General features: G+C 39.8%; 1 protein-coding gene and 1 pseudogene across 1 annotated transcript; both read right to left on the minus strand.

The window, feature by feature from the left end:
• Nucleotides 1-26,119: 26,119 nt before the first annotated feature.
• On the minus strand, nt 26,120-40,680 carry LOC103010600 (40S ribosomal protein S6-like; annotated as a pseudogene).
• A 14,885-nt stretch (nt 40,681-55,565) lies between these two features.
• LOC130708470 (melanoma-associated antigen B1-like) lies at nt 55,566-56,603 on the minus strand. Its single transcript, XM_057548999.1, has one exon. It carries the CDS (start codon nt 56,601-56,603, stop codon nt 55,566-55,568), a length of 1,038 nt encoding a protein of 345 aa, XP_057404982.1.
• Between the last annotated feature and the right edge of the window lie 15,486 nt (nt 56,604-72,089).

Here is a 72,089-nt window from a genome sequence, read left to right on the forward strand (position 1 = left end):
ATGCATCTCTGATTTTAAAGTTCTATCAAATTGAGAAGTCACTTCCTGTTTATCCACATACCGTGTTCATTCTCACTTCATGATGGTTCCTTCTGTCTGGAGTCCTCTTCCTACTGCATGCCTATGACTTGTCAACCACCTCCTCTTCATCCTTCATATTTCAAATGAAATGCCATTATCTCATGGAGGCTAGGTATAGTTTAAAGTCAAAATTAAAATAATGATTGGAATTCTTATTTCTTAAAACCAGTGATAGCAGTAAGATGCTGGGAGAAAGTGATAAAAGTTTAATCATCTATAAATTCCATGACCTTCAGGGTAACTTGGAGGTACCCCTTTATTACACTTGCAAATTACCCTACACTTCTTCATAGCACACAGCACAATTATAATTAACTGTTCAATACCTGTCTCAGTGACTAGACTACAGATAAAAGTAAAGAGGCTGTCAGCTGAGAATAAAAATAAGCTCCATGAGGGAAAACGTTGTTCTGGACTTTATTCCCAATACCCAACCTAGTTCCTGGCATATAGTAGGCACTGAATAAAGATTTATTGAGTGAATTAATAAATAAATGCAAGAATGAAGAGGTTACACTTCATGTTCATAAGTAATGCTTTACCAGAAAGGATATTTTGGGAAATAGACCACAAGCCCATACATATGGAATGACTGAAATCAATGAATAGAATATCTCCTTCACTTTTCAATATAAAGCACTTCAATATCAAAAGTCTGTGCATGTTCTTTCTTTAACCAACGGCTGAAATGTGCTGTTGTAAATGAACTAGGTCATCATCTATATAGCAAGATGTAATAAACAAAACTCTGAAGTTAATAAATCAATCGTGTGTGTGTTTAGGATATACTATTAACATCAAAAGATAAAAAGGATAGAGACCTTCAAGATGGCAGAGGAGTAAGACGTGGAGATCACCTTCCTCCCCACAAATACATCAGAAATACATCTACATGAGGAACAACTCCTACAGAACACCTACTGAACGCTGGGAGAAGACCTCAGACTTCCCAAAACGCAAGAAACTCCCCAAGTACCTGGGTAGCGCAAAAGAAAAAAGAAAAAACAAAGTCAAAAGAATAGGGATGGGACCTGCACCAGTGGGAGGGAGCTGTGAAGGAGGAAAGGTTTCCACACACTAGGAAGCCCCTTCACTGGTGGAGATGGGGGTGGCAGAGGGGGGAGCTTTGGAGCCATGGAGGAGAGCACAGCAACAGGGGTGCAGAGGGCAAAGCGGAGAGATTCCCGCACAGAGGATTGGTGCCGACCAGCACTCACCAGCCCGAGAGGCTTGTCTGCTTACCCGCTGGGGCGGGCGGGGTCTGGGAGCTGAGACTCGGGCTTCGGAGGTCGGATCCCAGGGAGAGGACTGGGGTTGGCTGCGTGAACACAGCCTGAAGGGGCTAGTGCACCACAGCTGGCCGGAAGGGAGTCCGGGAAAAAGTCTGGACCTGCCTAAGAGGCAAGAGACCATCGTTTCAGGTGCACGAGGAGAGGGGATTCAGAGCACCACCCAAATGAGCTCCAGAGACGGGCATGAGACGCTAAGGCTGCTGCTGCAGCCACCAAGAAGCCTGTGTGCGAGCACAGGTCACTATCCACACCTCCCCTCCCGGGAGCCTGTGCAGCCCGCCAGAGCAGAGCAGAATAAAGAAAAAAGAATGAAAAGAGTTGAGGACAGTCTCAGAGACTTCTGGGACAACATTAAACACACCAACATTCGAATAATAGGGGTCCCAGAAGAAGAAAAGAAAAAGAAAGGGACTGAGAAAATATGTGAAGAGATTATACTTGAAAACTTCCCTAATATGTGAGGGAAACATTCAGTCAAGTCCAGGAAGTGAAGAGAGTCCCATACAGGATCAATCGAAGGAAAAACACGCCAAGACACATATTAATCAAACTATCAAAAATTAAATACAAATAAAAAATATTAAAAGCAGCAACGGAAAAGCAACAAATAACATACAAGGGAATCCCCATAGGTTAACAGCTGATCTTTCAACAGAAACTCTGCAAGCCAGAAGGGAGTGGCAGGAGATATTTAAAGTGATGAAAGGGAAAAACCTACAGCCAAGATTACTCTACCCAGCAAGGATCTCATTTGGATTCATCAGAGAAATTAAAACCTTTACAGACAAGCAAAAGCTAAGAGGATTCAGCACCACCAAACCAGCTTTACAACAAAAGCTAAAGGAACTTTTCTAGGCAGGAAACACAAGGGAAGGAAAAGACCTACAAAAACAAACCCAAAACAATTAAGAAAATGGTAATAGGAACATACATATCGATAACTACCTTAAATGTAAATGGATTAAATGCTCCAACTAAAAGACATAGACTGGCTCAATGGATACAAAAACAAGACCCATATATATGCTGTCTACAAGAGACCCACTTCAAACCTAGGGACACATACAGACTGAAAGTGAGGGGATGGAAAAAGATAGTCCATGTAAATGGAAATCTAAAGAAAGCTGGAATAACAGTTCTCATATCAGACAAAATAGACTGTAAAATAAAGACTGTCACAAGAGACAAAGAAGGACATGACATAATGATCAAGGCATCAATCCAAGAAGAAGATATAACAATTGTAAATATTTATGCACCCAACATAGGAGCACCTCAATACATAAGGCAAATGCTAACTGCCATAAAAGGGGAAATCGACAGTAACACAATCATAGTAGGGGACTTTAACACCCCATTTTCACCAATGGACAGATCATCCAAAATGAAATTAAATAAGGAAACACAAGCTTTAAATGATACATTAAACAAGATGGACTTAACTGATATTTATAGGACACTCCACCCAAAAACAACAGAATACACTTTCTTCTCAAATGCTCATGGAACATTCTCCAGGATAGATCATATCTTGGGTCACAAATCAGGCCTTGGTAAATTTAAGAAAATTGAAATCTTATCAAGTATCTTTTCAAACCACAACGCTATGAGACTAGATATCATTTACAGAAAAAAATCTGTAAACAATACAAACACATGGAAGCTAAACAATACACTACTAAATAACCAAGATATCACTAGAAATCAAAGAGGAAATCAAAGAATACCTAGAAACAAATGACAATGAAAACACAACGACCCAACACCTATGGGATACAGCTAAAGCAATTCTAAAAAGGAAGTTTATAGCAATACAATCCTACCACAAGGACCAAGACACATCTCAAATAAACAACCTAACCTTATACCTAAAGCAATTAGAGAAAGAAGAAGAAAAAAATTGCAAAGTTAGCAGAAGAAATCATAAAGATCAGATCAGAAATAAATGAAAAAGATATGAAGGAAACAATAGCAAAGATCAATAAACCTAAAAGCTGGTTCTTTGAGAAGATAACCAAAACTGGTAAACCATTAGCCAGACTCATCAAGAAAAAAAGGGAGAAGACTCAAATCAACAGAATTAGAAATGAAAAAGGAGAAGTAACAACTGACACTGCAGAAATACAAAGGATCATGAGAGATTACTACAAGCAACTATATGCCAATAAAATGGACAACCTGGAAGAAATAGACAAATTCTTAGAAAAGCACCACCTTCTGAGACTGAACCAGGAAGAAATAGAAAATATGAACAGACCTATCACAAGCACTGAAATTGAAACTGTAATTAAAAAATCGTCCAACAAATAAAAGCCCAGGACCAGATGTCATCACAGGTGAATTCCATCAAACATTTAGAGAAGAGCTAACATCTATCCTTCTCAGACTCTTCCAAAATATAGCAGAGGGAGGAACACTCCCAAACTCATTCTATGAGGCCACCATCACCCTGATACCAAAACAAGACAACGATGTCAAAAAGAAAGAAAACTACAGGCCAATATCACTGATGAACATAGACTCAAAAATCCTCAACAAAATACTAGCAAACAGAATCTAACAGCACATTAAAAGGATCATACACCATGATCAGTGGGGTTTATCCCAGGAATGCAAGGAATCTTTAATATACGCAAATCAATCAGTGTGATAGACCATATTAAATTGAAGGATTAAAACCATATGATCATCTCAATAGATGCAGAAAAAGCTTTTGACAAAATTCAACTCCCATTTATGATAAAAACCCTCCAGAACGCAGGCATAGAGGGAAGTTACCTCAACATAATAAAGGCCATATATGACAAACCCACAGACAATATCATTCTCAATGGTGAAAAACTGAAACCATTTCCACTACAATCACGAGAAAGACAAGGTTGCCCACTTGCACCACTGTTATTCAACATAGTTTTGGAAGTTTTAGCGACAGCAATCAGAAAAGAAAAAGAAATAAAAAGAGTCCAAATAAGAAAAGAAGAAGTAAAACTGTCACTGTTTGCAGATGACATGATACTATATAGGGAATCCTAAAGATTCTACCAGAAAACTACTAGATCTAATCAATAAATTTGGTAAAGTAGCAGGATACAAAATTAATGCACAGAAATCTCTTGCATTCCTATACACTAAAGACAAAAAACCTGAAAGAGAAATTAAGGAAACACTCCCATTTACCATTGCTACAAAAAGAATAAAATACCTAGGAATAAACCTACTTAAGGAGACAAAAGACCTGTATGCAGAAAACTATAAGACACTGATGAAGGAAATTAAAGACGACACAATAAGATCAAGCAGTATACCATGTTCTTGGATTGGAAGAATCAACATTGTGAAAATGACTATACTACCCAAAGCATTCTACAGATTCAATGCAATCCCTATCAAACTACCAATGGCATTTTTCGCACAACTAGAACAAAAAATTTCACAATTTGTATGGAAACACAAAAGACCCCGAATAGCAAAAGCAATCTTGAGAAAGAAAAACAGTGCTGGAGAAATCAGGCTCCCAGACTTCAGACTATACTATACTACAAAGCTACAGTAATCAAGACAGTATGGTACTGGCACAAAACAGAAATATAGATCAATGGAACAGGATAGAAAGCCCAGAGATAAACCCACGCATATATGGTCACCTTATCTTTGATAAAGGAGGCAAGAATATACAATGGAGAAAAGACAGCCTCTTCAATAAGTGGTGCTGGGAAAATTGGACAGCTACATGTAAAAGAATGAAATTAGAACACTCCCTTACATCATACACAAAAATAAACTCCAAATGGAGTAAAGACCTAAATGTAAGGCCAGACACTATAAAACTCTTAGACAAAAACATAGGCAGAACATTCTATGACATAAATCACAGCAAGATCCTTTTTGACCCACCTCCTAGAGAAATGGAAATAAAAACTAAAATGAACGGGACCAAGTGAAACTTAAAAGCTTAAAAGCTTTGCACAGCAAAGGAAACCATAAACAAGACGAAAAGACAACTCTCAGAATGGGAGAATATATTTGCAAATTAAGCAAGTTACAAAGGATTAATCTCCAAAATATACAAGCAGCTCATGCAGCTCAATATCAAGAAAACAAACAACCCAATCCAAAAATGGGCAGAAGACCTAAATAGACATTTCTCCAAGAAGATATACAGATTGCCAACAAACACATGAATGGATGCTCAACATTACTAATCATTAGAGGAATGCAAATCAAAACTACAATGAGGTATCACCTCACACCAGTCAGAATGGCCATCATCAAAAAATCTACAAACAATAAATGCTGGAGAGGGTATGGAGAGAAGGGAACCCTCTTGCACTGTTGTTGGGAAGGTGAATTGATACAGCCACTATGGAGAACAGTATGGATGTTCCTTAAAAAACTAGAAATAGAACTACCATATGACCCAGCAATCCCACTACTGGGCATATACCCTGAGAAAACCGTAATTCAAAAAGAGTCATGTACCACAATGTTCATTGCAGCTCTATTTACTATAGCTAGGACATGGAAGCAACCTATGTATCCATCGACAGATGAATGGATAAAGAAGATGTGGCACATATATACAATGCAATATTACTCAGCCATAAAAAAAAAAATGAAATTGAATTATTTGTAGTGAGGTGGATGGTCCTAGAGTCTGTCATACAGAGTGAAGTAAGTCAGAAAGAGAAAAACAAATACTGTATGCTAACACATATATATGGAATCTAAAGGAAAAAAAATGGTTCTGAAGAACCTAGGGGCAGGATAGGAATAAAGATGCAGACGTAGAGAATGGACTTGAGGACACAGGGAGGGGGAAGGGTAAGCTGGGATGAAGTGAGAGAGTGGCATGGACATATATACACTACCAAATGTAAAATAGATAACTAGTGGGAAGCAGACACATAGCACAGGGAGATCAGCTCAGTGCTTTGTGACCACCTAGAAGTGTGGGATAGGGAGGGTGGGAGGCAAGAGGGTGGGGATATGGGGATATATGTATATGTATAGCTGATTCCCTTTGTTATAAAGCAGAAACTAACACACCATTGTAAACCAGTTATACTCCAATAAAGATGTTTTAAAAAAGTAAAAAAGAAGGAGAAGTGATTAAAAGCAGTTGTCTCTGGGGAGTGGATCTTAGCATACTTCAGAGTATGTGACTTCCTTTGTTTGGAAGTCCTTCTCTATTATTTTTAACCATATTTTGTATTTATTTGATGAAAAAAACAAAAGTCCTTATCCATTTTCTAATAACTCAGCCTCAATAATCAGTCACTCATTTCCCACTTAGTATCCTTTGCTTTATGGTACTAAATTTCATATTTTCCATACTAAATTACAAGGTTATTGATACCACATTCATGTCATACACATCTTTATACTCCTCATGATATATACTGCGACATGTTCTACATAGTATATATTAATATCTGTTGACTGACTAATGAAGATTGAAGGTTATCATTTTTAATTCAAGAGAGTCATGTTTCTAATTTAATTTTCATTTATTTTCACACTCCCTGAAGAAGCTCATTTTTGTAAACGACCTCACAACTTTGAATATAGTCATACCTATTCTCCCATTAAATGAATATTGTAAGAACATATCATGAAGATAAAGGGGTTAATATATGACTTTCCATGTAGGAACACCTAAACATGTTGGTGTTCCAGGCCAGCAACATGATGACATTTCCAGGTGAACATCTAATGACCCTACATGATAACGCAATGTCAATAATAATAATAATAACAATGCTGTAGAACTTTTGAGGATATCTCAGTGATTATCCATGAAATGGTTTACTATAGAAAAGCACAAAGTCAAAATTAAAATAATGACTAGGGCTCTTATCATTTTTAAATCTAGTGAAAGCAGCAAAAGACTGGGAGAAGGTGATAAAGGTTTAATCATCTATAAGTACAAAGAAATGTCTCTATGGTCATGCTATTTGTTGCCTTTTAGAATCGTAGTATCATGCAATCATAAAATCCCAGGGTTGAAGAGACCAGAAATGGTCATTTTTCCAATTTCTCATCCAGTGTGTCTTAACTTTTTGCTACAACATTCCAATAAATAGTCACCCTGCATGGCTAAACATTCTCTCCCAAAGAGACTAATGTTGATTCTAAATTGTTTTAACTTTTGGAAATTTTTCCCTTATACTGAGGCAAAAAAAAAAAAATCTCTATGTATAACTTTAATGGGTTGGTATTGACCCATTAAGGCCATGCAGAATGAATCCAACACTCATTTCCTGTTAGACACTTTCAGACATTTGAAGAACAGTTTTTGTGCTTCTGAGTCTTCTCTTCCTTGTCAACTAAATAGAATATGAATCCCCACCCACTGCTGAAGCCTGCCCTTAGAAATCACATCCACCTGTCTGTATTCCCTAAATTACTGTTGCATTTCTGTCTTCAGGAATCTCTGTTACTTTGGGTTAAATATTAGAGAGAAACATGGAAAGACCTGGAAAACATTAAGATCCTGGTAATAGCAGGAAGTATATTAGAAAGAAATCTAAACATTTGTTCTTGGAAGGAATTCCCAATGTGAGGCAATGATTTCCAAGGTCAAGAGTTTGGAACAAACCCAAGAAAACATTTACCCTTCTTGCACCTACTAGTTTGTCTGGAGGTTGGAGTTATTTTTAAGTCCAACATCATAGCAGCTCTGAATCGCCCTCCAGAACTAAGGATACAGGACCCACAGCAGCAGGAGGCAGAATGAACAGGCTCTGTTTACACCTTTTCTTTTTTTTTTAGTCTTTGCCATCTTAATAGTTTAATTGTTGTTTCCTCTATTACAAGACTTAGTTTTAAGGTATTCTTCATGGATAAAATTAATGACCTTCAATGTCTGTTCCCCAGACTTTGAAAGCCAATGACCTTGTCGGAAACATCACCTTTGCCCCCTGTCTAACTGACACCTTTGCAAATGCACTGGGCCAGGGGTCTTATTAATAAATTTTCTTTCCATTACTTCAATAATAGCTGAATTTCATTAAACCACTCTTTTCACTTCAAGACAAAGGGATTTCTCATTGAAATAAGAACAATATTTTGAGTGCTCATAGAAAACTGAATTTAAGAGTTCCGTGCAATTACATTTTTTTTTTACTAAACTCATATCATTATTCTTACCCTGAAGGTAATCAGTATGAAAACTGTCAAAATCTTTGCTTTTCTAGCTTCTAGCCTTCCAAAATTTTGGTCTTCCATTCAGGAGGTTTTAAAGCAAGGGATTCAAATTTAGGGAATTTAGAGAATGCAAAGGATTATATGGAAAATTCAGTTGTTCCTTGGACTTCCATTTCTTATTTTGTTGGAAGCATCTCAGCTATGGTCTCAGAACTGAAAGCATACAGGTCATTAAAATGGGTAAGAAAGAAGATGTGAGCACTCATGGAAACCTTGGGCTAAACCAAAAGTGGGAGTCAAATTGAAAAGTGACATTGATGTCCGTCTTGCTATGACTAAGTTAAGCTCTAAAATTTTATTATTCCCAAGTCATCATCTATGTTCAAATCCATTGTATTACAGCCACATTCTAGGTAATTGTCAAATTTCAATTTGGCTTAATTTTTAAGCTGCAGGGGAGTTGTATCAGATTTCAACCTAAGAGCAGGTACTTGGGAAAGGCAGAGCTATCTTTGCTTGTGATAAGGAGAAAAATGTGGAGGGTTTAGAAACACTCCTATACTACTGCCCTGCTTAGTATTGTGACAGCAAGCAGTGCTAACCATCAAGAAAGTCATCACAGATCTTAGGTCTGCGTCTCAGAATGTGCCCCCAAAAGTCTGCACCCATTCACTGGGGAAGCTTGTTATAAAATGCAAATACCTAGGTCCATTCAGATTTTAAAAAAACCCAAAATCTTCAAATGGCTGACATCATGCAAAATTTCACCATGAAATCCCAGTCTTACAAGTCCCTTTACAGACTTAATCATCTACTAAATCTTTCCTTCTTTATGTTTTATTTTCAATATTTCAGGAAATGATTTATCCCCACTCCCCTCACATACACATGTTTCAAAGTCCCCACATAGGTTGCTATGCAGATAATAATGCAGATGTCAGTAGCTTCCTTTAAGACATCTCAGAATGCAATCTATCAAAAGGCACATGCCCTGGGTTTTAGAGAGGGTGTTTCATTTCATGCTGCTGAAATCATATACTGTAAATTCCTGACCTAGATAAGCATCACAAAGTCTATAATGTATTCCTTCCTACTCTGATCTTCTGCATGTTCAAGTGTCTTCTACCTACTTTGCAATCTGCAATCCACTCCCTTTCCATTGCTTCTTATTGTCGTTTGCTTCTTTCTGTTTCTTGAAAATAAAAAGAACAATTGTTGATTAAAGTAATAAAGCTCCCATAAAATAGAAACTTCTGAATGATCTTCACCATCAGCATTGTAATTCTGACTTGTGATTCAACACTACTGCTTAAGAGTCACGTCTGTCGGTTTCTAAGTTAGCACAATTCAGCATTTGAATTCCCAAGAAGTCATAAAATACCCAGAAGAACTTAACATCTGTAGATCTGTACGGTGTCTGAAATTGTGCTTCTGCAGACTGATCAAAAAGAACCAAACCTCACCACTTCCTCAAGCCCCAGTCATCCTACCCTGCAACTTAGTCTACCCTGCATATAAACAGTGAAGTCAGAATTTGCACAAAAATATCTGCCCACAAGCCTGACACCCCTTTAGAGGCATTCCTTGGAATTAAGACACTCTCACAATTTACTCAGGTTCCTTTTACACTGCAAATAAAGAGAGGAGATGGCAGGAAGGTCACACGTTAGGTTAGCAGGTTAACAGATTAGCTTGTTGTCACCTTGAGCTAGAAGAAGTGAGGCAGAGGATTGGTCAATTTTAATAGGGTACCAAAGCCAGACATGGTTTATAAACTCTTCAAAGAAGTGAACACTTATCTTTGAAATTCTCAACACATCTAGCTTATCATTGGTTTTTGTATTTGTTGAAAAATACTTGGTGCAGAGAGCACCAAGAAGCAAACTGAAGTTATTTAAGGTGTTTGCCAAAGGCTGGCTCTTCTTACCTTGGCTTCTTCTGCTCAGTTACCTTTGACCTCAGCTTACTGCCTATTGATGTGTTGATTATTGTCTTGACATATCCTCCTTGTAATCTATGTGGGTGAGTTTGGACTTCCTAAAGTTTTGTTTCTGACCATCTTATCCAGGAGATAAGGAAAGAAGAGCAGATATTAGCCTCTGTGTGTTTGTGACAGTGGTGGTAGGGAGGAGAGAGTTCTGAAAATATTATTTATGATCATCTCACCTTGAAAAAAGAAATAAAAATAATTCCCAATAAGCTTAGGTTTACATATTGAGTGTTTTTGATTTAGTGTGTATGGTACTTAAAAGAGGCAAAAATAATTTTGTCCTGATCAGTACACCACAATTTGGCTTTTTAAAAACAAATCTAATATTATTTAATCTTTACTACTTAATCTTTTAATAGTCAATCTAATATGATTTAATCAAGTTAAAGCAGCTGGTCCATTAATGAGGTGCCAACACTTTACAGAGGCTTTAGGAGTGAATACACCAATAAAAAGGAAGCATCATTTTCAGTGTACCAATAGGCAGCTGATTGTGTTTTGACTGGAGGAGTGAGATGTGGGTGCAGAAGGAGAGAGAAGAGTAGGACATTATTTAACATTAAGTAAGGACTACACCTTATATCAGGGGATGGAAGGAACTGCTACAGCCAGCAAGTCCCTGTCAGAGGATGTGCTGAGACCCCACTAACCCATTTGTCTTTTTATTTTTGTTTGGTTGTTTGTTTTGTTTTGTGTTTTTGCAAGCATTGTAATAGTTTATTTTTCTTTAATGCTAAGTTACTTTTATTTTTTTCCAGGATTATTGAGATATAATTGACAAAAATTGTATATATTTAAGGTGTGCAACGTGATGGTTTGATAGACATATACATTGTGAAATGATTATAATCAAGTTAATACATGCATCACCTCACAGTTACCTTTTTTTTGGTGTGATGAGAGCAGTTATGATTTACTGTCTCAGCAAATTTCAGTTATACAATACAGCTTATCAACTAGAGTCACCATGTGATACATTAGATCCTCAGACCTTATTCATTTTATAACTGAAAGTTTGTAACCTTTTAACAACCTCTCCCCATTTCCCCCACCTCCCCAGCCCCTGGCAACCACCATTCTACTGTCTGTTTCTATGAATTGATTTTTTTTTTTAGATTCCATATATAAGCAATGCAGTATTTGTTTTTATCTGTCTGGCTTAATTTACTTAGCATTATTTACTTATAAGTTTTACCTTATGAACTACAGGTTTATCCATGGTGTCACAAATGGCAGCATTTCCTTCTTTTTTAAAGTTGAATAATTATCTATCTATCTGTCTATCTACCTATCACATTTTCTTTATCCATTCATCCATTTATCGAAACTTAGGTTGTTTGCATACCTTGGCTACTGTGAATAATGCTGTAATGAACATGGGAGTGCAGATACCTCTTTGAGATAATGATTTTGGGGTTTTTTTACATGTATATCCAGAAGTGGCATTGCTAAATCATACACTAGTTCTATTTTTAATTTCTTGAGGAAACGCCATACTGTTTTCCTAGTGGCTATGCCAGTTTACATTCCCACCAACAGTGTACAGAAGTTCCTTTTTCTCAATATCCTCACCAGCATTTATTATCTCTTGTGTTTTTGATCATAGATATCCAAACAGATATGAGGTAATATGTCACTGTGGTTTTGATTTGCATTTCTCTGATGATTAGTGATATTGGGCACCTTTTCATGTACCTGTTCACTATTGTATGTCTTCTTTAGAAAAATGTTTGTTCAGGTCCTTTGCCCATTATTTTGTTTTTATGTTATTGAGTTATATGAGTTCCTTGCATATTCTGGATATTAACCCCTTATTGAATATGTAGTTTGCAAATATTTTCCCCCATTCCATAGGTTGCCTTTTCATTTCATTGATGGTTTCTTTTCTTGTGCAGAAGCTTTTTAGTTTGATGCAGTCCCACTTGTCTATTTTTGCTTTTGTTGCCTATGCTTTGGGTGTCACATCCAAAAAATCATTGCCAAGACCAACATCAAAGAGCTTTTCCCTATGTTTTATTCTAGGAATTTTATTGTTTCAGATCTAACATTTAAGTCTTTAATCCATTTTGAGTTTATTTTTCTTTGTGGTATATTATAGGGGTCCAATTTCATTCTTTTGCATGTGGATATGCAGTTTTACCTGCACCATTTATTGAAGAGACTATCCTTTCCCCATTGTGTGTTCTTGGCTCTCTTGTTACAGATTAGTTGACCATATATTCTTGGGTTTATTTCTGGGCTCTCTCTTCTGTTTAATTGATGGATGTGTCTTTTTTTATGCTAGTACCACACTGTTTTGATTATTATAGCTTTGTAATATAGTTTGAAACCAGGATATGTGCTGTCTCTAGCTTTGTTCTTCTTTCTCAAGATTGCGTTGGCTTTTCAGGGTTTTTTGTGGCTCCGTACAAATTTTAGGATTGTTTTTCCTATTTCTGTGAAAAATGCCATTATAATTTTGATAGGGGTTGCATTGAATCTGTAGATCATTTTGTAGCCCACTTTTCTTTGGGATTGGATAAAGCTAGTCAAGAAACAGAGGAGTGGGATTGCATAAAGCTAGTCAAGAAATGGCTAGAGAGACATCTCGCAAAGTAGTTCCACTGCTATCCACATTTGTTCTAGGGAAGAAAATGCCAGGATCCTGAGATTATCTCATCTGCTTAAAATTCTTCCTGGGTTAGAATGTGAGAGAAGAGAAATTTGGCCAGTTGTGCCATGTCCTTCTTTGTCCACAACAACAATAACAATAATAAACAAATGTTTTATTGAATAGATACTTTGTAATAGGGATTGTGATAACATTTCTGTGAAATATCTCTTTTACTCTCCCACATGTTGTAAAGGAGTTACTATTTTTACCCCATACAGTCAAAGAAACTGAGTCTTAAAGGGAGGTTAAGTATCTTACACATGGTAACATAGCTGCTAAATTCTGAGGCTAAGATATGAATTCATGTACTGCTGAATCCAGAGGTTGCATGCTTAATCCCTGCACAGCACCACTTTTCAATAGACCCTCCTCCATTGTTTAAATTCCAGGTCTCATGTGCTTTATTTGGTTCATCTGCAGAAATGGAACAGAGAAAGCTAGAATGGGCTGTTCATTTCTGAAGTTGCCTTAGCAGCCATGTGGAATCAGTATGTCCTGCAGGAGGGTATCTCTCAATCTATAGATCTTAGAGGGGAGGGGCTAGTCCACTAGCAGACTTGGACACAACAGACTTTGAGAATGGGAGTAGAGTATAACCCATCTCAGGTCTCATCAATGCACCTCAGTTTCTACACATGAGAGAGAAATCATTAACAGCCAGTCCATTTAACTAGATAAGGGATAGGTAGAGATTGGAGACCGAAAAAGCATGCTTGTTATATTATCCTTCTCAGCTTCGCCTGGGTCTAGATCAGCTATCCCTGGATAGTTTTTGATTAGTTCTAGAAAACAGTCAACAACACAACATTGTAAATCAACTATACTCCAATAAAAAAATGAATATAAAAAAGAGTACCTATAAATTGTGGGTTTTTTTTTTTTTTAAGTGTCACTGAACTGTTGGCAACTTGGATGAACTTGGAAAGTTTTTTGTTTTGTTTTGTTTTGTTTATTGGGGTATGTTGTGTTACTTTCTACTGTACAGCGAAATGAAGTCGAGTTCCCTGTGCTATACAGCACATTGTTATTAGTTATCTATTTTATACATATTAGTGTATATATGTCAATCCCAATCTCCCAATTCATCCCATCCCCCAACTTTCCCCCCTTGGTGTCCATACATTTGTTCTCCACATCTGTGTCTCTGTTTCTGCCTTGCAAACTGGTTAATCTGTACCATTTCTCTAGATTCCAAATATATGCGTTAATATACGATATTTGTTTTTCTCTTTCTGACTTAGTTCACTCTGAATAACAGACTCCAGGTCCATCCACATCTCTAAAAATGACCCAGTTTTGTTCCTTTTTATGTCACATCTTCTTTATCCATTCACCTGTTGATGGACATTTAGGTTGCTTCCATGACCTGGCTATTGTAAATAGTGCTACAGTGAATATTGGGTTGCATGTGTCTTTTTGAATCATGGTTTTCTCTGGGTACATGCCCAGGAATGGGATGGCTGGGTCATATAGTAATTCTACTTTTAGTTTTTTAAGGAACCTCCATACTGTTCTCCATAGTGGTTGTATCAATTTACATTCCCACCAACAGTGCAAGAGGGTTCCCATTTCTCCACACCCTCTCCAACATTTATTATTTGTAGATTTTCGGATGATGTGCATTCAAAAAAAAAAAACCAAGTAAATGGGAGATTGAGTTATTTAATGAGATTTTAAAATTACGGGGTTTTATATTAACATTCAACCTATATGGTATTGAATTCCTTGCCAAAAAATAGCAGGTAATCATTTTACTTTTGTTTATGGAGTTCTTGCTCCAAGATCACTGCCCTGCATATATCACCAGAGAAACCTTTCTAAAGAATGTTAGCTCTCATTTGCTTAAAAGCCTTTCATGCCTTCTGATTTTTTTTATTTAAAATGAGCATTTTATTATATGTAAATTATCCTTTAAATTTATTTATTCATATTTTAATTTTTTTGAACATCTTTATTGGAGTATAATTGCTTTACAATATTGTGTTAGTTTCTGCTGTATAACAAGTGAATCAGCTATACATACAGATATATCCCCATATCCCCTTCCTCTTGTGTCCCCCTCCCACCCTCCCAATCCCACCCCTCTAGGTGGTCACAAAGCACGGAGCTGATCATCCTGTGCTATGCGGCTGCTTCCCACTAGCTATCTATTTTACATTTGGTAGTGTATATATGTCCATGCCACTCTCTCACTTCATCCCAGCTTACCCTTCCCCCTTCCCCTTGTCTTTCTGGTGGGCAGGACCACATCTGGTGGTGTGTTTTGGGGTGTCTGTGAACTTATGATTTTAGGCAGCCTCTCTGCCAGTGGGTGGGGTTGTGTTCCTCTCTTGCTAGTTGTTTGTCAAGGGGTGTCCAGTCCTGGACCTTGCTGGTCGTTGAGTGGAGCTGGGTCTTAGCATTGAGATGGAGATCTCTGGGAGAGTTCTCGCTGATTAATATTACATGGGGCTGGGAGTTCTCTGGTGGTCCAATGTCCTGAACTCGGCTGTCCCACCTCAGAGGCTCAGGCCTGACACCTGGCCGGAGCACCAATACCCTGTCAGCCACACAGCCAGCCAGGTACGTGGGGAGTTTCTTGCCTTTTGGGAAGTCTGAGGTCTTCTGCCAGCGTTCAGTAGGTGTTCTGTAGGAGTTGTTCCATATGTAGATGTATTTTTTATGTATTTGTGGGAGGAAGGTGATCTCCACGTCTTTTTCCTCCGCCTTCTTGAAGCTCCTCCTCCATGCCTTCTGATTTTAGATAAAACTCTTTGCCAAGGCTTACAAAGCCTTCCTCTCACCAGTCCTATACACAACTCCATACTGTGTATCATGTATTACTACTTGCAAATTCCAAAACATGACTTACTCTCTCAACCCTTACGGCCTGCCTTCCATACTGATCCTTCTGCCCCCAAAGTGGTCCCTCAATTGTTTACCTGGTCAGTTCCATTCAACTCAACCTAAAATGTGAATTTGCATCTCCTTTCTCTGGGTCACTTCTCCAAATCATCTTACCCAGACTGAATGAAAAGTATGGGCTAGTGTTCTCACCATTGACTACAGCACAGCAGGTGGTCAAGAGCTCAATTCTGCAGTCACACAGCAGGGTTTAAGCTGTCCTTTAGCCACTTAATAGCTGAGTCCACTTAAAGTATTTGTTGACCTCCCTGTACCTCAGTTTCCTCATCTATAAGGTGGATATTAATAGTACCACACTCAAAGATTACTATAAAGATTAAGTGGAACAATATAAGTAAACATCTTAGCACAGCACCCAAATCATTGTAAGTTCTCCATAGATGTTAACTAATAATCACCAATTAGTAACATTCCAGTGTTTTGGCATATTTATTGTCATACCTCTCACTAAACTGTGAGCAAGTTGAGGTCAGGAACCAATCTTTTGTTTCTGTGTTCCCTTGTGCTTTACACATAGTAGGTGCTTCATAAATGTCTGTTAAATGAGTGAAAATTAAAGATCATAAAGCTGATCGATGAATGAACAAGATGCTCATGCTTAAATATACCAATTATTTAATTATTGTGTTAAATATGTCTAGGGTTCTTTAAAATTCTCCAAAGGAGGGTTCACCTGTTTCAAGTTTGACTTGTTACACTGAGCAGAGATCATATCCATAACATGGAAGTATGAGAAAGTGGCCTCTTTATTAAAACAGTATAAATTCATCTGAAGCTGAAGAGAACAGCTTCAGGATTAGAGCTTCTAGGTAAAAAGAAATCACTGTAAACCTGGTCCTCAATTCTTTTACCCTCTTTTCTGCTCCATGTGAGATTGTTTATGCTGTCACCAACCAGCATGTAAGGCCTCCAAAAAAATTCTACTCCCTCTTGTAAACCCTACCTCAGATATGGACTGAAATCTCCTTCTTGGCACACTCTCACAATAGCTGTCCAAAACTACAAAGAACATAAAAATAACCAAGTTTCTCAAGTACAGGTTTATGATGGCAAGACTAAGAAGTCCTAATGTCCTGGTACCCTTTCACCACCCTATAGAAGCTATGGTCAATTGGTTCGTTTGTTCAATATCTGCTCTAATTTCCATCTACACTGCAGAAGTTAGAAAGATACAAATGAAATTTCCCAAATGCTTTTGCAGCTGGGTTGCAAATGGGAAATAGGTTCTCCAGTCACTAGCACTGAATTTAGTGGGGAGAAGGTGGAGAAACAGAGAATGGTTTGGGCAGTGTCGATTTTGCCAGCAAGGCTAAAGCTCTCTCAGGCACATGTGGCCCTCCTCAGCCCTAGACCACAGCTGGAGTACTGTGGCCCTAGAGCCAGCACTGGGGCCCGTGGCGATCTAGGTCCCTGGCTGTCTTATGGCAGCAAAGGCGGCTACTATTTGGGTGTGTTATTTCTACAAAATTGTGTTGAAAATCATTACTGGGAGGCCCAGTCTGGAGCCCACTCCCTCTAGCCCAACCACAATTTTGTAAACACCTAAGTCCTGGTATTAAATTCTTTTCTGCTTAAAATAGCTAGAATAATACTGATACAATCCCCTTGGGATCCTTTTCTTGCAGCTTTGTTGTTGCTGTGGTCATTTTATTCTCTAACCAACATCTTCTCTTCTCCTGGCTCCCCATCCTTCTTCCTCCAACCCTGCCCATCCTGTACCAGAAACTGATTTAATAATGTTGCCTTTCTCAATATGGGAGTTAGTGTCCAGGGTCATACCTCTTGCTTCTCAGTTCCCTCAAGGTTATAAACCACCCCACTCAGTTTGCTTTCCAGCCCAAAGATTCCGTTTCTCATTAGGAAGGACACTGTTCTTTATGAATGATTTACAGACACTCACTGAGCCCCAGTGAATAACTTACCCCAGTGAGGGCTTCTGCATCTACTCACTTTGGGAAAAACATCCCCCTTTTTCCCAGTGTCAGATAGTTCCACCAACTACAAATCCCTCAAAGAAGAATACCCCAAGAACACAAACCTGAAGAATTTCCCAAGAACACAAACTCAGTAACAAATAGATAATGAGAATTAGCACACATAAAACTGCAGGATGGACATAGGAATAGAGCCTCAGCTTTCACAGTTTACAATGTGTTTACTCATAAACACTAAAAACAGGGCCTTTTGCTTCCTCCTTACGTTCCACTCCTCTCACTCCCTTCTTAAAAGATGAGGTTCACCCTCTTATGCTGAAATCACATTTTGATCTTATTAAACAGTTACACAACCAGGTTGTGAGCACGTTGACATCAAGAACTGCCTTACCCATCTTTCCATCCTCAGCACCTAGCACTGGGCCTGGCCCAAGTTACCATGTGCATTCTAGCAACAATTCTGTGACACCAACTGGATGTCTTACAACTCAATTATATTCTTGTTTAATTGAAATATAGTGGATACAACTCAATTATATTCTAACACTAACTACCAGAGTTATTACAGACCTCACAGGTTAAGGGCTCAGTCCCATAAGACTGTCCCCACTTCAGAGGCCAGCCACAAGTCTTTGGTGTCCCCAAACTACTTGCACTTCTTCCCAGATGGCTACAAATCTGAGGGTTGTTACAATACCCTTTAAGTTTCATAATTCACTAGAATGACTTACAGAACTCACTGAAAGCACTACACTTACAACTACCATTTTATTATAAAAGTTATAACTTAAGAACAACTAAACGGAAGAGGTGAACAGGACAAGGTCTGGGGAAGAGAGATGCAGAGCTTCCATCCCTGTGGGCTCAAGGGTGTGCCATCCTCCTGGTACATTGACTGATATGTTCATAAGCTTGGAAGCTCTCTGAGCCTCATTTTTCAGAGTTTTTATTGAGGTTTCACTAGGTGGACATGAGTGATTAAATCACTGGTCACATGTTTGAATTCAATCTTCAGTCCCCCTTCTCTCCATGGAGTTTGGGGGGGGGCGGTGCTGAAAGTTCCAACCCTGTAATAATGAGCTTGGTCTTTCTAGCATGGTCAGCCCCTCCCTGGAAACTATGTAGGGCCCCACCATGAATCACCTTGTTAGTAGAAACTCAGGTATGGTGGGAAGGGGCTTGTAAGGAATTAAAACAGACACTCCTATCAGGAAAATTCCAAGAGTTTTATATCTCTTTTATATCTCTTTATATCACACCATCTGAGACACATTTGTCAAATTGAGTTCAGTTGGCTACCTCCAGCTTCCTGTTAGTCACTTTGTAAAAATTAAATGCCAGGGTCTTCAGTTCTAGGATCAAAATTCTCCCACTGGAAGTAATGATCTTTAAGCTCTTCCTTGACTATTCATTTAAAACACAGCTTAAATAATCCCCAGTTAAAAGCCTGAATTTGTCTCTTTTAACTACAGATGATAGGAAATGATTTCCACCACCCCAGATGGGCATTTGGGTCTTTAGTATATTAACTATTAACATTTTTATATCACCTTTGAAGTTGCTATTGTGGGGATATCAGATACTTTTATGGCCCAGAGTCTAGGTGAATATACTTCCCTGCCAGCCAGAGTAAATATCAAGCGTGTTGAGTTTTATCAAGGTGTGCACTCAGTAGAATAAGACATTGCCTTGTGCATTGAAGCAGTTTTGTTTTTAACTACAAAAATGGAACAAGAGGATAGAGATGTATAGTTACTATGCTTCAGGGCTTATATTACTTTGATTAGAAGAAATAAAAGCTACAGGAAAGATTTACTTAGGCATGGAAGGAAAATATTAGCTACGTAGATTAGATAAGTAGGTAGATAGGTAGATAGGTAGGTAGATAGATTTACGTTTATATATGTAAATATAGATTTACATTTATATATACACATATATGGGCACATATAAATGCATGTATTTGAATATACAGGGAGTCAGTGAGCTTTTTTCTGCAAAGGAGTAAATAGTAAATATTTTAGGCTTTAAAGGCCACATGGTCTCTGTCACAATAACTCAACTCTGCCATTATAGTAGGAAAGCATCTATAGACATTACATAAAGGAATGGCTGTGGCTGTGTTCTAATAAAATTTTCTTCATGAACACTGAAATTTGAGTGTTATGTAATTTTCATGTCACAAAATAATATTCTTTGTTTGATTTTTTTCAACTATTTAAAAATGTAAAAACATTTTTTGCTCTCAGAGCATACAAAAAGAAGCAGTGGCCATAGGCTGCTGGCCCTTGTTGTAGACAACAAAGGTTAATCTAGTGATGATATCTCTTTTCTCAGGTTGCATGATCCGAGTGAAACTTCATCACCTTGGGACTCTAACAGGTGAGTTATCTGAATTCCACTGGACATTAAAAGAAATCCTCATAAATAATATTATCCCTCGATCTCTCTCGCCCACTCTCACACGCTGCTCCCCTCTCTCCCTCCTCTGTCTCTATCTCATTCTTGAAAGACAACATGGGTTTAATGGCACATGTGCCCCAAATACTTCCAACATTGATTGTTCATGCTATTAATATCAAGGTAACATAGCTGGTGACAGCTTCTTTCATTGATTCATAATTCATGTCCCTGTTAAACGGTATCTGATCCAATGAGTTATACATATTTCACTCTGAATATGCTAATGTTGTTAGTTGATATCAAAAGAAAAACCACAACTTATTTCTTTCTTTACTGAGGAATTAAGGGAGAAAATGCCTCTGTTGTGGGTGCGTAGGAAATCCCAAGGCCTGGAAAATACCTCTGACTCTGAAAGATCAAATCCCGTTCAAGTCGAAATCAAACTGCCTCTTAGAGATTCTGCCCAAGTCAATGGTGGTTGTCCTATGGCAACATGGTAGTATTTCTTATATACTAGCTTCATGGAGTTTCAAGAGATAGCTTTCCTTTACAAATATATTTCAGGAAGTGGTTGTATTTTTTAAAGCAATTTTAAAAACTCTGTTTAAGTGAATAGGTTCATCAATCAGAAAGCCCAAAGGAAGGTGGAGAACAAAAGGGCAAAGTTTTTTTTCATTGTTATTAAAGCAGAGAAATAATATCTGAGGCCTGAGGCTCAATTTGTGAAGAGCATGGTCCACGGGACTCCTGTTCAAGGTAGGCAGCTGCTGAGACACTTCAAAAGATCATCTTTATTGCAGAACAATTGCCTGACCCAGTTTCCTGGTCAGCAACCTGCTTTTGTAGAAACTTCAGGAACTGATGAAAAAGCTCAGCCAAGTTAGCATGTGTACTTTCATCTGGGGCTATCGGGAGGAGAAATATGGAAAGGTTTCCAGGTCCCTTGGATTTAACACTTCCAGGTGTAGTGACACAGAAGCAAAGAATAAAACAAAAGATATGAGCATGTTTTAAAAGGCAGTATCTGACTGCTTGGCAAATGTGCTTGATGTTAGGATTTGTAGAACACAGAGGTCTTTCTGTATTCATAGTCTTTTGCCTATCAAAATATTTTGATATCATAATAAAATCCTACTGTAAAGTACATTTTGACCATTGACTAAGGATTCACTGCCTTGATATAAAAAGATATTCTTCCACCCAGTCTTGTGTCTCATTACAAAGCAACAATCCTTAGTGCATAAGCATCTAAACAATATTTTATTTGGAATTCCGGCATGCATCATAAACCTAACATAAAGAGCAACAATGTATGTTTTAATGATTTCGAAAGGGAAAACACATTTCCACAAATGGCTCTAAGTTAAGTTCCATTCATTGAATGCTGGAAAATATGACATCTTTAAGCAAAGAACTCTTCAGCTTTTTATTTTAAGCATCTGTATACTTATATTTATCAGTAAAAAGAATCTTTCAAAAGAGCTATTCAGTTTTAGAATCTCCTTATCCAGTTTTTTCGTTCTTTAGGGTAATTTTGGAAAATTTCATCTTAATTCATTTTTAGCCTTACTTGTTGTATTTGTTTCCTAGGGCTGCTATAAAAAAGTACCAAAACCAAAGTGACTGAAAACAACAGCAATCTGTAGTCTCACAGTCCTAGAGGCTAGAAATCTGAAATCAAACGGTCCACAGAGCCAAACTCTCTCTGGTGGTTCTAGGGGAGAATCCTCCCTTGTGTCCTCCAGCTTCTAGTATTTTCCAGTAATCCTTGGTGTTTCTTGATTTATAGATAGATCACTGTAGTCACATGGCTGTCTTTCTCCCTGTGTTTCTTTACATGGTCTTCCCTCTGTGCACATCTGTCTCTGTGTCCAAATTTCCCCTTCTTTAAGGACACTGGTCATGTTGGATTCGGACCCATCTTAATGACCTCATTTTAACTTGATTACCTTGGTAAAGACCCTGCTCCCAAATAAAGTCACATAGTGAGATACAGAGGCTTAGGACTTCAACACATCTTTTGGGGGGGGACACAATCAACCCATGATATATTTATTGTTATGTATTTAATATAGTAATAACATTTTTGTTGTTTATATATAGAGTGTGGCTACAAAAATTCAACAGCAACAAAGAAAGTGACACTTAGCGATCCCTAAGTCATTTCCAGTTGCCTGAGGCCTTCACAGCTTGGGATGTCTGCCCACAAATGTAGCTTGGTCCAACCCATCCCAGGCAAACTGCAGGACAGTTTCTCTTTCTGGCAGGACTTTTCCTGAAGTTCCTAATAAAATATCTGGGCACTTATTCTGACCCTCTGTTAGAATTCACTTCTAGGTCCTCCAGGTCCCAACAGCCATAGTGATTCTACAAATGAGCTAGCACCAATGGAGCAGAGAAGTCCAGATTGCAATTACTCTACAACTCCTCTGATGACGCATCACTCCAGGCTGGCACTGTGGCATTGGGAGACAGTACGGCTCACAGACCTATTAAGCCTTCGGCATTTGAGTGTCTAGAAAATTTTGTTTCAAACAGATAAATGTTAGAGCCTAAAGCAGTGGCTCAATTTGAATCATCTGCTAAGATCTAAGATCTAAAAAAATCCTGGTTGCTGGTCCTCACTCCTGTGGGTGTAACCGAATCAGGTTTCTGCGCAGCCAGAGCACCAGCATTTTAAAAGCTTCCCATGCATTTCTAGTGTACAGCCAAAGGTGAGAACAGATGATATAGCTCAGCGCTCCTCAGACATTAACGTATCTAGGAATCACTAAAATGCAGATTTCAATTCCACAGGTCTGGGGTGAGGCTCGAGATTCTGCTTTTCTAACAGGCTCCCAAGGGACGGTGAAGCTCTTGATCCACTGACCACACTTTAGCAGCCAGGATCTAGAGAGCTAATTCTCAAAGGGGATGCACGATGGAGAAACCAGCAGAGCTATATAACAACTACTGCTGCCTGGGTTTTACCTCCAGTGCTTCTGATTGAATTGGTCAGGAGTGCTGACAGCATCGGGGCTTTTAAAAGCTTCGCGTGTGATTCTGAAGTGCAGCCCAGGTTGAGAACCACTGCTGCTGAGAAAAGGCAGAAACAGTCTTGTTGTTTCCACAAATCTAACAATGTGGGCAAGTGGGCTGCACTGGGCATCATCTTCAGTGGTGGCTACTGAGTCTGACTTCGGGGTTTGTGCGGCATCAAAACAAAGGCTGCCCAAGGAACCAGGTACCTGTGCATCACAGATTTTTAAGGACAGGTGATAGGGGATCAGCAGGCAGAAGTGAGAAAGCAGACATGGCCAGTTCTGGGGGATGGTGTTCAAAGAGGTTAATTAAATCTCTTTTCATGTCAGTCAGCCGAGGCATTTCTTAGTTCAGCCTGAGAGCTGAAACAAGCTTTTGTAACAGCCGTCAGAACTGTTGGAGCAGACCCTGATCCAGAGTGAGGAAGGCTAAATATCCCACTCCCCCCACCACCAGGATGGCATGGCCATATATCCAGTATTAGTTTCTGCAGGTTGTCCCAGAATCTGATGTGGGTTGGCATTTTAGCACTCTCGGTGTGTCTGGGTTTGAACAAGAAATGGCCACTCTAGTCAAGTGGTAACCTGTGTGTTATAGGTTAAATCATGTCCCCCAAAATTCATGTGTTGAAGCCTTTACCCCCAGTACCCCAAAATGTGACTGTATTGGAGAGAGGGCCTTTACAGAAGTTAAAATGAGGCTGTTAGGGGGGGCCCTAATCCAGTCTGACTGGTATCTATTTAAGGGGACATTTGGACACACTACGAAATACAAGAAATGTAATGTACGGGCACAGAAGAAAGACATATGAAAACACATTTTAAACCTCTGCTTGAGTCACATCCACTAACATCCCATTGGTCAAAGCAGTCCACAAGGTCAAGCTCAAAGTCACGGGGGAGTATATATACTCTACCCACCGCAAAGCCATGGTAACGGCATGAATGTACCATTCTATTTAAAGGGAAGTGAAGAATTAGATTAATTTTTTGATCTACCACACTAGGTTCCATCAGTGTATTTTTAGCATTCGAGTGGCCATGGAATTGGTCTTAATAAATGAACTTTAGACTAGGGTCTTACCATCAATCATATCTAGAATACTTGTCTCTGACAGCTTTCTGTGAAGCAGTCACTTCTCATTGCTGAGCCTCAGTTTCTTTCCATTAATTCGATTGGCAGTTACAACACAGCATCCACTTGTTTGTTTGTTTAATTAGCTGCACATATTTTAAAGGATTTTATGTTAAAATCCAGTTACTCCTAACAAATTGGAGAATCTGACTACAGTGAACATCAAAGCAACAATCACCAGAAGCAGAGTTGCATCTGCCCCTTTAGATGTCAGCCCTCTCCTGACGCCACGGTCCCCAGCAGGCAACTTCTCTCGTTAAGAATATGTGCTTGTCTCCTACTGGTATTTGAGTTTAGACCCCTCACTCTAGAGTATCCAGCTACAACATTCTGAGATTCTAAATTTAGAAAGGATAACTCCCAATACGAACTCATTCCCAATACTGCTCTTCATATAGTCTTTGTGTTTGTCAGTGTTTGGGGACAATTTCTAACCAGAACTTTTGCCCTGCACATAAGAATCTATTCTTCACCCTCTTTTTTTTTTAATTTTTATTTATTTATTTATTTATTTATGGCTGTGTTGGGTCTTCATTTCTGTGCGAGGGCTTTCTCTAGTTGCAGCAAGCGGGGGCCACTCCTCATCGCGGTGCGTGGGCCTCTCACTATCGCGGCCTCTCTTGTTGCGGAGCACAGGCTCCAGACGCGCAGGCTCAGTAATTGTGGCTCACGGGCCTAGTTGCTCCGCGGCATGTGGGATCTTCCCAGACCAGGGCTCGAACCCGTGTCCCCTGCATTGGCAGGCAGATTCTCAACCTCTGCGCCACCAGGGAAGCCCTATTCTTCACCCTCTTTATTCACAATCAGAAGGGAATGCCTTCTGGTCACAAATGCTCCAGGTTTCCATGTTCTCTTAAGGTTTGAAAGTGATGGGGTGCTTGAGCTAACTTGTTCTGGGGATGGTTAGGAGCTCATCCTGAAGAGAAGCACAGGGAGAGATCTTTTCAGGGCTCTTCCCTTCCCGCACAGCTTCCTCAATCCATCAGCAGCGTTGTCAAAAGAATCATCTTCAACCAGCTTCCCTACTGTTGAAAGCAGCTTGTCTTCTGGATGAGCTGCAGCAATGAGTGGGCTTTCAGGCATACTCTGCTACCCCACGTTTCATCACAGTGTGTCTCTCACAGAGGAGACCCTCGGAGAAGAGACATCGGAACTTGGAAGTAAAATCACAGACAGGAGAGTGCACCCTGTAGCAAGAAGTGAGATTTAGGGGCGAGTGATGTTGTTATTGCTGTGTGTTGGTTTGGGCTGGGCAGCTGACCCAGAAAAGAGAGACGGAAGAGGGTCCCAGGAGCAATACCTAAGAGGAGGCACGAGAACAGAGAAAAGTGAGAGAGACCCAGGAAAGCCAGAAGCACCATGGAAAGCAGGTTGAAGAAAGAATCCCTCTTTCTTTCTTTCTTTCTTTGACCCATTTGAACCCTGACTAGGACCCTTATGTGAGGGTACCCTTCCGGGAGCTAGAAATAACATTTTCAAAATCGTTTTGTGGTGAAATATATTCATAGATTTGTATCTCATTTAATCTTTTGTAATGTCTGATCTTGTTAATTTGTTACTCTTAGGAAATCATGTTTTTACTGGACTCAGAGGTAGAAGCCCGCAGCAGGTACAGCCTCTGTCTCTTGGCAGTCTGTTCCTGGCATTTTCCTTTGGCCTCGTTCATTCCCTTGGCCAAAAGTGTATCATATTCTGCAGACTCGTCCTTAGTTTGCTTAGTATGCAGTTTCTTCAGAGCGATACACTGATGTTTGTGTCGCAGGAAACGTGGAGTAACAGGACACTGAATCGTGAGCACTTTGGTCCTGGGTTTCTTACCTTCTTTGCTCAGGAGCTTCCTTACAATACACTAGTAGGCATCATCTTCAGAGAGACTGAAAATTTGCAATTCTGCTAGTTCTTTTGGGCCCCAGGTGACAAGCCGCAGTAGTATTAGTCCAGGAATATCCTTCTCCCTTTTAAAAAAAAAAAAAATAACCAAGTTGAGAACACTCAGACTGGCGTCTGCAATGCAACCGTGAACAGATTCGTGCTCCTCTCTCCAGTTCTCCTTGGTCTATAACAGGAATGCCCCTTACTCAGTGGCAGGCAAGCACAATCGTTTACTATGCATCATTATCCCATTTTATATACGAAAAACAGAAGCAGAAAGAGAGATTCATTCCATAAATATTAGGTACAAGATTTGAAACTATGTCTCTGCTGCCCCAGACCGTGCTTCTTCCCCTACATTTAACAGCTGCTCTTTAGATAAATATGCAGGGTTGGAACTAAGGCCTAAAACTCTGTTAAAACACTTCCCCAAATTCACACGGCTACTAAACAGCAAAGCTAGGATTGGAAACCAGTCTTTCTGACCCTAGGTCCTAAATTCTTAAGCACTTGGATGACTAGGATTTCTAAATCTTCTCATGTAGTTGGGTATCAATCTGGAGCTCAAATATATCCTGGGAAGGGGGTTACATAAATTTATAACTATTGAGGAAAGTAAAGGAAGAATTATTGATCTTCCCAATTAAAATGGATCCTGTTGGCATACATGGCTCCCAGTATGCAGGTATAGATTAGGGAAAGAACCAGGAGTCTCTGTGATCATTTCAGCCTGTGTGTGGGCACGGAGGACCTGGTACTCTGACAGAGACAGGGATACTGAGGTTAGGAGAAACATCTGGGTCTGATACCTGGTGAATGGACATAGGCAAGATCATCCCAATGCAGTGGAGTAGAGGATTCAGGGTCCAGTAAGATCAGAAACCAAGAATTAGAGTGAAAATAAAGCAAAAGTGATGACAGTAACCAAAGTTGGAGAGAATTATCTCTGTACTGTTTGGTAAACATTGTGTCTCCTACTTTGTGGGTGAAGAAATTGGGGTTGAGAAAATTTAGACACCTCGCCCAGTGTTAGAGTCAGAATGTGGCTGAACCAAGATTCAAACCCCAAAATGCCTGGCTCCTCAAGTAGAAAGATGAGGGCAAGGAGCTTTCAGGAGCAGGAGGGTTCAGGTTCATCTGGGCTATTAGGAAATTTACCAACACTCAGTGAAAGCAGAGGGCCAGTTGCCCTCAGCATGGCCTTACAGAGGAAGTGCTCAAAAGCCAGCATCCCACAACAGGCACATTCTGAGAGAGGAGAGAACACTTGTTTTTAAATAAAGCCATTTGAACCTCGTGCTGTGAAGACAGGAGAACAAAGCAGTAGATTCTTTACTATCTTGGGGGAAATGCTCAAATAAACTATTCAGGCAAAGGGAAGAAGGAAGAAAGGAAGGGAGAGAGGGGAAAAGGGAGGAAGAGAGGAAAGAAGGAAAGGGGGGAGCGGAAGAGAAAGAAGTGGGGGAGGTGAAAGGGAGAATGAAAGGGGAGAAATGAAGGCAGAAAGGAAGAGATGGAGGGAGAGAGAGAAAAGAAAGGATAGAGGAATAAAGGAATTAAAGGAAAAAAGAGACTTTTAAAAGACTTGGAATCTACCACAAATTAGAGCCCTCAGCAGTGAATCTATAGATAGCTGTCACTGAAGGTTATTTTTAGATAATGAAATTAAATACACCTTTTTATCTTCTGTGCCCCTGTAGATCAAGAGTTCTGGAGATCATGGTCCACAATACATATGCAATCTTGATAATTCTCCAAGGACTTAGAAAAATACTGTGCATACAGTGGGTGTTGAATAAATAAAAGGTTGACATTGATTGATAGTCTCTTCCCTAAAGGAAATTGATCTCCAATTCAAATCTCCAACATAACACTGAGCAAGGTTAATCTTCATATCCCCACAGATGGAGACTAATGGGATAGGCCTAAGTAGGCAGAAGTGCATCAGGAAACCAAATTGGGAAATGATAGCTATTGTCACCCAGGGAATTGCCAAAAGCGAATGTCACTCATGGCCCCCAGCTCCAATGTCTGAACATTTTTTATTCCCCATAGATATCAACAGACTGGTGAAAGAACACTTATACAAATGAAACACGCATATAAATAAAGTTTTAACAAATTCTTGAAAACTGACTTTAGCAAGTTGGTCACGAACAACTCTTAGTTATTCGCTTTTGAAAAATGGTAGCTGCTAAAATGTTGAAGGTAGGTGAAGGACAGTTCCTCCTCTTCATTCTCAAACTGAATCTCACACGAAATGCTGCCATATACACAGACAAGTATTTAAAAAACATACCTCAGCAAAGTGGCCCAGGACTTTGTAAACAAACATCCATTAGCAAGCTGACACTAAGTAGTTCATGCAACCCGCCCAGTAAATTTAAAGAAGTCCTAACTTTTGTCCTTTCAGGTGCTCCTCAATATCTTAGCCAGTCCACATATCTTAAACACCATTCATTTCACCAGTGAGAGCCCATTTCTAATATCCAGTTGCCAGTTTCTCCAGTAAGAATCTATGTCAAATATTCACTATGCTGGTTAGCAAAACTACCGGTGTGGATAAGCGATAAGGATAAAAAACATGCCTTTAATAGTTACCTCTGAAGTGTGGCCTTTGTTATTTAATGTTAGATAACCACCCATGAAGTGTGGATTCCTATTTATAACAACTGCCCCTTGGGTAGAAAAGTGAGCACATACATTTATATTATACTAGCGTTGTGTTGAGTATTTTAAAGTATATAACAAGCAACATAACATAAATGATAAACCATTTTTAATATTTTCCTTTTCTCTTTGAAAATAATGATTTTAATAATTGGCAAATGAAGTACATTCCAATATAGACCCTAAATATATTCAATATTCTCTTCTTGAACGTGAGAGAATATAAAAGCAAAATTGCCTATTATTTATATACACACAAGAAAACCCAGCCACTCCCAGATAATTTCATACCCTGCAATATGACCAATATCCTATGTTGAGCAGCAACTTTCATGCTTGCCTCTTCAGCTGAGAGAACGCACATCAGCTGGAGTCACTCTGCTTCCTAGTTTCTAGGTGTTTGGCTCAAACCCTGATTCCAAAGGCAACTCTGTTGTCCCACGTAAGACTGCAGTAAATACCAGGAGACGTTCAGTCTTAGGTCCCCTCAGGCTCTGGCAGGTACAAGAAGCTCCATGCCTGGACTCAGTGTAGTTCAGTTCCCAATATGTCCCAAACATTTTTCTCAGCATCTTGACCCTAATACGGAAATTAGCTCCTTTCAACTGATTTTCAGAATATGCACACCTGCCCTCTCTCCCTCCCTCACTCATTCACTCCCTTATTCAATGTCTTTACTAAAGGTTTGGCAAAGTTGAGGGCTTTATACCTCAAAATACAAAAATTCAAAATTTAACAGAAAACTACTTATTTTGGCTATTCTTCCACAGAGACTGAGGTCCCACATCTGGTTGCTTTCTCGTCCCTGCCACAGTGGCGTTATTGGTTTCATGACATAGTAGTTACATTATTTGGTAGAGCAGGGTTAGTTACTTTTCTTCAAAGTCTCTCTTCCCTCACCCCCCGTGCTTTCAAATTTTGCACCATTGGGTGATTTGATTTTTCCAGTAACACATTTCAGAATTGGGAGGAGCAAAAAATGGCATTATAGTCACCATAACGGCCATTTTAAAGCCGTATTATGTGTAAGAAAGAAATATCAGGAGCACTCAGATCATAGGACAATTACCTGGAAATTTTTTTTATTACTTTTTTGGCTGCGTTGGGTCTTTGTTGCTGTGTGCGGGCTTTCTCTAGTTGCGGCGAGAGGGGGCTACTCTTCGTTGCGGTGTGCAGGCTGCTCATGGCGGTGGCTTCTCGTTGCAGAGCATGAGCTCTAGGTGCGTGGGCTTCAGTAGTTGTGGTTCGCGGGCTGTAGAGCGCAGGCTCGGTAGCTATGGCGCAGGGGCTTAGTTGCTCTGTGGCATGTGGGATCTTCCTGGACCAGGGCTCGAACCCGTGTCCCCTGCATTGGCAGGTGGATTCTTAACCACTGCGCCACCAGGGAAAACCTTTTTTTTCTTTTTCTTTTGGCTAGAAATTTCTAATACAACTTTTCTAACTTTCATTCTGTGAATCATTAACACAAGAACTGTTAGCCAGCAAGGGTCATTTTTCCATTCTTCTCTTCTAATGGAACCATACATTATTATGTTTCCCACATCTAGTTTTATGATTTATAACCTTTCTTTAGTTTTCTACAGAAGAAAATATTGTTTTATTTCCTACATGAACGAGATCTTACTCTCCCAGAGACAACTTTTCTCATTCTATTTGACTCTCTGAAGATGAAACTCTCTGAAGATGAAAAACTGACCCTTTGAGATTATAAACATAATCCACGGATGTTTATATTCCCCCTGAGGTCTGAATTGTAAGGAGACAGAGAAAGAGGCTGACGTATTTATTCCGGATAAACTTCTCATGTTTGTTCCCTTTATTGTTATAAAAAGATAAATCTGGGCTCTATTTGCCTATTCAAATGCAAATTAGGGAAATGTGGGCCCTAGTGCCTTCTGATGCCTGAGTATGTGGAGATCAGAGAGCTTGAACTTAGGTAGCATGGGCAGGTATGTTTGCTTCCAGAGCAGTCCTGTCCAGGTGCCTGCGAGAAGTTTGGGGCGTGTGGGCTGCCAAGAACTGCACTTTTGTCCATGTAGAAATATATGTTTTGTGAAGGATAAGCAGCAGTGAAATAGCAAATCCATATGAGCAGTACTTCTCAAACTTTAATGTGGAAAGGAATTACCTGAGCTCTTACTAAGATACAGTTTCTGACTCAGCATGTCTAGGGTGGGGCTGAGATTCTTTCTAACCAGCTCTCTGGCAATGTCAATGCTACTTGTCCAAGTAGCAAGATGTTAGAGGGACTTCCCTGGTGGCGCAGTGGTTAGGAATCCGCCTGCCAGTGCAGGGGACACGGGTTCGAGCCCTGGTCCGGGATGATCCCACAGGCCGCGGAGCAACTAAGCCCATGCACCACAACTACCAAGCCTGTGCTCTAGAGCCCGTTGAGCCACAACTACTGAGACCATGTGCCACAACTACTGAAGCCCATGTGCCTAGAGCCCGTGCTCTGCAGCAAGAGAAGCCACTGCCATGAGAAGCCCGCGTACCGCAACGAAGAGTAGCCCCAGCTTGGCACAACTAGAGAAAGCCCGTGTGCAGCAACAAAGACCCAATGCAGCCAAAATTAAATAAATTAAAAAAAAAAAAAGATGTTAGAGACAGTGAAGTACTCATATGAACTCCAGAGGACATTCTAAATACAAGATTTGAATTTTATTTCAGTGGTACTAAGGACCTCATAAGTATATATTCTTTTAAATGTCTGAATAAAGTCATACTATTTTAAATTTCCTTTTTGTGGAAGTATTGGGCTGGCCAAAAAGTTCGTTCAGGTTTTTCCGTAAGATGTTACAGAAAAACCTGAACGAACTTTTTGGCCAGCCCAATAACTAGCATACATAATAAGTGAGTAGATTATGCTTCATGGGTTTTTCACAAAGCCATTTAACCACCATCCAGACCAAGAAAGAGAATATTACCAGCATCCCAGAAGCCTCCCCACACCCGTGTCTAAATCACTATTTTCCCCCTCCTCCTTCTCAAACCAACCTTACTCTTACAAGCAGAGATTAGTTTTATCTGCTGTAAACTTTACATAAACAAAATCGTGCAGTAAGTACTCTTTTGTTTCTAACTTTATTTACCATTATTTTTGTGATATTCATCTACATTATTATAGGCAGTTAGTTGTTTCTCATTCCTCTCTACCAGAGTCAACAAACTTTTTCTTTAAAGAGCCAGGTAGTAAATATTTTCAGCTTTGGCTGCCATATGGGCTCTGGTAAAACTACTCAACTCTGCTGCTGTAGCATGAAAGCAGCCCCAGATGATACACAGATGAATAGACCTGGCTCTATTCCAATTAAGCTTTATTTTCAAAAGCAAGCATAGGTCAGATTTGGCCTGTGGGTCATAGTTTACTGACCCCTACTCTGTTGCAGTCCATTGTAAGTATTTATTACAATTTATCTCTCCATTTTCTTCTTAACGAGTATACTAGTTTCTATTGCTGCTATAATAAATTATCACAAATTTAGCAGCTTAAAACAATACAAATTTATTATCTCCCAATTCTGTAGGCCAGAAGTCCAGGTGGGCTCAACTAGTTCCTTTCTTCCAGGTCCTATAAGGCTGAAATCAAAGTGTTGGCTGGCCTGGGATCTTATCCAGAGGTTCTGGGAAAGAAATTGCTTCCTATTCATTCTGGTGGTTGATAGAAGATTGTCCCTTTTAATTGTAGGACTGAGGTCCCTGTTTCCTTGCTGGCTGTCAACTGGAAGTTTCCTTTAGTTCTTCCAGGTCACTCTTTAGTCCTTGCACATGGCCCCCTCAATCTCAGAGCCAGCAACCACACATCAAATCCTTCTCACACTTGGAATATCTCTTCTAGAAGGTGCATTGTTTTACGTTCCACACTTAAATGTACAGTTTTCCTCAACTGATTTAGGATATGGTATAAGGGAGTGCTGAAGAATCATTCTTTTTTCCATGTGGCTATCCAATGACCCAGCACTATTTAGTGATAGTACTGCCCTTTCTCCACTGCTCTGTGGTGTCAAATTGTCATCAATCAGTGGCCATGTATATGTAAGTTTATGTTTGGACTACTTGTTCCATCGATCTGGTTCTCTATCCTTACACTGCTAATGATTATAGCTTTATTACAAGTGATATGGTAGTGTAAGTCTTGGCATTTTGTTCTTCAAGATCATGAGTCTGACTGAGTTTGATCTGAGACTGATTTTGATTGGCATGTGCTGCCTGGTAGGGAGTTTGTAAGGGTGGCCTCCATCTGCCTCTAACCACTGAAACTACCAATGCTAACTGTAAAGAACTAGGATTCACTGTATGAATTACTTGGCTATGGTCAGTTTGCTATGCATTGCTAGGTAATTTTGTACTTTATCCTAAAGGCAAAAGGAGGCAGTAAAACAACTTAAGCAAGCAATTAGAGTTTGTATTGCTTTTTAATAAAGAAGTTAGATGAGACCATGAGTTTCATGGTTAAATCTTGTTTTAAACAAATATAATAACAATCATAAAGAAGATGGGTGGTGAATCTGGAGTTTATTGAAGTGGTCAGAGCTAGAGATGACAGGGCCCTGAGACAGGCCTGTGACAATGGTTGTATAGAGAAAGTGGTAGATGTGAGAAAGATTTAATGGATGCTACTTGGAGATCAGTTACATCTAGGGTGTTGACTCCATTGATAAGGGACATAATACCTAGCAAGGCTACTGACAAAGAATTCTGGAAAAATTATGTATAAGGATAATGGGTTGAGTATTGCGCATGTTGAGATTAAGTTGCCTGCAACCTATCTAAATGGAAACATTTATCAGAGAGAAATAAGGGTTGGTGCTTGGCAGAGAAATCAAAGCTGGAAATAGATTTGGGGGAGTTTTCTGTATTTAGATGGTAATTGGAGCCATGATTGAATCAGACCATCCAGAGAATGTGTACAAAACAAGAATAAAAGAGTATTATGCATAGAATCTTGGTGATTGCACCATCTATAAGGCATACTAAAAAAGGGAAGGGGGGGGGAATGATTTGTTGTAAAAGTAGGAAGGGCATCAGAATAATCTTAGATCTACCTCATGTTACAACTAACTCTTCAACCACAGAATTATTTCCATCTCAAAATAATAGAGACACAGATGTAGAGAACAAACCTATGGACACCAAGGGGAGAAAGCGGGGGGTAGGGGTGGTGGTGGTGGGATGAACTGGGAGATTGGGATTGACATATATACACTAATATGTATAAAATAGATAACTAATAAGAACCTGCTGTATAAAAAATAAATGAAATTCAAAATATATATATATATTGCACAGAAAAATATTGATCTTATCTTTGTCCTTTTCTGTGAGAATCCATCAAAATAGTGTTTTCTATAGTTGAAGCATTAACTATAATGTTAATCAAATTATATTACTATATCAGAGATTAAACTGAGGAAGTCATTCAGAAATAATAATTTTCATGATGCAGCGAGGTAGCCTCATTTTAATTAAAAACAAGTAATGACAGAGAAGTGGAAGGGAAAAAGTCTCAGCTGGAATCAAGTGCTTAGGATTACAAAGAATAAAGGAAATTTTCCTTGGAGCATGGAGATGGTTAAGGTGAGGTGATTAAAATGAGAGGAATTTGATGTATCCCTATCTTCAATCCAGGGTTCTATTTGCATGCACTGGTTAGACATTGGATATGTCCAGCTTCTGATGATGAGGCTGAGAGTTCCTAGTCATGTCTCTGAAGTTCCTAGCAGGGCCCATACAATGAGATACCTGAAATGTGGATAATAGTGAAAAGTAAGGCATGCTGGGACAGGAAAGCCACTCTCCCAGGCCAGCTGTCCTCAACCTGTGAAGAGTCTGTTGCCCTCGGGGCTCTTGAACACAACAACCAAAGGCCATTGGTTCATAGGTTCCATGTTCATTTCATCCAGTAAAGGAGTTGCTTCATCCACAGGGCAGCAAAACAATATAAAATTAGAGGAGGGAATCAAATCAATAGTCAGTCCAGCAGGAGACAGTGTGTGTTCTCATTTGAACTGTTAGCAGGTGCACTGGGTGAATACAGATAAGTTGATAAATGGCTGATTCGATAGACTGGTAGCAAACACATGCTTTGCCAGAGATGACTTTTTAAGTCACCATACATCAAACAGACAGTGTCAGCCTTTGAGGATAAACCTGTGAAGCCTTGTTGTGCTCTTTGAACTACCTCTGAGACCGGAGACTGAAAAGGGGCTTGAGTATTCCTCTGAATCCACTGGGAGGATTGAAAGCTTCAAAGAGGAGAGCCATCATATCCAAGGGGAAATATACTGATTGAAGGAACCAGTGTGAAATAGTCTTTAATAATTACCAGAAAGCTGGAATCGACTAGTGTTTTGCTGAGCTATATTTTATCTTTATTGGATTAACTGTGACACAGTAGGTTATGTCAAAGGGAATCTGCATGAATATTAAAAGTAAATGTGGTGTGAATAATAGATAACTTACATTAGATGCACCAGCATGCAGTAATTTTTATTCACCTACATAATTAGATTAAAACAAATCTGCTGACTAAAATACATTGTCTTACTATAATCTGGTTTGAAAACATCCAAAAGTTATGGCCATAAGGATGTTTGCTGGTATTTTACATATAAATACATAATTCACCCTAAGAAATGTTTTCCAAAAGGCTCCTGGTAGTTAACAAGAGTAGGTGATTGTGAACATCAATATCCTTACTGGTCTAGTAAGAAATGCCCTTAAGGTCCAATTAAGACTCCTACAATGTTGATACCAGAATAAAACAACCAACATGCAAGTTTTATGTTCACCTCTGGGAAATGGGCTGTATTTCTCTTTTGGGCTGGGAAAACTGGCATTAAGATTTTTCTGGTAGATCTCAATCCTCCTGGTCTTCACACTGGTATCTTCTCATCTCCCACCCTCATCTGCCCAGATACCGTTTGCCATTGCTGAAGAAATTCAGCTAGAATCTGTTGTAACAGGAGGTGGGTTACAACACTATCTAATTTCACCCAACTCTGGATGCTGGGGACTCCCTCATCCACCTCTCTCTGCTCCTTGTGGCTTCTGAATATCCTGGGCTATTGAAAAAGAGAGTGTCCATGTAGGGACGTTTGAATGTGGCTCAGCAAAGTCTATGGGAGGCGTGGGCATCACTTCTGTGGGATGATGCACAGGCAATATGCTGGCAGATACAGGCAGAAGGCCCTCCCCAGAGGGCCGTGTGGCTCATCAGGCAGGTGACAAGTGGGGTTTACTCTCATGTTGATGAATGGGCTGCCGGTCCTAGCTGGTTCCTTACAGCTCTGTGGCACTGGCACGAGATGATGTTGGGCTCTTTCTGCTGATCCTGCTTTCCTCCGTATGACGCTCAGGTGCCACTTCCCTCCCTCATCCAGCTCCTCTTCCCCTTTCTCAGTCCAGCGCACCTTGGCTTAAGGTGGCCACATTCCCTGATTTGCCTGGGTCGTGTCCTGGCTTGCTCATTTGGTGCAAGCATAATGAATAATAATGCCCCTTTTCATTCTCAACAGTAACCCATTTGGACATTAAGTTATGTGGTCACCCTAGTCTCGTCCAGTCTTGCTGGGGAGGTCATTGTCTGAGGCCCCCAGTCTTCTCTTGCAATCTGTTGTTACAGCACAAACTTGATTCCTTGCCTCCTTCAGGGCATTGTGCTTGGGTGCTTAAAAACCTCTTTTTATCTCCACAAAATCAGCTCCTGCAAACAAAAAGTTTGGCTGTGCAAGTAGGTTTCTGGGGCTGGCTTCACAAGCTTATTTTGAAGTCCAAGATGGAACATTAACTGCTTTGTTTCCTCTTTATATTCCTGCCACTCTAATTCTCCTTGAGGCAATGTAGATGGCTGATGACTGAAAGTGTCATATACAGAAAAGTCCAGAAAAGAAACCCCAAGGGTTTATATGAAAAGTTATTTTCTCACCATTCTCCCACTTCCAAGTCCCCAGTTGCAACTTGCAATCTCAAGATATTCTTGTCACACCTTCTGTGCCTGGTGTAAGTTTTGTGGAAAAAATAATAATCGCTATTAATTATTGAGTGTGTACTAGCATCCAGCACACAGGTTACCTCATGCACTTGCAACAATCCCCTAAGGAGGCTATTATGCTCATTATCCCATTTAACAGAGAAGTTAACTCACCTGAACAAGGCTATACAGCTCGTAAGTGGTTGAGCCAGAGGTTAAGCCTGGGCAATTTGACTCCAGAACTCAGGCACTTAAAACAAAAAGCACTCCTAACGATACAAAGCTTGCAGATCTATAACTGGGCAGATTAATTAAAATACAGTATAAACTTCTGTTCCTAAGAAAGAGGAGGGTATGGTAAATGCTGTCAGAAACCCGTTTTCAATTGTGTAGTTTCCCCCAAATGACCCCCAAATCCTCCCAATAGCAGCTTCCAAAGGGACCTTTGCAGATCTTCTTCTGACAGGATGGGCCAAAAGTCTTCCCCCAAGAATTGCTCTCTTCTCATAATTATTCACATCTGTGTGCCTTTCAGCTCAGAGACAAGTTCCCTGCACGGAAAGGGTCAATGGAGGCGCTGTTTGGTTAAAAGCAACAGCAAGTCCCTCCCTCCAAAGGCAGGGTGTCAGTGTATAACGTGGCACCTGAGCTCCACCTACTGTGCTTCTTGAGGTTGCTCTAAACACCAGAGCCCAGCTGGCCCAGAACCGAGACCCGCTCAGCTCCCAGGTGCCTGCAGTCAGCTCTGAGGACCCTACTCCCTAAACAGCCATCAGAGAGGCTGCCAAGATCACACAGGCTGCATTCTCCCGCAGCTTCTCACAGGAAGTGAGAGACGAAGGGAATCATGACAGAGGTAGAATCTGCAAATGTACCTAGATGCATGTATTTAAAAGGATGACTAATAACAGATGAATATGGTCTAGAAATCTAATTCACCATGTATATGTGTCAGAGCAGAAATCATTTAAGCTAGTCTGTCATGAGAGTTGATACAGTACATAAAGAGAATAACTAGCCGTTATAAATGTAGAGTGCTTTGGGATTGTCAAAGCAATCACCCTGAAATTACCCCAGCGATACCTAATCTCCATTATATAGTCAATATGCGCGTGGACCTATATTGATAAGATGGAATTAATCTCTCAAACGCAAGGCTGTTTTTACCCTGTTTGAGTTAGGTGTTTTTCAGTGATGGATGAGGTCAAACCACGACCGGCAGAATTTGTCAGAATTAACACAGGTGTTCCTACGTGTGGTGTTTGGGTTGTGATTCTCATTTGTGGCTTTTATTGTTCCCTTCTCAACATTCCACCACAGTGGCAGATGTTTCCTGAGTGTGCACCCCTTGTATTGCTTTACATCCCTTTGCAGAATGATACTGGGTCAGGGCCTCTCATGAGGCAACAGCTAGTGAATCTGTTATAAATTTTTTTCCCTTGATCAATGTAATGTATGCACGTAGTAGGAAATCAAATAGAAGAGACTGGCTTGTAAAATACAGCAAGAGTCTATCACCTCACAGCTTCCCACTGCACTCTGCAAGGGCAGTAACGTTTATTTCTGTTTCTAGGTTTTTTGAGCATTAGACATGGGTCTGAATAATTTGTTTTTAGGGCTAATTTTTGATGTACAAACTTTACATCAATTTAACTTCCTGATATGATTGAAAAGGGTACTCTTTAATATGATCTTCCACACCCTCTTTCCCTTCTCTCAATTTTTAATGGTTATCTCACAATTTTTTAGTGCTGCTAATAGTTACTTTTGAAACTGCAAATGAAATTTGTAGCCCCTGATTTCATGTTCTGTACATTTTTGAAAACGTGGATTGAATCCCCAAAGTTGTAAAATAAGAATTTTTAGTGCATGTGTCCTTCCCACTCCCTCACCGCATCCTTCCACCTCCCAGTCTTTTTTAAACATTTAACTGCAGCTCTTATTTTGACTACAAGCTGATTTCACAAGTTTACAGCCACTTGTAAATATACAAATATTGCTCATCGTGAAGTCAAAGTGCATGCTAGAGTTAAATTTCATTGTCTGCACTTCCTATAACATCACACCTCCCTCCATCATTTGAATCACAATGATCCTAGTATCAAAGTCACTGGTGAAATATCTCCTTTCTTTCCCTCTAACAGTAAATCAAAACCATGCCATATTTTGGGTTGTTTTATATTTGGGCTATGAGTGGACTTTTTTCCTGTCATTTCTTATTGCCTTTCTCTTTTTTATAGTTGAGAGAAATATATCTCTTCATTATGTGCCAAATGTTTTGCAGGCTCTCATTCTTTTACTTGATATACATCCCTATCTTTTGAAGATCGTTTACTTGGCTCCCACTAACCCCATGTTCTAATTTGGACTTGCTGCTTTGTATACCAACTACTTTAGCTACTGTCTTAGTATTTCCTTTTATTGGATTCATGATTTCAAGTTCCTTCCTTTGGGTGCTAGAGTATATCCTCAAGTAATCTTCTTAGATATGGTGAATACGAAGTAAACTTTCCTGAGTTCTTGCATGTTTGGAATGCTTGGTTTTGCTCAGAATGTGACTCATTGTGGGTTGGGGTTCTTTTGCTCATTTGTGTTTTGGGGTTTTTCTATTCATGCTGCTTATTGGTTACTGGACTCCATAGCTTTGGGACTTTTTGTCCTCTTATTTCTTTAATACTTTCCTCTATATTCTCTCTGCTTTCTCTCTGGATATCCTATTAGAGGCTTGAACTCCTGGACTGATCCTCCACATCTTTTATTATTCCCACAGTATTTTCTTTCTCTTTGTCTTTTTACTCTACATTCTGGAATCTTCCAATTTTCCTGTTAAATGTGTTATTATAGCAATCATGTTTCAATTTACAAGAGTATTGTGTCTTCTCTTATTGTTCATTTCTTAGCAACCTGTTCATGTTTTATAGCTGACATCCCATTTTGACTCTCTGAGAATCCCAATCACATTTTTTTCAAGTTTTTTTTTTTAATTGAAATGTTTATTGAGATAACTGGGATTCATATGCAGTTATAAAATACACAGAAATCCCAAGCATACTTTACCCAGTTTCCACTCCCCCCCCCCAAATTTGCAAAACTGCAGTATAATATCACAGTCAGGATATTGACAATACACTCATCTTATTCAGATTTGCCCGGTTTTGACTGGACTCATATATGTGTGTATGTGTATTTAGTTCTATCATTTGTGAAGGTTTGTGTATTCTTTACCACAGTCAAGGTACTAAGCAGTTCTATCACCACAAGGATCCTTCATGTTGCCTTTTTATAACCTCCCACCTCCCTCGCAGCTCCCTTCATCTCTACTTGACAACCATTCATCTGTTCTCTATTTCAATAATTTTGTCACTTCAAAATGCTATATAAATTAAATAATATATTATGTAACTTTTTGGGATTTGCATTTTTCACTCAGCATGAATTACCTGGAAATTCATCCAAGTTGTTATGTGTATTGATATTTTGTTCTTTTTTATTTTTGAGTAGTATTCCATGATGTGCATGTAACACAGTTTAACCACTTACCAGCTAAAGGACATCTGCGATGTTTCCAGTTTTTGGCTATTATGAGTCAAACTGCTATGAACGTTCATGTACAGGTTTTGTGTGAACATGTATAAATACCCAAGAGTGCAATTTTTGGGTCATATGGCAGATGCATATTTAGTTTCATAAGGAACTACTGCCACTATTGCAAAGTAGCTGTGCCGTTGAACATTACCACCAATAATGTACAAGTGATCTGGTTTTCTCTATATCTTCACCAGCATTCTAGGTTATCACTACTTTCTTATTTTAGCCTCTCTGATAGGTGTGTAGTGATATCTCATTGTACTTTTAATTTGCATTTCCTTCATGGCTAATGATGAATATCTTTTCATGTACTTATTTACTATCTGTATATTCATGTCAGTGAAGTGTCTCTACATATCTTTTGCCCATTTTCTCACTGGGTTCTTTGGGTTTTTTGGGGTGGGAGTTCTTTATATATTCTAGATATTAGTTCTTTATTGGATATGTGGTTTGCAAAAATTTCCCCCAGTCTGTAGTTTGCCTTTCCAGCCTCTTTACGTGGGCTATTGCAGAGCAAAAGTTTTAAGTTTTAATGAAGTTGAATTTATGGTTTTCCTTTTCCCTCCCTTTTTTCATGCTTTTGCTGTCAAGTGTAAGAAATTTCTGCCTATCCCTAGATCCCAAAGATTATTACCTATGTTTTCGTTTTCTAAAAGTTTTATAGACTTACATTTTACAATAAGTCTATGATTTTGAGTTAATTTTTGTAAAAGATATGAGGTTTTAGTCGAGGTTTAATTTGTTGTCTATGAATGTCCAGTTGCTCCAGTACCATTTGTTGAAAAGGCCATCCTTCCTTTAGTGAATTGCTTTTGGTTCTTTGCCAAAATCAATTGGGCATATTTGTGTGGGTCTATTTCCGGGTGCTCTTTTCTGTTCCATTGATCCAGGTGTCTATCCCTTTGTCAATACCATGCTCTCTTGGTTAGGTAGCTATATATAGCAAGACTTAATATGTGATAGAGTGACTCCGCCCACTTTTTCCTTCTTTGTCAAGGTCGTTTTAGCTATCCTGGGGCTTGTGCCTTTCCATATAAATTTTAGAACAAGCTTGTCTATGTATATAGAAACCCTAGCTGGGATTTTTATATAAATTGCATTAAACTGAGATTAATTTGAGGAAAATTGACATCTTTACTATGTCAAGTCTTCCAATTCATGAACACTGCATGTCTCTCCATTTATTTAGGTCTTCCCTGATTTCTTTTACCAGGATTTTGTAATTTTCAGCATACAGATCCTATATGTGTTTTGTTACATGTATACCTAAATATTTTAATTTCTTTGCAGTGATTGTAAATTGTATTGTCCTTTTCATTTAGGTTTCTATATGCTCATTGTAGTATATAGAAATAGGATTGATCTTGGTACATGTTGATCTTGTATACTGTGACCTTGGTGAACTTATTTATTAGTTCTAGGTGTTCTTTTATAGATTCTTTGAAATTTTACATATAGACTATCATGTCATCTGCAAAAAGAGACAATTTTATCTCTTTCTTTCCAACCTAAATGCCTTTTACTTTATTTTCTTGCTTCATTTCAGTAGCTAGAACTTCCAGTACTATGTTGAATAAGAGTGGTAAGAAAGAACATCCTTGCCTTATTCTTTATCTTAGAAGGCAAGCATTCTATCTCTCGTCCTGATATTAACTGTAGGTTTTTTGGTAGATGCTCTTTATCAAGCTGAGGTAATTTCCCTCTATTCCTAACTTGCTGAAATTTTTATATCATTAACATGTTTTGAATTTTGTTAAATGTTTTTTTTCTGCCTTAACTGAGATGATCATATACATTTTCTTATTTAGCTTGTTGATATGGTAGATTACATTGATTAATTTTTGAATGTTAAATCAGACTTGCATACCTGGAATATATCCAACTTGGTCATGGTGCATAATTCTTTTTATATATAGTTAGATTCAACTTGCTAATAAGTTGTTGAGGATATTTGCATCTCAGTTCAGAAGAGATATCGGTCTGTCGGTCTATATTGGTCTTCAGTCATATTTTTTTTAAGTTCTATTCTGTTACCTGTAAATTTTCTGTTTTATAACTACTTATTTATTTTTGTCTTTCCTCTTCCATGCTTCAGGATTTCTTAAATGTCTAGTGATTCTTAATTTTCCATTCATTAAAGTATGGGTATCAGGAAGCCAGTGAGAAGTTCCCTGTAGGTAGGTGGGGCTCCTCTACTTCACTTTACAATGTACAGGCAGAGAGCGAGTCATCAGTACACAAAATATTATTAAAAACTTTCTCAAGGACAGAAGGCTATTGAAAAACTCAAAAACAAAGCAGAGCAGAGATGCTCGCCCTAGACTACACACAAGGAGATCTGCTTGCTGATTAGAAGGAAGATGATAGCAGCAGCAAAAACCCTGAGAGGTATAAGCTACAACAAGTGAAATGGAAAGGACAGGTGAGAAGTGGTAATGAACACACAGGATTATTTCAAGTTCTGTATTTGGAATTGTCCAATTATTCTACCTCTTTCCTTGTTGTCTTCTGGGGTTTTTTGGTTTTATTGACAGATAAGGTCTTTTCTAAGTAAGTTGAAAATATGATTGGCAGAAGTTAGGGCCACTATCTTAGTACCAGGGCTCAAGAAAAAAAAATCTTGCTTCATTCCAGATTTTGTAGATATCGAGATAATAAATGATTGTCTCCTAGATCAGCGGTCTCTAACCTTTTAGGCACCAGGGACCGGTTTTGTGAAAGACAATTTTTCCACGGACGGAGTGATGGTTCAGGCGGTAATGTGAGCGATGGGGAGCAGCAGATGAAGCTTCGTTCGCTCGCTCGCCCGCCGGCCACTTACCTCCTGCTGTGCGGCCCGGTTCTCAACAGGCTGCAGACCAGTACGGGTCCATGGCCCGGGGAGTTGGGGACCCCTGTCCTAGATTATACACTCATGTTTTCAGGTTGTTATTCTGAATCAAAATCTAGTAGAATATGTTATAAAATTTATTTTAGGAAATATGAATCAACCCCAGTGCTTGAAGAGAATGGTAGAACTTTTATCCAGTTTTTCTCTTTATAGAAAGAGTAAGAAACATCCCTCTGATTTTGAAAACACTAACCAATTGGTAAAACTCTTCCACTTCCTCATCTATAAAGAACATGATACTTAAAACTTTAGCTTTAATCTAGGACATGAAGTCCCCCCCACCCTTCTCACCTTTGTGAATCTAGTTCCATAAGGCTGGGTACTGCCTGGGATAGACAGCTAGGGCAATCCAAGCTTCAGCCAAAGGTAGAATGGGAACTCAGGTGAGGAATGTAATGAAACTTGAAAAAAGCCAGCTACAAGGTTATCAAGCACCAAAACCCTCATCCCTCAGGTAGGTTCACAGGGCAGGCAGGAGACAAAGATGCAATGCCTTTTTTTAGATGAAAAGTTTCTCTACGGCCAAGCAAAACCCTGTAATGGCTCTGGGTATGTTTCAAAGAGCAGTGCTCTCGGAGATTAGAAGGGGGTCCTCAGATGTCATCACTATCATTGCTGACAGATAATCTGATTGAGTACTTCCAATGGCAGGAAAGTCAGTACAGTAGGAGATTGCTCATATTACCAGAAAATGTCTTCCATAAATAGTTCAACACATATAACTCCCTAAAATAAAAGTGGCTGTGTGCCTTGGTTTGCCCAGAGCAATTCTAGGTTTTACCTACCATCCCGATACGACTATTAAGTGTGTACCCTTTCATTCTCAAAAGTCTCCTGGTCATCTACCTACAATTGCTATATTTTAGTTCTAGTTTCGTCCCTGAAACTACAAGAGGTTCTCCATATATGAAGATAATCAGTACTCAAAAAAGAAGACCACTTAGAGGAAATCCACTTAAAGTGGAAACCAAAATCTCATGGTGAAAAGTGAAAAAAGTGTTTTGATTGGGCCAGCACTTTGAAAATGAAACTTAAAAGTATAGAAAAAAGTGTATTTATCTTATACCTCTAATAAAATTTAGCTGAGAATTGTATCTATAAGCTAGAATTAGTTTTTCTCAAGAGGTAAAAAAAATGTTTAGAGATATGAAATATTGATAGAATGTTTATAATGTCATATCTTTTACAATATTACTATAATTTTTATAAACATACATACTCATTTTCAAGGGTTTCTCTTAATCCTTTATCATACTAATTTTTCTTGTTTGAAGTACCAATAGAGCCATCTTTGCAAACTTACCTTCTTTACTCTTCATTTGGACAGCCATGTTTTTCAATGACTTTGAATGGACTCTAGTAGTTCTCCAAAATCACTTTCATCAACTCTATGAAATCCTGCATGGTCTGCAAGATAATTTGCAGTTTCCCCATGCAGTAAATTTACATTGATTTCCACTGTATTATTAACAATTTATCAACATCAGACAGTGTGGGAAAATAAAAATATTTTGATGTGATAGGTATGGTTATACATCCATATGGAGCAGTAAAGGTGTTTTATATCTGTGCTTTTAAAATGGTGGGAACTTGATTAATTAAGATTCAGATGTGTGTTCTGTCTCTAACAAAAACAATGATATTAAATACCATTTTGAACATTAACTATATATTAGGCTCTGTGTTAGGCAGTGTGGATACAGAACTGAATATATATTCCTTGATGTCAGCAAACAACTTAAAAAGCAAAAAAATGAATTAAAAGACAAAGATCTAGATAAGCAAAATGCAATGGGATCTACAGGTTAATCAGAAATGTCCTAGTAGGTGGGATATTTGTCAAATGAGTAGAGTTGGTCATGCAAAAATGTGGGTGGGGAAGGAAGCACCAGGCAGAGAGAGCAAATGACCTGTGTGAAGTTTTTCAAAGATGAAAATAGCAGGGCACTTTCTGAAAACTGTATTGAAATTTTTTCAAAAATGGACGGAGCATTGCATGCAAAGGAACAGTGCCAAGGAATGGCACTAGTGAGGGTGTCAAGACCAGACACTGATTGACCCAGTAAGTGCAACAGAATAAAACCAAGCTATTGTGGCTGAAATTCAACTGAGAAGAATTGCATTGAAAATAATTAAGAAGGAGCAGCCCACCCAATCAGGATCACCCTAATCACCCTAATTACCAACCCTAAACTGAGACACGTTCTTAAAATCCTCTAACCCAGTGTTTTTTCTTGGTATATATTATGCTGCTTTCATACTAGTAATATGTTGGCTTAACAAAAAAGAGCTTTTGTGGGTATAAATTCATGCAAAACAAGACAGATAGACATATACAGATAGACAAAAAAGGTAGACAGAAAGATAGTCATTTTTTTTGCACACAAAAGATTTCCAAATACTCCATTTTGTATTTCTTTATTTTCTAACACCTGCAGAGTGCATTCATAGTCTTTGATTATTTCCAAATCTTTTTTAAAATAAATATTTATTGAGAACCTACTAATTTCTATGAACTATGCTAGGTTGGGAATACTAAGATGAATATGATAAGCTCCCCTTTCTACTGAAAGCCTTTTTAAAAATTTTTATTGAAATATAGTTGATATACAATGTTGTGTTAGTTTCAGATGTACAGCAAAGTGATTCAGTTATACATATATATGTATATATATTCTTGTTTGACATTCTCTTCCATTATAGGTTATTAAAAGATATTGATTATAGTTTCCTGTGCTATATAGTAGGTCCTTATTGGTAATCTATTTTATATATATAGTAGTGTGTATATTTTAATCCCAAACTCCTAATTTATCTCTCCTCCCCTGCTTTGATAACCATAAGTTTCTTTTCTATGTCTGTGGGTCTATTTCTGTTTTGTAAATAAGTTCATTTGTATCATTTTTTTACATTCCACATATAAGCGATATCATATGATATTTGTCTTTGTCTCACTTACTTTACTCAGTATGATAATCTCTAGGTCCATCCATGTTGCTGCAAATGGCATTATTTCATTCTTTTTTATGGCTGAGTAATATTCCATTGTATATACATACCATGTCTTCTTTATCCATTCATCTGTCGATGGACATTTAGGTTGTTTACATGTCTCGGCTATTGTAAATAGTGCTGCAGTGAACATTAGGGTGCCTGTATCTTTTCAGGTTATTGTTTTTCTGGATATATTACAGGAGTGGGATTGCAGGATCATATGGTAGCTCTGTTTTTACTTTCTTGAGGAACCTCCATACTGTTCTCCATAGTGGCTATACCAATTTACATTCCAACCAACAGCGTAGGAGGGTTCCCTTTCCTCCACATCCTCTCCAGCATTTATTATTTGTAGACTTTTAAAATTTTTTATTTTATATTATAGCTGATTAACAATGTTGTGTTAGTTTCAGGTGTACACCAATTTCATTCAGTTATACATATACATGTGTCTATTCTTTTTCAAATTCTTTTCCCATTGAGGTTATTATAGAATACTGAGCAGAGTTCCCTGTGCTATATAGTAGGTCCTTGCTGGTTATCTATTTTAAATATAGCAGTGTGTACATGTCAATCCCAAACTCCCAATCTATCTCTCCCTCTCATTCTTCCCCCCTAGTAACCATAAGTTTGTTCTCTAAGTCTGTGACTCTGTTTCTGTTTTGTGAATAAGTTGATTTATATCTTTTTTTTTAGATTCCATATGTAAGTCATATCATATGGAATTTGTCTTTTTTGTCTTTCTGACTTACTTCACTTAATATGATAATCTCTAGTTGCATCCATGATGCTGCAAAAGGCATTATTTCATTCTTCTTTATGGCTGAGTAATATTCCATTGTATATATGGGCCACATCTTCTTTATCCATTCATCTGTCAATCGATATTTAGGTTGCTTCCATGTCTTGGCTATTGTAAACAGCACTGCAATGAACATTGGGGTGCATGTATCCTTTTGAACCATGTTTTTCTCTGGATATATGCCCAGGAGTGGGATTGCTGGAACATATGGTAGCTGTATTTTCAGTTTTTTAAGGAAGCTCCATACTGTTTTCCACAGTGGTTATACCAACTTACATTCCCACCAACAGTGTAGGAGGGTTCCATTTTCTCCACACCCTCTCCATCATTTGTTATTTGTAGACTTTTTAATGATGGCCATTCTGACTGGTGTGAGGTGGTACTACATTGTAGTTGTTTTTTTTTTTTAATTTGACTAAACTTTACTTTGTTTTCATCCATTTTTTTTAAACATCTTTATTGAAGTATAATTGCCTTACAATGGTGTGTTAGCTTCTGCTTTATAACAAAGTGAATCAGTTATACATATACAATATGTTCCCATTTCTCTTCCCTCTTGCATCTCCCTCCCTCCCACCCTCCCCATCCCACCCCTCTAGGTGGTCACAAAGCACCGAGCTGATCTCCCTGTGCTATGCGGCTGCTTCCCACTAGTTATCTGTTTTACATTTGGTAGTGTATATATGTCCATGACACTCTCTTACCCTGTCACATCTCACCCCACCCCCTCCCGATATCCTCAAGTCCATTCTCTAGTAGGTCTGTGTCTTTATTCCCGTCTTGCCACTAGGTTCTTCATGGCCTTTTTTTTTTTTCCCTTAGATTCCGTATATATGTGTTAGCATACTGTATTTGTTTTTCTCTTTCTGACTTACTTCACTCTGTATGACAGACTCTAACTCCATCCACCTCATTACAAATACCTCCATTTCATTTCTTTTTATGGCTGAGTAATATTCCATTGTATATATGTACCACATCTTCTTTATCCATTCATCTGTCGATGGACATTTAGGTTGCTTCCATGTCCTGGCTATTGTAAATAGAGCTGCAATGAACATTTTGGTACATGACTCTTTTTGACCTATGGTTTTCTCAGGGTATATGCCCAGTAGTGGGATTGCTGGGTTGTATGGTAGTTCTATTTGTAGTTTTTTAAGGAACCTCCATACAGTTCTCCATAGTGGCTATATCAATTTACATTCCCACCAACAGTGCAAGAGTGTTCCCTTTCCTCCACACCCTCTCCAGCATTTATTGTTTCTAGATTTTTTGCTGATGGCCATTCTGACCGGTGTGAGATGATATCTCATTGTAGTTTTGATTTGCATTTCTCTAATGATTAATGATGTTGAGCATTCTTTCATGTGTCTGTAGGCCATCTGTATATCTTCTTTGGAGAAATGTCTATTTAGGTCTTCTGCCCATTTTTGGATTGGGTTGTTCGTTTTTTTGTTATTGAGCTGCATGAGCTGCTTGTAAATCTTGGAGATTAATCCTTTGTCAGTTGCTTCATTTGCAAATATTTTCTCCCATTCTGAGGGTTGTCTTTTCGTCTTGTTTATGGTTTCCTTTGCTGTGCAAAAGCTTTTAAGTTTCATTAGGTCCCATTTGTTTATTTGTGTTCTTATTTCCATTTCTCTGGGAGCTGGGTCACAAAGAATCTTGCTGTGATGTATGTCATAGAGTGTTCTGCCTATGTTTTCCTCTAAGAGTTTGATAGTGTCTGCCCTTACACTTAGGTCTTTAATCCATTTTGAGTTTATTTTTGTGCATGGTGTCAGGGAGTGTTCTAATTTCATACTTTTACATGTACCTGTCCAATTTTCCCAGCACCACTTATTGAAGAGGCTGTCTTTTCTCCACTGTATATGCTTGCCTCCTTTATCAAAGATAAGGTGACCATATGTGTGTGGGTTTATCTCTGGGCTTTCTATCCTGTTCCATTGATCTATATTTCTGTTTTTGTGCCAGTACCAAACTGTCTTGATTACTGAAGCTTTGTAATATAGCCTGAAGTCAGGGAGCCTGATTCCCCCAGCTCCATTTTTCGTTCTCAAGATTGCTTTGGCTATTCGGGGTCTTTTGTGTTTCCATACAAATTGTGAAATTTTTTGTTCTAGTTCTGTGAAAAATGCCAGTGGTAGTTTGATAGGGATTGCATTGAATCTGTAGATTGCTTTGGGTAGTAGAGTCATTTTCACAATGTTGATTCTTCCAATCCAGGAACATGGTATATCTCTCCATCTATTTGTATCATCTTTAATTTCTTTCATCAGTGTCTTATAAGTTTCTGCATACAGGTCTTTTGTCTCCTTAGGTAGGTTTATTCCTAGATATTTTATTCTTTTTGTTGCAATGGTAAACGGGAGTGTTTTCTTAATTTCACTTTCAGATTTTTCATCATTAGTGTATAGAAATGCAAGAGATTTCTGTGCATTAATTTTGTATCCTGCTACTTTACCAAATTCATTGATTAGCTCTAGGAGTTTTCTGGTAGCATCTTTAGGATTCTCTATGTATAGTATCATGTCATCTGCAAATAGTGAGAGCTTTACTTCTTCTTTTCCGATTTGGATTCCTTTTATTTCTTTGTCTTCTCTGATTGCTGTGGCTAGGACTTCCAGAACTATGTTGAATAATAGTGGTGAGAGTGGGCAACCTTGTCTAGTTCCTGATCTTAGTGGAAATGGTTTCAGTTTTTCACCATTGAGGACAATGTTGGCTGTGGGTTTGTCATATATGGCCTTTATTATGTTGAGGAAAGTTCCCTCTATGCCTACTTTCTGCAGGGCTTTTATCATAAATGGGTGTTGAGTTTTGTCGAAAGCTTTCTCTGCATCTATTGAGATGATCATATGGTTTTTCTCCTTCAATTTGTTAATATGGTGTATCACGTTGATTGATTTGCGTATGTTGAAGAATCCTTGCATTCCTGGGATAAACCCCACTTGATCATGGTGTATGATCCTTTTAATGTGCTGTTAGATTCTGTTTGCTAGTATTTTGTTGAGGAGTTTTGCATCTTTGTTCATCAGTGATATTGGCCTGTAGTTTTCTTTCTTTGTGACATCTTTTTTTTTTTTTTTTTAATTTTATTTATTATTTATTTATTTATTTATTTATTTATTTATTTTTGGCTGTGCTGGGTCTTCGGTTCGTGCGAGGGCTTTCTCTAGTTGCGGCAAGTGGGGGCCACTCTTCATCGCGGTGCGGGGACCGCTCTTCATCGCGGTGCGCGGGCCTTTCACTATCGCGGCCCCTCCCGTTGCGGGGCACAGGCTCCAGACGCGCAGGCTCAGCAGCTGTGGCTCACGGGCCCAGCTGCTCCGTGGCATGTGGGATCTTCCCAGACCAGGGCTCGAACCCGTGTCTCCTGCATTAGCAGGCAGATTCTCAACCACTGCGCCACCAGGGAAGCCCTCTTTGTGACATCTTTGTCTGGTTTTGGTATCAGGGTGATGGTGGCCTCGTAGAATGAGTTTGGGAGTGTTCCTCCCTCTGCAATATTTTGGAAGAGTTTGAGAAGGATAGGTGTTAGCTCTTCTCTAAATGTTTGGTAGAATTCACCTGTGAAGCCATCTGGTCCTGGGCTTTTGTTTGTTGGAAGGTTTTTAATCACAGTTTCAATTTCAGTGCTTGTGATTGGTCTGTTCATATTTTCTATTTCTTCCTGGTTCAGTCTCAGCAGTTTGTGCATTTCTAAGAATCTGTTCATTTCTTCCAGGTTGTCCAGTTTATTGGCATAGAGTTGCTTGTAGTAATCTCTCATGATCTTTTGTATTTCTGCAGTGTCAGTGGTTACTTCTCCTTTTTCATTTCTAATTCTATTGATCTGAGTCTTCTCCCTTTTTCTCTTGATGAGTCTGGCTAATGGTTTATCAATTTTGTTTATCTTCTCAAAGAACCAGCTTTTAGTTTCATTGATTTTTGCTATTGTTTCCTTCATTTCTTTTTCATTTATTTCTGACCTGATCTTTATAATTTCTTTCCTTCTGCTGGCTTTGGGGTTTTTTTGTTCTTCTTTCTCTAATTGCTTTAGGTGCAAGGTTAGGTTGTTTATTCGAGATGTTGCCTGTTTCTTGAGGTAGGCTTGTATTGCTATAAACTTCCCTCTTAGCACTGCTTTTGCTGCGTCCCATAGGTTTTGGGTCGTCGTATCTCCATTGTCATTTGTTTCTAGGTATTTTTTGATTTCCCCTTTGATTTCTTCAGTAATCACTTCGTTATTAAGTAATGTATTGTGTAGCCTCCATGTGTTTGTATTTTTTACAGATCTTTTCCTGTAATTGACATCTAGTCTCATAGCGTTGTGGTCGGAAAAGATACTTGATACGATTTCAATTTTCTTAAATTTACCAAGGCTTGATTTGTGACCCAAGATATGATCTATCCTGGAGAATGTTCCATGAGCACTTGAGAAAAATGTGTATTCTGTTGTTTTTGGGTGGAATGTCCTATAAATATCAGTTAAGTCCATCTTGTTTAATGTATCATTTAAAGCTTGTGTTTCCTTATTTATTTTCATTTTGGATGATCTGTCCATTGGTGAAAGTGGGGTGTTAAAGTCCCCTACTATGATTGTGTTGCTGTCGATTTCCCCTTTTATGGCTGTTAGTATTTGCCTTATGTATTGAGGTGCTCCTATGTTGGGTGCATAAATATTTACAATTGTTATACCTTCCTCTTGGATCGATCCCTTGTTATATAGTGTCCTTCTTTGTCTCTTGTAATAGTCTTTATTTTAAAGTCTATTTTGTCTGATATGAGAATTGCTACTCCAGCTTTCTGTTGATTTCCATTTGTATGGAATATCTTTTTCCATCCCCTCACTTTCAGTCTGTATGTGTCTCTAGGTCTGAAGTGGGTCTCTTGTAGACAGCATATATATGGGTCTTGTTTTTGTATCCATTCAGCCAGCCTGTGTCTTTTGGTGGGAGCATTTAATCCATTTACATTCAAGGTAATTATCGATATGTATGTTCCTATTCCCATTTTCTTAAATGTTTTTGGTTTGTTATTGTAGGTGTTTTCCTTCTCTTGTGTTTCTTGCCTAGAGAAGTTCCTTTAGCATTTGTTGTAAAGCTGGTTTGGTGGTGCTGAACTCTCTCAGCTTTTGCTTGTCTGTAAAGGTTTTAATTTCTCCATTGAATCTGAATGAGATCCTTGCTGGGTAGAGTAATCTTGGTTGTAGGTTTTTCTCCTTCATCACTTTAAGTATATCCTGCCACTCCCTTCTGGCTTGCAGAGTTTCTGCTGAAAGATCAGATGTTAACCTTATGGGGATTCCCTTGTGTGTTATTTGTTGTTTTTCCCTTGCTGCCTTTAATATGTTTTCCTTATATTTATTTTTTGACAGTTTGATTAATATGTGTCTTGGCGTGTTTCTCCTTGGGTTTATCCTGTATGGGACTCTCTGTGCTTCCAGGACTTGATTAACTATTTCCTTTCCCATATTAGGGAAGTTTTCAACTATAATCTCTTCAAATATTTTCTCAGTCCCTTTCTTTTTCTCTTCTTCTTCTGGGACCCCTATAATTCGAATGTTGGTGCATTTAATGTTGTCCCAGAGGTCTCTGAAACTGTCCTCAGTTCTTTTCATTCTTTTTTCTTTATCCTGCTCTGTAGTAGTTATTTCCACCATTTTATCTTCCAGGTCACTTATCCTTTCTTCTGCCTCAGTTACTCTGCTATTGATCCCGTCTAGAGTATTTTTAATTTCATTTATTGTGGTTTTTCATCATTGCTTGGTTCCTCTTTAGTTCTTCTACGTCCTTGTTAAATGTTTCTTGCATTTTGTCTATTCTATTTCCAAGATTTTGGATCATCCTTACTATCATTATTCTGAATTCTTTTTCAGGTAGACTACCTATTTCCTCTTCATTTGTTAAGTCCGGTGTGTTTTGACCCTGCTCCTTCATCTGCTGTGTGTTTTTCTGTTGTCTCATTTTGCTTATCTTACTGTGTTTGGGGTCTCCTTTTCACAGGCTGCAGGTTTGTAGTTCCCGTTGTTTTTGGTATCTGTCCCCAGTGGCTAAGGTTGGTTCAGTGTGTTGTGTAGGCTTCCTGGTGTAGGGAACTAGTGCCTGAGCTCTGGTGGATGAGGCTGGATCTTGTCTTTCTGGTGGGCACGTCCGCATCTGGTGGTGTATTTTGGGGTGTCTGTGGCCTTATTATGATTTTAGACAGCCTCTCTGCTAATGGATGGGGCTGTGTTCCTGTCTTGCTAGTTGTTTGGCACAGGATGTCCAGCACTGTAGCTTGCTGGTCGTTGAGTGAAGCTGGGTCTTGATGTTGAGATGGAGATCTCTGAGAGACTTTTGCCGTTTGGTATTACGTGGAGCTGGGAGGTCTCTTGTGGATCAGTGTCCTGAAGTTGGCTCTCCCACCTCAGAGGCACGGCCCTGATGCCTGGCTGGAGCACCAAGAGCCTTTCGTCCACACGGCTCAGAGTAAAAGGGAGAAAAAATAGAAAGAAAGAAAGAAAGAGGCTATAATATAGTGAAGTAAAATAAAGCTATTGTAAAGCAAAGCTATACAGACAAAATCTCACCCAGAAGCATATACATATACACTCACAAAAAAAAGGAAAAGGGGAAAAATTAATATCTCCTGCTCCCAGAGTCCACCTCCTGAATTTGGGCTGATTCGTTGTCTATTCAGGTATTCAGCAGATGCAGGCACATCACGTTGTTTGTGGAGCTTTAATCCGCTGCTCCTGAGGCTGCTGGGAGAGATTTCCCCTTCTCTTCCCTGTTCGCACAGCTCCTGGGGTTCAGCTTTGGATTTGGACCCGCCTCTGTGTGTAGGTCGCCTGAGGGCGTCTATTCCCCGCTCAGACAGGACAGGGTTAAAGGAGCAGCTGCTTCGGGGGCTCTGGCTCACCCAGGCCAGGGGGAGGGAGGCGTACGGAGGAGGTGGGGCGAGCCTGCAGCGGCCGAGGCCGGCGTGACGTTGCAGCAGCCTGAGGCGCGCAGTGCGTTCTCCCAGGGAAGTTGTCCCTGGCTCACGGGACCCTGGCAGTGGCGGGCTGCACAGGCTCCCGGGAGGGGCGGTGTGGAGAGTGACCTGTACTCACACACAGGCTTTTTGGAGGCGGCAGCAGCAGCCCCAGCGTCTCACGCCCGTCTCTGGGGTCCGCGCTGATCGCCGCGGCTCGCACCCTTCTCTGGAGTTCGTTTAGGCGGCGCTCTGAATCCCCTCTCCTTGCGCACCAGGAAACAAAGAGGGAAGAAAAAGTCTCTTGCCTCTTCGGCAGCTGCAGACTTTTTCCCCAGACTCCCTCCCAGCCAGCTGTGGTTCACTAACCCCTTCACGCTGTGTTCACGCCGCCAACCCCAGTCCTCTCCCTGCGATCCGACCGAAGCCCGAGCCTCAGCTCCCAGCCCCGCCCGCCCCGGCGGGGGAGCAGACAAGCCTCTCGGGCTGGTGAGTGCTGCTCGGCACTGATCCTCCGTGCGGGAACCTCTCCGCTTTGCCCTCCGCACCCCTGTGGCTGCGCTCTCCTCCGTGGCTCCAAAGCTTCCCCCCTCTGCCACCCGCAGTCTCTGCCCGCGAAGGGGCTTCCTAGTGCGTGGAAACCTTTCCTCCTTCACAGCTCCCTCCCCCTGGTGCAGGTGCCGTCCCTATTCTTTTGTCTCTGTTATTTCTTTTTTCTTTTGCCCTACCCAAGTACGGGGGGAGTTTCTTGCCTTTTTGGAGGTCGGACGTTTTCTGCCAGCGTTCAGTGGGTGTTCTGTAGGAGCAGTTCCACGTGTAGATGTATTTCTACTGTATCTGTGGGAAGGAAGGTGATCTCCGCGTCTTACTCTTCCGCCATCTTCTCTCCTCCCCGGTTGTTATTAATTCTGTTTTCATCCATTTTAAAACCACAGCATTCTTTCAGATTTCCAACAAAATTCCTATTCCAAAGCCATATTATCTCATTCCAGAACCCCAAAAAGATGCAAGGATTTTTCAAATCGTACTACACAGTACCAAAACTCTTACTCTTAAACCCGATAAACAACAACAAATATGTGATCCATGTCATTTGTAAACTTGGATTCTGAATCTAAATAAACATTCTAGTGAAAGAAACAACATTTGAAAGATACTAGTGTAAAACAGGGACACAAAGAAGATATATATTATGATCTTTCCAGCCCCAGCTTAGCCTCTCACTACTTAAAGGGTTGGCAGCGTTGGTCAAACACAAAGTGAAGAAGCTGCCTCAGACCTCACTGAGGGTGGGAGGAACTGCTAGACATGACCTTGGAACGCGCACTGGCCTTGACACGAATAGGAGCCCTGGCTGCAGCTCTGGCTCGGGCTCTCTCTTCCTCATCTCTCAAAGCCTCTTCATAATGGAGTGGAAAGGCACTGGGGACGGTACCATTGACCTTGGCCACAAACTCCAGGACTTTCATCTTGCTGGTTTCAGCGCAGGCTCTCCGGCCCCACAGGAACTCATAGCGTGGGGGATCGCTGTTGCGCACCTGACGATACACCAGGTACTTTTCCTGCACCAAACATTTTGTGATAAACTTCCTGGGGTCCCCAAAGATTAAGTGCCACCTTCCATCATAAATACCCAAAATATTCAGGAATTTCCAGATCTCCTCCTCAGAGGTGCGGTTGCCATTAAAGAAGATCGCACCCAGGAGAGGCATCAGGAGCCCATTCTTCAGAAACCGCCTGCCACTGCTGCGACTCCCCTGATCGGTGAGATCTACCTTGCTGACAAGGGTATAGGAATCACCACTCGGCTTGACTTCCTTCAAGTCAAGACCAAAGGCCAGCTCCAGGCATTCAGCAGCTCTCCTGAGGATTTCAGGGAACTTCCCCTTATACCTTTTGTTCACAAGCTTCAGCATGTCTGCCTTTATAATGGGCTCTTTCATTTTATACCTCTCCAGCAGGAATTCTACCAACATTCCCACCTTCTTCGTTAGAGGATCTCTGCGAGAGCTCTCATCAGAGGTTGAGGCCTGGGAGGAATTTTTCCTGGCCTTAACCTGGCCCTTGGCACGTACATCAGATCCTGGGCATGAAACCCCTGCAGCATGAGAGCTAGTGGCTGGGGCTCCCTGAGGCTCCTGGCGAGTGCCAGCACCAGGGGAGCTCGGGGGAGTACCCTGAGAAACAGAAGCGGGGGAGGGGGGCGACTCTTCTATCTCTGCTGCAGGGGCCTGGGCACCCCCGAGATTCTGGGTCTCCCTCCGGGCCTGGTGGTGCTTCTCACGGGCACGGAGCTTACTCTTCTGCCCCTGAGGCATGACTATGGGCAGGGACAGCAAGCGGGGGAGTGGGCAGGAGAGCAGGTGATGCTGGAACCTTGGCTCCGGACGAGTCCTGAAAACCGACGCTCGGCCGAACAAACGCCGCAGCTGCCGCTCGGGCTCCTCGCTTCCGAAACTTCATTGTAGTTTTGATTTGCATTTCTCTAATAATTAGTGATTTGAGCATCTTTTCATGTGCCTCTTGACCATCTGTATGTCTTCTTTGGAGAAACGTCTATTTAGGTCTTCTGTCCATTTTTTGATTGGGTTGTTTGTTTTTTTGATATTGAGCCACATGCACTGTTTGTAAATTTTGGAGACTAATCCCTTGTCGGTTGCATCATTTGCAAATATTTTCTCCCATTCCGTGGGTTGTCTTTTCATTCTGTTTATGGTTTCCTTTGCTGTGCAAAAGCTTTTAAGTTTAATTAGGTCCCGTTTATTTTTCTTTTTATTTCTATTACTCTAGGAGACAGCTCAAAAAAGATATTGCTGTGATTCATGTAAAAGAGTGTTTTGCCTATGTTTTCCTCTAAGAGTTTTATAGTATCTGGTCTCACATTTAGGTCTTTAATACATTTTGAGTTTATTTTTGTGTATGGTGTTAAAGAATGTTCTAATTTCATTTTTTTACATGTAGCTGTCCAATTTTTCCAGCACCACTTATTGAAGAGACTGTCTTTCTTCCATGGTATAGTCTTGCCTGCTTTATCATAGATTAATTGACCATAGGTGCTTGGGTTTATTTCTGGGTTTTCTGTCCTATTCCATTGATCTATATTTCTGTTTTTGTGCCAGTACCATACTGTCTTGATGACTGTAGCTTTGTAGTATAGTCTGAAGTCAGGGAGCCTGACTTCTTCAGCTCTGTTTGTCTTTCTCAAGACTGCACTGGCTGCTCAGGGTCTTTTTTGTCTCCATACAAACTTAAAAATTTTTTGTTCTAGTTCTGCAAAAAATGCCATTGGTAATTTGATAGGGATTGCATTGAAACTGTAGATTGCCTTGGGTATTATAGTCATTTTCACAATATTGATTCTTCCAATCCAAGAACATGGTACTTCTTTCCATCTGTTTGTGTCATCATCGATTTCTTCCATCAGCATGTTATAGTTTTCAGAGTACAGGTCTTTTGTCTCCTTAGATAGATTTATTCCTAGGTATTTTATTCTTTTTGATGCAATGGTAAATGGGATTCTTTTTTTTTTAATTCGAGTATAAAATTGCTTTACAATGTTGTGTTAGTTTCTGCTGTACAACAAAGTGAATCAGCTATATGTATACATATATCCCCTTCCTCTTGGACGTCGCTCCCACCCCACCCACCCATACCACCCATCTAGGTCATCACAGAGCACAGAGCTGAGCTCCCTGTGCTATACGGCAGGTTCCCACTAGCTATCTATTTTACACATGGTAGTGTATACATGTCAATCCTAAGCTCCCAATTCATCGCACCCTCCCCTTCCCCCGTGTCCATCCTTCTGTTCTCTACATCTAAGCCTCTATTCCTGCCCTGCAAATAGGTTCCTCTGTACCATTTTTCTAGATTACAAATATATGCGTTAATATACAGTATTTGTTTTTCTCTTTCTGGCTTACTTCACTCTGGATGACAGACTCTGGGTCCATCCACATCTCTACAAATGACCCAATTTTGTTACTTTTTATGGCTAAGTAATATTCCATTTGTATATATGTACCACACCTTTATCCATTCGTCCATCAATGGGCATTTAGGATGCTTCCATGTTCTGTCTATTGTAAATAGTGCTGAACTCAACATTGGGGTACATGTGTCTTTTTGAATTATGGTTTTCTCAGGGTGTATGCCCAGGAGTGGGATTGCTGGGTCATACCATAGTTCTATTTTTAGTTTTTTAAGGAACCTCCCTACTGTTCACCATAGTGGCTGTATCGATGTATATTCCCACCAACAGTGCAAGAGGGTTCCCTTTTCTCCACATCCTCTCCAGCATTTATTGTTTGTAGATTTTTTGATGATGGCCATTCTCACTGGTGTGAGGTGATAACTCATTGTAATTTTGATTTGCATTTCTCTAATAATTTGTGATGTTGAGCATCTTTTCATATGCCTCTTGGCCATCTGTATGTCTTCTTTGGAGAAATGTCTATTTAGGTCTTCTGACCATTTTTGGATTGGGTTGTTTTTTTGATATTGAGCTGCATGAGCTGCTTGTATATTTTGGAGATTAATCCTTTGTCAGTTGCTTCATTTGCAAATATTTTCTCCCATTCTGAGGGTTGTCTTTTTGTCTTGTTTATGGTTTCCTTTGTTGTGCAAAAGCTATTAAGTTTAATTAGGTCCCATTTGTTTATTTTTGTTTTTATTTTCATTACTGTAGGAGGTGTCTCAAAAAAGATCTTGCTGTGATTTATGCCAATGAGTGTTCTGCCTATGTTTTCCTCTAAGAGTTTTATAGTGTCCAGTCTTACATTTATATATTTAATCCATTTTGAGTTTATTTTTGTGTATGGTGTTAGGGAGTGTTCTAATTTCATTCTTTTACATGTAGCTATCCAGTTTTCCCAGCACCACTTATTGAAGGGACTGTCTTTTCTCCAGGGTATATTCTTGCCTCCTTTGTCATAGGTTAGGTGACCATATGTGCGTGGATTTATCTCTGGGCTTTCTATCCTACCATTGATCTATATTTCTGTTTTTGTGCCAGTACCATACTGTCTTGACCACTGTAGCTTTGTAGTATAGTATGAAGTCAGGCACCCTGATTTCTCCACCTCCATTTTTCTTTCTCAAGATTGCTTTGGCTATTCGGGGGTCTTTGTGTTTCCATACAAATTGCGAAATTTTTTGTTCTAATTCTATGAAAAATGTCATTGGTAATTTGATAGGGATTGCATTGAAACTGTAGATTGCTTTGGGAAGTATAGTCATTTTCACAATATTGATTCTTCCAATCCAAGGAGATGGTATATCTCTCCATCTCCATCTGTGTCATCTTTGAGTTCTTTCATCAGTGTCTTATATTTTTCTTAGTACAGGTCTTTTGTCTCCTTAGGTAGGTTTATTCCTAGGTATTTTATTCTTTTTCTTGCAATGGTAAATTGGATTGTTTCTTTAATTTCTCTTTCTGATCTTTCGTTGTTAGTGTATAGGAATGCAAGAGATTACTTTTTTTGTTCAATTTTTTTTATCAGTTATCTATTTTATACATATTAGTGTATATATGTCAATCCCAATCTCCCAATTCATCACACAACCACCGCCCACTTTGCCCCCTTGGTGTCCATATGTTTGTTCTCTACATCTGTGTCTGCAAGAGATTTCTGTGCATTAATTTTGTATCCTGCTACTTTACCAAATTCATTGATTAGTTCTAGTAGTGTTCTGGTGGCATTTTTAGGATTCTCTATGTATAGTATCATGTCATCTGCAAACAGTGACAGTTTTACTTCTTCTTTTCCAATTTGTATTCCTTTTATTTCTTTTTCTCCTCTGATTGCCATGGCTACGACTTGCAAAACTATGTTTAGTAATAGTGGCAAGAGTGGACATCCTTGTCTTGTTCCTGATCTTAGAGGAAATGCTTTCAGTTTTTCACCATTGAGAATGATGTTTGCTGTGCATTTGTCGTATATCGCCTTTATTATGGTGAGGTAGGTTCCCTCTGTGCCCACTTTCTGGAGCGTTTTTATCATAAATGGGTGTTGAATTTTGTCAAAAGCTTTTTCTGCATCTATTGAGATGATCATATGGGTTTTATTCTTCCATTTGTTAATATGGTGTATCACATTGATTTGCATATATTGAAGAATCCTTGCATACCTGGGATAAATCCCACTTGATCATGGTGTATGATCATTTTAATGTGTTGGATTCTGTTTGCTAGCATTTTGTTGAGGATTTTTATGTCTATGTTCATCAGTGATATTGGTCTGTAGTTTTCTTTTTTTGTGACATCTTTGTCTGGTTTTGGTATCAGGGTGATGGTGGCCTTGTAGAATGAGTTTGGGTATGTTTCTCCCTCTGCAATTTTTTGGACGAGTTTGAGAAGGATAGGTGTTAACTCTTTTCTAAATGTTTGATAGAATTCGCCTGTGAAGCCATCTGGTCCTGGGCTTTTATTTGTTGGAAGATTTTTAATTACAGTTTCAATTTCATTACTTGTGATTGGTCTGTTCGTACTTTATATTTCTTCCTGGTTCAGTCATGGAAGGTTGTACCTTTCTAAGAATTTGTCCATTTATTCCAGGTTGTCTATTTTATTGGCATATAGTTGCTTGTAGTAATCTCTTATGATCCTTTGTATTTCTATGGTATGAGTTGTAATTTCTCCTTTATCATATCTAATTTTATTGGTTTGAATCCTCTCCCTTTTTTTCTTGATGAGTCTGGCTAAAGGCTTATCAATTTTGTTTATCTTCTCAAGGAAACAACCTTTAGTTTTATTGATCTTTATTGTTTTCTTCATTTCTATTTCATTCATTTCTGCTCTGATCTTTATGATTTCTTTCCTTCTACTAACTTTGGGGGCTTTTTGTTCTTCTTTCTCCAGTTGTTTTAGGTATAAGGTTAGATTGTTTGAGATTTTTCTTGTTTCTTGAGGTGAGATTTAATTGCTCTAAACTTCCCTCTTAGAATTGCTTTTGCTGTGTTCCATAGATCCTGGGTCGTCATGTTTTCATTGTCATTTGTTTCTATGTATTTTTTGCTTTCCTCTTTGATTTCTTCAGTGATCTCTTGGTTATTTAGTAGCAAATTGTTTATCCTCCATGTGTTTGTGTTTTTTACAGTTTTTTTTCCTGTAATTGTTTCTAATCTCATAATGTTGTGGTTGGAAAAGATGCTTGATATGATTTCAGTTTTCTTAAATTTACCAAGACTTGATTTGTGACCCAAGATGTGATCTATCCTGGAGAATGTTCCACATACACTTGAGAAGAAAGTGTATTCTGCCACTTTCAGGTGGAATGTCCTATAAATATCACTTAAGTCTATCTGGTCTATTGTGTCTTTTAAAGCTTGTGTTTCCTTATTAACTTTCTGTCTGGATGATCTGTCCATTGGTGTAAGTGAGCTGTTAAAGTCCCCCACTATTATTGTGTTACTGTCAATTTCCCCTTTTATGGCTGTTAGCATTTGCCTTATGTATTGAGGTGCTCCTATGTTGGGTGCAAAAATATTTATAATTGTTATGTCTTCTTCTTGGATTGATCCCTTGATCATTATGTAGTGTCCTTCCTTATCTCTTGACTATTTTAAAGTCTATTTTATCTGAAATGAGTATTGCTACTCCAGCTTTCTTGTGATTTCCATTTGCATGGAATATCTTTTGCCATCCCCTCACTTTCAGTCTGTATGTGTCCCTAGATCTGAAGTTGGTCTTTTGTAGACAGCATATATACAGGTCTTGTTTTTGTATCCAATCAGCCAGTCTGTGTCTTTTAGTTGGAGCATTTAATCCATTTATATTCAAGGTGATTATCAGTATGTCTGTTCCTTTTATCATTTTCTTAATTGATTTGGGTTTGTTTTTGTGGGTCTTTCTCTTCTCTTGTGTTTCCCACTTAGAGATGTTCCTTTAGCATTTGTTGTAAAGCTGGTTTGGTGGTGCTGAATTCTTGTACTTTTGCTTGTCTGTAAAGCTTTTGATTTCTCCATTGAATCTGAATGAGATCCTTGCTGGGTAGAATAGTCTTGGTTGTAGGTTTTTCCCTTTCATCACTTGAAACATATCCTGCCACTCCCTTCTGGCCTGCACAGTTTCTGCTGAAAAATCCACTGATAACATACAAGGGAATCCCCATAAGGTTATTTGTTGCTTTGCCCTTGCTGCTTTTAATAGTTTTTCTTTGAATTTAATTTTTGTTAGGTTGATTAATATGTGTTTCAGTGTGTTTCTCCTTGGGTTTATCCTGTATGGGACTCTCAGCACTTCCTGCACTTGGGTAGCTATTTCCTTTTCCACGTTAGGGAAGTTTTCTGCTATAATCTCTTCAAATATTTTCTCAGACCTTTCTGTTTCTCTTTTTCTTCTGGTACCCCTATAACTCGAATGTTGGTGCAGTTAATGTTATCCCAGAGGTCTGTAAGACTGTCCTCATTTCTTTTCATTGTTTTTTCTTTATTCTGCGCCTCTGCAGTTATTTCCAGCTTTCTATCTTCCAGCTCACTTATTCGTTCTTCTGCTTCAGTTATTCTGTTGTTCATCACTGTTTGTTCTTTAGTTCTTCTAGACCCTTCTTAAACATTTCTTATATTTTCTCAATCGATGCCTCCATTCTGTTTCTGAGATTTTGGATCATCTTTACTATCATTACTCTGAATTCTTTTTCAGGTAGGTTGCCTATTTTCTCTTCATTTATTTGATCTTGTAGGATTTTACCTTGCTCCTTCATCTGCAACATATTTTTTTGTCATCTCATTTTTTTTGATGGGTGGGGCTGTGTTCCTGTCTTGCTGGTCGTTTGGCCTGAGGCGTCCAGCACTGGAGTTAGCAGGCAGTTGGGTGGAGCCGGGCCTTGGTGCTGAGATGACCTCTGGGAGAACTCACACTGATGAATATTCCCTGGGGTCTGAGGTTATTTGTTAGTCCAGCGTTTGGACTTGGCGCTCCCACCACAGGAGCTCAGGGCCAGCCTGGGAACCAAGACCCTGCAAGCCACGTGGTACAGCAAAAAAAAAAAAAAAAAGAGCAGAACAATAAAACAACAAAGAAAGAATAAAAAAATTAGAAAAAGAAAATATTAGAAAAACTCAAAATAAAAATGAAACAACAACAACAAAGCGAACCACAACAGCAAAAAAAAAAAAAAAAAAACCCAGAAAAGGCCTTGGTGGGACAGTGGCGGTGGGGGTGGGGGGGGGCGCCTTAGGTTCAGGATCCACATGGCCAGGGGGGGCCCTGAAGGTCAGAGGTTCAGGCCTGGGACCCCCAGCAGGCTCACCAGGGCCTGAGCAGGCAGGGGAGATGCTGGCCGCATTCCCCTCTGATCTCCCAATCCCAGGAAGGTCTCTCCCCATCCCTGTTGATCCCCCCACTGTGAGTGGGCCCCTCCGAGCATGGGAACCCCTCCCTTCCCCCAGCCACCCCTCAGGGGTGCTGGTCCCATCCCACCTCCTCTCCACCACATCCTACCCACAGGCTGTGGGGCTGTATATTTCTTGCTTCTGGTGTCTGCCCCCTGGTGGGTGAGGCTGGTCTAGAGGCTTGTGCAGGCTTCCTGGTGCGAGGGACTGGTGCCTGCTCACTGGTGGGTGGAGTTGGGTCTTGGCCCTCTGTTGGGCAGGGCCATTGCAAGGAGCATGTCTAGAGGTGTCTGTGAGCTCAGGGAGCCTGTCTGTTGATGTGTAGGACTTTTTCCCATCCTGTTGTTTGTTTGGCCTGAGGCATCCCAGCACTGGAGCATACAGGCTGTTGAGTGGATCCAGGTCTTGGTGCTAATGTCCCAAGCAAGATGTCTGTCAGCCTTCAGATGAGTACTCCCAGATATGTTCACCACGATCTTTTATATCCCAAGAGAGAGCAACAGCCACTTCCCACCTTCCCAGGAACCCTCCAAGACCAGCAAGTAGATCTGGCCCAGGCTCCTATGAAGTCACTGCTCTTGTCCTGGGTCATGGTGTGCATGAGACTTTGAGTGCATCCTCCAAGAGTGGAGTCTCTGTTTCCCCCAGTCCTGTGGAGCTCCTGTGATCAAGACCCACTGGCCTTCAAAGCCAAATGCTCTGGGTTCTCCTCCTCCCAATGCCAGACCCCCAGGCTGGGGAGCCTAACATGGGGCTCAGAACTCTCACTCATATGGGAGAACTGCAGTATAATTATTCTCCAGTTTGTGGGTCACCCGCCCAGAGGGTGTGGGATTTTATTATATCATGAGTGCACCCCTCCTACCATCTCATTGTGGTTTCTTCTTTGTCTTTGGATGTAGAATATCTTTTTTGGTAGGTTCCAGTATTTTTTATTGATGGTTGTTCAGCAGTTAGTTGTGATTTTGGTGTTCTCATGGGAGGAGGTGAGCTCAAGGTCTTCTATTCCACCATCTTGTCTTCTCCCTTTGACTATCCAATTCTAATCTCCAACCAAGATGGGCTCAAACCCACCTTTCAAATGGGAAATTATTCTGGCAAGTTATTTTAGCTAAAGTTTTCATATAGCAGGGCTACAGTTAGCCAAGAACATAAGACTTTTCAAATATGACCTTGAATATGACTGATTATAAAATATTATATGAAAGAAACCCTTGTAAATCATAACTTTGACTTGTCCTGTCTTTTGAGAAAATGAGAAAACGCCTTTTTTCATTGTAAAGTTATGTAAATCTCTGAAAATAACCACCTTGTGTAATTAAGTGTCTTGGGTCAAATTCCCTTGAAGCATACTCTGTGACAGGGATTTAAATATGCATGATAAATTGAGGGAGTGCTCTTGAGGAAATGTCCTGTAAGGGAGGGAGTGAAGCATGATAGAGAAGGAGTAAGAACTGGGCAAGAATGTGGAATATAAATTGTACCACAAAATTGTATTCCTGAGAGGAAGGGTCTTATCAGCCATCAGCTATGGCCCTTCCTTGGGATGGAGGCTGATACTTAAGAACCCATCAAATGGGGGTCCTTCAAGATGGCAGAGGAGTAAGACATGGAGATCACCTTCCTCCCCACAAATACATCAAAAATACATCTATATGTGGAACAACTCCTAGAGAACACCTACTGAACTCTGGCAGAAGACCTGAGACTTCCTAAAAGGTAAGAAAATCCCCACGTACATGGATAGGGCAAAAGAGAAAGGAAAAACAGAGACAAAATAATAGGGATGGGACCAGCACCTCTGGGAGGGAGCTGTGAAGGAGGAAAAGCTTCCACAGACTAGGAAGCCCCTTCACTGGCAGAGACAGGGGGTGGGTGGGGGGGAAGCTTCAGAGCCATGGAGGAGAGTATAGCAACAGGGGTGCAGAGGTCAAAGTGGAGAGGTTCCCACACAGAGGATCGGTGCCAACCAGCACTCACCAGCCTGAGAGGCTTGTCTGCTCACCTGCTGGGGCAGGTGGGGGATGGGAGCTGAGGCTCAGGCTTCGGAGGTCAGACCCCAGGGAGAGGACTGGGGTTGGCTGTGTGGAGACAGCCTGAAGGGGGCTATCACGCCACAACTAGCTAGGAGGCAGTCAGGGAGAAAGTCTAGACCTGCCAAACAGGCAAGGGACCATAGTTTCAGGGTGTGTGAAGAGAGGGGATTCCTTCCCCATGTGCCCACAGAAGGCAGAGCACCACCTAAGCAAGCTCCAGAGATGGGTGTGAGCCGCAGCTTCAGCTCGGACCCCAGAGACAGGCATGAAACGCTAATGCTGCTGCTGCTGCCACCAGGAATCCTGTGTGCAAGGACAGGTCACTACCTGCACCCCATCTGGGAGCCTGTGCAACACACCACTGCCAGGGTCCTGAGATCCAGGGACAACATCCCTGGGAGAACACACGTCATGCCTCAGGCTGTTGCAATGTCACACCAGCCTCTGCCACCACAGGCTCGCCCCTCATTCCAGTTATGACTACCGTACCCCTCCCTCTCCCCAGCCTGAGAGAGCCCTAATCATCCACTGCTTTAACCCTCTCCTGTCTGGGCAGGGAACAGATGCCTGAGGGTGACCTACACACAGAGGTGGAGCCAAAACCAAAGCTGAACCCCACGTACTGTGCAAACAAAGAACAGAAAGGGAAATTTCTCCATGCAGCCTCAGGAGCAGCGGATTAAATCCCCACAATCAACCTGATGAATGCTGCATCTGTAGAATACCTGAATAGACAATGAATGGTCCCAAAATTGAGGTGGTGGACTTTGGGAGCAAATGTAGACTTGGGGTTTGCTGTCTGCAACTGATTCATTTCTGTTTTTAGTGCTTGTTATCATTGGTGGATTTGTTTATTGGTTTGGTTGCTCTCTTTTTTTAAACTTTATTATTTTTTATTTATTTTTCTTCTTCCTTTTCATCTGAGCTGTGTGGCTAACAGGGTCTTGGTGCTCCGGCCGGGTGTCAGGCCTGAGCCTCCGAGGTGGGAATGCCTAGTCCAGGACACTGGACCACCAGAGACCTCCCAGCCCCAGGTAATATCAATCAGTGAGAGCTCTCCCAGAGATCTCTGTCTCAACACTAAGACCCAGCTCCACCCAACGGCCAGCAAGCTCCAGTGCTGGACACCCCATGCCAAACAACTAGCAAGACAGGAACACAACCCCAACCATTAAGTTCACAGAAACCCCAAAATACACCACTGGACGCAGCCCTGTCCACCAGAAAGACAAGATCCAGCCCCACCCACCAGAACACAGGCACCAGTCCCCTCCACCAGGAAGCCTACACCAGCCACTGAAACATCACGCACAGGGGGCACAATGAGAACTACAAACCTGCAGCCTGAGAAAAGGAGATCTGAAACACAGTAAGTTAAACAAAATGAAGAGACAATAAATATGCAGCAGATGAAGGAGCAAGGTAAAAACCCACCAGACCAAACAAATGAAGAGGAAAATAGGCAGTCTACCTGAAAAAGAATTCAGAGTAATGATAGTAAAGATGATCCAACATCTTGGAAATAGAATGGAGAAAATACAAGAAACGTTTAACAAGGACCTAGAAGAACTAAAGAGCAAAGTGATGAACAACACAATAAATGAAATTAAAAATTCTCTAGAAGGAATCAATAGCAGAATAAGGATAAGTGACCTGGAAGATAAAAGAGTGGAAATAACTGCCACAGAGCAGAATAAAGAATGAACAGAATTGAGGACAGAGACCTCTGTTGTCTCAGAGAACTCCGGGACAACATTAAACACACCAACATTTGAAAAATAGGGGTCCCAGAAGAAGAAGAGAAAAAAAAAAGGGTCTCAGAAAATATTTGAAAAGATTACAGTTGAAAACTTCCCTAATATGGGAAAGGAAATGGTCAATCAACTCCAGGAAGTTCAGAGAGTCCCATACAGGATAAATCCAAGGAGGAACATGCCAAGACACATATTAATTAAGCTACCAAAAATTAAATACAAAGAAAAAATATTAAAAGCAGCAAGGGAAAAGCAACAAATAACATACAAGGGAATCCCCATAAGGTTAACAGCTGATCCTTCAGCAGAAACTCTGCAAGACACAAGGGAGTGGCAGGACATATTTAAAGTGTCGAAAGGGAAAAAACTACAACCAAGATTACTCTACCCAGCAAGGATCTCATTCAGGTTTGACAGAGAAAGCAAACGTTAAGAGAATTCAGTACCTCCGAAGCAGCTGTACAACAAATGCTAAAGGAACTTCTCTAGGCAGGAAACACAAGAGAAGGAAAAGACCTACAAAAACAAATCAAAAACAATTAAGAAAATGATAATAGGAACATTCATATCGATAATCACCCTGAATGTAAATGGATTAAATGCTCCAAAGAAAAGACACAGACTGGCTGAGTGGATCCAAAAACAAGAGACATATATATGCTGTCCACAAGAGACCCACTTCAGACCTAGAGACACATACAGACTGAAAGTGAGGGGATGGAAAAAGATATTCCATGCAAATGGAAATCAACTGCTGAAGTAGCAATTCTCATATCAGAACAAATAGACTTTAAAATAAAGACTGTTACAAGAGACACAGAAGGACACTGAGTAAGGATCAAGGGATCAATCCAAGAAGAAGATGTGACAATTGTAAATACTTATGCACTCAACATAGGAGCACCTCAATACATAAGGCAAATGCTGACAGCCATAAAAGGGGAAATCAACAGTAATATGATAATAGGGGACACTAACACCCCACTTTCACCAACAGACAGATCATCCAAAATGAAAATAAATAAGGAAACACAAGGTTTAAATGACATATTAGACAAGATGGACTTTATAGGACATTCCATCCAAAAACAGAATACACTTTCTTCTCAAGTGCTCATGGAACATTCTCCAGGAGAAATCACTTCTTGGATCACAAATCAAGCCTCGGTAAATTTAAGAAAATTGAAATTGTATCAAGTGTCTTTTCCAACCACAACACTATGAGACTAGATATCAATTACAGGAAAGAAACTGTATAATATACAAACACATGGAGGCTAAACAATATGCTACTAAATAACCAAGAGATCACAGAAGAAATCAAAGAGGATATCACAAAACACCTAGAAACAAATGACAATGAAAACACGATGACCCAAAACCGATGGGATGCAGCAAAAGCATGTTCCCAAAAGAGGGAAGTTTACAGCAATACAATCCTACCTCAAGGAACAAGAAAAATCTCAAACAACCTAACCTTACACCTAAAGCAGTTAGAGAAAGAAGAACAAAAAAAAAACCCAGTTAGTTAGCAGAAGGAAAGAAATTATAATGATCAAATCAGAAATAAATGAAAAAGAAATGAAGTAAACAATAGCAAAGATCAATAACACTAAAAGCTGGTTCTTTGAGAAGATAAACAAAATTGATAAACCATTAGCCAGACTCATCAAGAAAAAAAGGGAGAAGACTAAAATCAATAGAACTAGAAATGAAAAAGGAAAAGTAACAACTGACACTGCAGAAATACAAAGGATCATGAGAGATTACTACAAGCAACTATATGCCAATAAAATGGACAACTGGAAGAATTGGACAAATTCTTAGAAAAGTACAACCTTCCAAGACTGAACCAGGAAGAAATAGAAAATATGAACAGACCTATCACAAGCACTGAAATTGAAACTGTGATTAAAAATCGCCCAACAAACAAAAGCCCAGGACCAGATGGCTTCACAGGCAAATTCTATCAAACGTTTAGAGAAGAGTTAACACCTATCCTTCTCAAAGTCTTCCAAAATATAGCAGAGGGAGAAACACTCCCAAACTCATTCTACAAGGCCACCAGCACCCTAATACCAAAACCACACAAAGATGTCACAAGGAAAGAAAACTACAGGCCAATATCACTGATGAACATAGATGCAAAAATACTCAACAAAATACTAGCAAACAGAATCCAACAGCACATTAAAAGGATCATACACCATGATCAAGTGGGGTTTATCCCAGGAATGTATGGATTCTTCAATATATGCAAATCAATGTGATACACCATATTAACACACTGAAGGAGAAAAAACATATGATCATCTCAATAGATGCAGAAAAAGCTTTCGACAGAATTCAACACCCATTTATGATAAAAACTCTCCAGTAATTAGGCACAGAGGGAACCTACCTCAACATAATAAAGGCCATATATGACAAACTCACAGCCAACATCGTTCTCAATGCTGAAAAACTGAAACCATTTCCTCAAAAATCAGTAACAAGCAAGGATGCCCACTGTCACCACTATTATTCAACATAGTTTTGGAAGTCTTGTCACAGCAATCAGAGAAGGAAAAGAAATAAAAGGAATCCAAATCAGAAAAGAAGTAAAACCGTCACTGTTTGCAGATGACATGATACTGTACATAGAGAATTCTAAAGATGCTACCAGAAAACTAACAGAGCTGATCAATGAATTTTGTAAAGTAGCAGGATACAAAATTAATGCACAGAAATCTCTTGCATTCCTATACACTAATGATGAACAATCTGAAAGAGAAATTAAGGAAACACTCCCATTTACCACTGCAACAAAAAGAATGAAATACCTAGGAATAAACCTACATAAGGAGACAAAAGACCTGTATGCAAAATACTATAAGACACTGATGAAAGAAATTAAAGATGATACAAACAGATGGACAGATATACCATGTTCTTAGATTGAAGAAACAATATTGTGAAAATGACTATACTACCCAAAGCAATCTACAGAGTCAATGAAATCCTTATCAAACTACCAATGGCATTTTTCACAGAACTAGAACAAAAAATTTCACAACTTGTATGGAAACACAAAATACCCTGAATAACCAAAGCAATCTTGAGAAGGAAAAACGGAGCTGGAGGAATCAGGCTCCCTGACTTCAGACTATATTACAAAGCTACAGTAATCAAGACAGTATGGTACTGGCACAAAAACAGAAATATAGATCAATGGAACAGGATAGAAAGCCCAGAGATAAACCCACACACATATGGTCACTTAATAAAGGAGGCAAGAATAACAGTGGAGAAAAGACAGCCTCTTCAATAAGTGGTGCTGGGAAAACTGGACAGCTACATGTAAAAGAAAGAAATTAGAACACTTCCTAACAGCATACACAAAAATTAACTCAAAATGGATTAAAGACCTAAATGTAAGGCCAGACACTATAAAACTCTTAGAGGAAAACATAGGCAGAACACTCTTTGACATAAATCACAGCAAGATCCTTTTTGACCCACCTCCTAGAGAAAGGGAAATAAAAACAAAAATAAACAAATGGGACCTAATGAAACTTAATAGCTTTTGCACAGCAATGGAAACCATAAACAAGATGAAAAGACAACCCTCAGAATGGGAGATAGTATTTTCAAATGAAGCAACTGACAAAGGATTAATCTCCAAAATATACAAGCAGCTCATGCAGCACAATACCAAAAATCAAACAACCCAATCAAAAATGGGCAGAAGACCTAAAGAGACGTTTCTCCAGAGAAGATATACAGATTGCCAACAAACACATGAAAGGATGCTCAACATCACTAATCATTAGAGAAATGAAAATCATAACCACAATGAGGTATCACCTCACACTGGTCAGAATGGCCATCATCATAAAATCTACAAACAATAAATGCTGGAGAGGGTGTGGAGAAAAGGGAACCCTCTTGCCCTGTTGATGGGAATATAAACTGATACAGCGACTATGGAGAACAGTATGGAAGTTCCTGAAAAACTAAAAATAGAACTACCATATGACCCAGCAATCCCACTACTGAGCATATACCCTGAGAAAACCATAATTCAAAAAGAGACATGTACCACAATGTTCATTGCAGCATTATTTACAATAGCCAGGACATGGAAGCAACCTAAGTGTCCATCGACAGATGAATGGATAAAGAAGATGTGGCACATATATACCACGGAATATTACTCTGCCATAAAAAGAAACGAAATTGAGTTATTTGTAGTGAGGTGGATGGACCTAGAGTCTGGCATACAGAGTGAAGTAAGTCAGAATGAGAAAAACAAATACCGTATGCTACACATATATGGAATCTAAAAAAAAAATGGTTCTGATGAACCTAGGGGCAGGACAGGAATAAAGACACAGACATAGAGATTGGACTTCAGGACACGGGGAGGCTGAAGGGTAAGCTGGGACGAAGTGAGAGCGTAGCACTGACATATATACACTACCAAATGTAAAATAGATAGCTAGTGGGGAGCAGCTGCATAGCACAGGGAGATCAGCTTGGTGCTTTGTGACCACCTAGAGGGGTGGGATAGGGAGGGTGGGAGGGAGACGCAAGAGGGAGGGGATATGGGGATATATGTATACATATAGCTGATTCACTTTGTTATACAGCAGAAGCTAACACAACATTGTAAAGCAATTATACTCCAATAAAGATATTT

This window comes from Balaenoptera acutorostrata, chromosome 6 (genome assembly GCF_949987535.1).
Source record: "Balaenoptera acutorostrata chromosome 6, mBalAcu1.1, whole genome shotgun sequence".
Classification (NCBI taxonomy): Eukaryota; Metazoa; Chordata; class Mammalia; order Artiodactyla; family Balaenopteridae; genus Balaenoptera; species Balaenoptera acutorostrata.

What these genes read in the sequence shown, in the direction of transcription:
- LOC130708470 (XM_057548999.1), bottom strand. Translation starts at nt 56,603, where the DNA reads ATGCCTCAGGGGCAGAAGAGTAAGCTCCGTGCCCGTGAGAAGCACCAC.